This window comes from Patiria miniata, unplaced genomic scaffold (assembly GCF_015706575.1).
Source record: "Patiria miniata isolate m_02_andy unplaced genomic scaffold, ASM1570657v1 HiC_scaffold_3, whole genome shotgun sequence".
Taxonomy (NCBI): domain Eukaryota; kingdom Metazoa; phylum Echinodermata; class Asteroidea; order Valvatida; family Asterinidae; genus Patiria; species Patiria miniata.
In genome coordinates this window covers 8,891,797-8,952,364 of record NW_024037069.1, presented here as the reverse complement: position 1 = coordinate 8,952,364, position 60,568 = coordinate 8,891,797, and the positions used below count along the sequence as shown (strand labels likewise).

General features: G+C 41.5%; 6 protein-coding genes across 6 annotated transcripts; 5 read left to right on the top strand and 1 right to left on the bottom strand.

Moving 5' to 3' along the window:
• Positions 1–6,229: 6,229 nt before the first annotated feature.
• LOC119738592 lies at positions 6,230–7,965 on the top strand. Its single transcript, XM_038213499.1, has one exon. The coding sequence runs from the start codon at positions 6,252–6,254 to the stop codon at positions 7,446–7,448; it is 1,197 nt and encodes a 398-aa protein (XP_038069427.1). The 5' UTR covers positions 6,230–6,251; the 3' UTR covers positions 7,449–7,965.
• Positions 7,966–13,189: 5,224 nt separating this feature from the next.
• Positions 13,190–24,161, bottom strand: LOC119736395 (organic cation transporter protein-like). Its single transcript, XM_038210412.1, has 9 exons — positions 23,730–24,161; positions 21,169–21,272; positions 19,703–19,857; positions 19,398–19,566; positions 18,852–18,993; positions 18,502–18,593; positions 16,106–16,314; positions 14,000–14,108; positions 13,190–13,403 (listed from the first exon to the last, which is right to left on the bottom strand). The coding sequence occupies exons 1-9, from the start codon at positions 24,126–24,128 to the stop codon at positions 13,190–13,192; spliced, it is 1,593 nt and encodes a 530-aa protein (XP_038066340.1). The 5' UTR covers positions 24,129–24,161.
• A 10,265-nt stretch (positions 24,162–34,426) lies between these two features.
• Positions 34,427–35,440, top strand: LOC119736435 (cephalotocin receptor 2-like). The gene has a single exon (XM_038210454.1). The coding sequence runs from the start codon at positions 34,427–34,429 to the stop codon at positions 35,438–35,440; it is 1,014 nt and encodes a 337-aa protein (XP_038066382.1).
• Positions 35,441–40,501: 5,061 nt separating this feature from the next.
• LOC119736434 (galanin receptor 2b-like) lies at positions 40,502–41,792 on the top strand. Its single transcript, XM_038210453.1, has 2 exons — positions 40,502–41,285; positions 41,776–41,792. The coding sequence occupies exons 1-2, from the start codon at positions 40,502–40,504 to the stop codon at positions 41,790–41,792; spliced, it is 801 nt and encodes a 266-aa protein (XP_038066381.1).
• Positions 41,793–42,384: 592 nt separating this feature from the next.
• Positions 42,385–52,813, top strand: LOC119736433 (xylan 1,4-beta-xylosidase-like). The gene is made up of 10 exons (XM_038210452.1): positions 42,385–42,707; positions 42,976–43,135; positions 46,309–46,488; positions 47,280–47,371; positions 47,634–48,108; positions 48,364–48,586; positions 49,557–49,646; positions 50,472–50,689; positions 51,122–51,325; positions 52,154–52,813. Exons 1-10 carry the CDS (start codon positions 42,385–42,387, stop codon positions 52,442–52,444), a joined length of 2,256 nt encoding a protein of 751 aa, XP_038066380.1. The 3' UTR covers positions 52,445–52,813.
• Positions 52,814–56,116: 3,303 nt separating this feature from the next.
• Positions 56,117–57,569, top strand: LOC119738825 (QRFP-like peptide receptor). The gene has a single exon (XM_038213793.1). It carries the CDS (start codon positions 56,130–56,132, stop codon positions 57,150–57,152), a length of 1,023 nt encoding a protein of 340 aa, XP_038069721.1. The 5' UTR covers positions 56,117–56,129; the 3' UTR covers positions 57,153–57,569.
• The last annotated feature ends 2,999 nt before the right edge of the window (positions 57,570–60,568 follow it).

Here is a 60,568-nt window from a genome sequence, read left to right as displayed (position 1 = left end):
CAAGTTCGTATCTTAGGTTGCTGGTTCGACTCAAAATTGAGTATGCATAAGCAGATTACTACCACATGTTCCACAGCCTCCACTACTTTTTATCACATTCACAATATCATAAGAATGAGGAAATACTTGCCAAGAGAATGCATTGATAACTTTAGTGCATGCCTTCATAAGGCCACACAAAAAATGGTGTGTTTACCGTAACCCGACCGACCTGGACTTTTTTTCGGCCAAATTGCCGACCTCAAACTTGTTATTGCCATTTTGAAGGTTGATATTGATCATTTTAAATGAACAAATTTCAAACATTTCAAGTACTTTTAATTATTTGCCACGAACATAAACCATTTCCCACACTTGAAACTGACCATGATTTGACACAAACATACCTGTGATTAAACGTGCGAAAATCGCGACGATCTCAAAACTTGAATTCTCAAACTACGAAGTAGCCTACGATTATTTTTGCACAAACGCATCGGGGTGAACTGGTTCGCCTGGCCGACGGACGATAAGGTTCTCTCCACGTACAAACGTGCGTACTGCGTATCGGCCCGATACACTAGAATTGCAGCTCGACAAACCGACAAAAATGCCGATCACATTTTTCAGCTCCTGATACGCACACTATTATTATTATACAATAAATGCACAATGTAAACGTTACATACGCCATTATTTCATCTTGACATGCAAAATCTTGACAAAAATCCTGTTTTTCTCGGATGCATGTGTGATCAAAATGCACACGATGACGGGTTCTGTCGACCACCAGCACCCAGCTGGCAGCGCATACAGCATCTGGTTCCCTTTAAGTGCTAACGGAGTTTATGCTATGATGAAGGACCGGAACCAGTGACGACTGCCTCTCCATCGTACCATGATCATGATGTAGATGTATTGTTGATGTACCCTAAACGTGGCGCGGCCCACAACGTGGCGCACTTTGATTTTTCGCCTGTAGCGCCTACCTAGAGCAAAAGTTTTAACTGAAATTTCACAGAAAGTGAAATTGCATCAAGTTCTAAACACTCCTGTTCATAAATCGCGAGTATACTTACCCCTTACAAAGTTAGAAGAAAAATGTATTTTGGCGTGATTTTCCGATTTTATTTTCAAGTGCAAAGTGAACCCTTTGAAAATGCCCCGAAAAATAAGAAAATAATTTTTTGACAAACATCTATCTGGGTATGTAAGTAGAGATAATAATTATTTATCAGAATTTATCAAGTTTACAGAAATTCTTAAATGTTAATTTGGAATATTCCGAGATTTATTCAAGTGCGCCACGTTAGGGAACACTCCTCCAATTTGTACCCAATTTCCGGACGCCACCTTTTTTGAATTTCGGATTAAATTTTACGAAACCGAAATTGTTCACAGAGGTTAAATAGCAAGCATTAATAAGGTAAAAGTACTAGTATTTTACTGCATGAATTTGAGGTTTGTCAACGAACAGGTTTGGCAACACTACACGAGGAAAGTCGGGTAAGCTTCGAAGTGCGCCACGTTAGGGAACACAACTATACAGGGTGTTTCACAAAAAAAAAGAAACCGAGCTTGTTTTGTTGATTTCTCGGGTATGACTAATTATTTAGGAAAATGGTAACCACCATCTGTTACATAACAATGTCTTCTTTGTTATGATACCAAGATCCCCATTTTACCCCCACGGATGACTGAGCACAAAGTGATGTAACTGACATGCCAGAAATGGCGTTGTACCAGATTGTGAGGCCCATTTCAATTTCACCCGTGTACATGTCTTCTTAAGCCCGGTTCATACTCGGCGCGAAAGCGAACGCGAACGCGAATTTGCGACGTCATGTCAAGTATTCGCGCTGCGAATTCGTACAAGTTGAACACATTTCAACTCGGGCGAATTTCGCAGCGAATGTTTCATGACGTCAAATTCGCTTCGCATTCGCTTTCGCATGAAGTATGATCCGGGCTTCAAAAGGCCGTGCATTGCTCAGACCAATTAGACCCTTGCAAGATGCAACTAACAACGGAGCAGCGAGGTTTCATCGTGACAGAGTGGTTGAGAAGTGGGAGCCTTCAGCAAGTTGCTGATCGATTTGCAGAACATTTTCCAGACCGTGCTGTTCCTGCGAAGTCCATAATTTGGAAGAACATCAGGAAGCACCAGAGAGAAGGTGCAAGTTTAAACCTCAACAAAGATCATTCTGGTTGACCAAGGACGGCTCGATCATATGAGAACATCAGGGCCGTCCGTGAGTTACTGGAAAGAAACCCCCATGTATCTGCCAGGCGGAATGGTTTAGCAATTTCATCTTCATCCTTCAACAGGATTGTGCGGCTGGACATCAACTGGTACCCGTACAAAATGCAAAGGCGTCACCAACTTCTTGCTGCGGATCTACCCAGACGAGTACGATTTTGCCGGTGGCTCCTTGACCAACAGCCAAGATTCTTGGAGAACCTTCTGATCGGGATGAAGCTGCGTTTTTTTATGAATGGCAGAGTCAATAATCAAAATGTCCGTGAATATGCACCGCGGCATAACCCGCCTCCCTTCCCCTTTGGCGTAAATGTGAGTAGGGAGAAGATCTCTCTTTGGATAGGCCTATGTGGAGATGGGACACTCATCGGACCTTGTTTCTTCGATGGCACTCTCAATGGGGAACAGAACCTTGAAATGATCGACAACGAAATCGTACCACAGTTGCAGCAACACTTCGAGCAACAACAAGGTGGACCTCACCCCTTGTGACTTCTTCCTGTGGGGGCACCTTAAGGACAAGGTTTACACGTCGCCACCCAGAGACATCAATGAGCTACGGGCCAGGATTGTGGCTGCTGTTGAGAACTTGAGAGGACAGAGAGGCGTTATCAGGAATGCGTTCGCAGCAATGAGAACCAGGGCAGAGATTTGCGTTGAAAGAAATGGTGGGCATGTTGAAGGACAGTGGGGTTAACGGGGACAGTGATCAACCTTGATATGTGTTAGCAGTTGAATAAATGACTTTGATAATGTACGTCCTGGATTTTTTTATTTCCAACATGCTGAAAACTGTCAATTGGTCTTATGGTGCATGTGGTACAAGTCCATTTTTGCCATGTCAGTTACATCACTTGGTGCTCAGTCACCCGTGACGGTAAAATGGAGTTCTTGGTATCATAACAAAGAAGACATTGTTATGTAACAGATAATGGTTACCATTTTCCTAAATAATTAGTCATACCCAAGAAATTAACAAAACAAGCTCGGTTTCCTTTTTTTTGAAACACTCTGTAGTGCAATCGGCCGAATTTGGATCGTAAAAATACCAAACAAACATCGCTGGAGAAAGAGAATTTCTGCGAATTAATTCACAGAACGTGATCTTTATTTTCTGTGTATGTGTTTTCCATTAAATTGATGAGATTGCAAAGCTCGAACTTGTGGCAAAACCTCGTAGCGTGTTTCTGCAGTAGTGCAAGATTTTCGGCCACGTGGGATGGGCCGTGCACAGTGCAGTAATACTGCGCCGTGAGCACGGCGCGATTGTATGGCCGGCCAAACTGAATGTTGGAGCCGGGCGCCAGCGACCGTGATGTATGTTAGCATATAGTGGAATCACCCACCTCAAATATATTTTTAACTTGGTGAGGCAAGTTTAAATCACTTTTGATAGCCAGTCTTGATAATTTTCGTGGCGCAAATGAAAATAATCCAGGCACAAAATAAACATGATTCCTTGTTCTAGTATTAATAATGATGCTCCATTAATCAGCACCCCCAAAAAATTGGCGAAATATCTTTTCCGACCTTCTGACGCTATTTTGAAAGGCATGTAATCGGAAGCAAAAGTGATTTTTTTCTACACCTTAATTTCTTAATTTGAAAATGTACTTTTCTAGTTTAGGAAGCAGTTTAACACAGGCTGTGAAATGTTGATTTTTTTTTAAAGTTAACAATTTAGATTTTTTTTTTTTTAATTACAAAATTATTAGGGGCCTACATGATCTCCTCTGAATTTTAAGGACGAATCTTAAGTTAAAGACCCCCAGATTTGCTCTAAATGCACCAGAGAGCTTCTAAAGTTCAACAATTTTCGGGGCCCTTAAGCGGGCCCCAAACCCAACGCCATGGCTTCACGGGTTGTTGAATTACAGCAAAACTTCCCCCACAGGTTTGAAAAAATCCTGGGGAGAACCCTGGGAATTAATTTGGAATGAAATGTATCGATTGAATATCTTGAATGCTTGAATAATGTTTTTATTAAAAAAAAATTGCGAAAGAACACGCATGGGCATGCAGAACTGAAATGAAAAAAATTACAAAATAAAATTATTTCCCTACCTACCTACCTGGATTTTTTTTCAGGCCGTTACCGTAAACACATTATTTGTGTCCTAACCAGTCGCCTTGATTATTGCAACGGCTTATATTATGGCTTACCAAATTCACAATTAGCTAAGCTTCAACGAGTTCAGAATGTTGCAGCAAGGCTTGTTTGTGGCAAACCATCTTGGAACCATGTTACTCCTTTACTTTATCAGTTTCATTGGTTGCCTATACAATCTCGCATACACTTTAAAATCCTTCTGTTGACCTTCAAGGCTCTTCATGATCTTGCTCCCAGATACATTATAGATATGTTGAAAGTTAAGGTCCATTCCAACTACATGTATTCCCTTCAGTCCAATGGGCGGTTGCTTTTAGATTATCCATTTTGGAGAATGCAAAAGACTATGGGGGATCGTGCATTTGCACAAGCCGCTCCCAGCGTATGGAACCAGCTACCGCCTGAAATTCAGTCTGTTCAGTCTCTAACAGTTTTTAAGACTAAGCTTAAGACTTTTGTTTTTACAAAGGCATTCGTTAAGGGTTTTACTATTATCTATTTTAAATGTAGGACTTGTTTTTGTAATTTTAAGTTTCATTGTTTTGACAGTGTTTTCTAAATATCTAGTGTTTTTTACATTTAAGACTAATGTTTAATTCGAATTCGTACTTTTAATATTTTAGCTACCGTTCAAATTTTGTAATGCGCATTTGAACATTTTATGGTATATGCGCATAATAAATGCAATTTTTTTAATTATTATTTTAAGGACATTTTATGATTGTAGTTTTTTTAAAGGAAATTTTATAACATCTGCATGTGACTATAATATGTGTTACTCTGGGCGATTAAGCAGATTTTTGTTAAATCTAGCAGATTTTTGAAGTGCATCCTGAGCAGAATTGTGCCATTTCCATACGGTCACCCTGCTTTATATGACACTTTTACTGTTTGGATATCTTCTCCCCCTTCCCCCCGAGGTGATATCAAGTCTGTATTTCGGCCACAAACACAGTTCTGTTTGATATCAGCTATCTTTAAGTTGTTTTCTATTTTCTAAACCCAGCGCCCGGTAATTGATAGTGTGCATAGTGTGTATTAATCATAGACACACTAGACAAGATGTTTGAAGGGGACAATACAAAGTAACTGCTTATAACCATTCTTAATCCGACAGAAACTTGGGACCTGCCATTGTGCCAGGAACAGCTTAACAATACCTACAAGAACCGGGTTATCTTGTCTACACACCCCACTGCATCCCATAGAAATCATCAGGTGCCGGTTGGTGAGATGTATACCGAGGTACGTCTGTTTATAGATAAACAGACGATGAAGGAAACGTTGGGGGAAGTAGTATATGATAAAGTTCGAACCGAACCGTTAGACTCCTTGGATGACTTTCTAAATGCGGAAAAGATTAAGGAGTTGTTAGTCACTCTTACAGGTGGAGCTGGACATGGCAAAACAACCATTCTTAAGCAAATCGTAGCTACTTGGGCAAAATATCCCAATTTCAGGCTATTGTTCTTTATAAATTTAAAACGCATGAAAACCCCGTGCATCATTGATGCAATTTTAGACCAATGTTTTTCGCAAGAGAAACGGCCAGATCGCGATGATTTAATCAGGATAATTACTTACAATCAAAAGGAAAGTGTGTTCTTATTGGACGGTTTAGATGAACTTGGACGCGGGTTGCTTGATCAGGATGAGAATAAAGAATTCTGTATCTATAATGTATTGCATAAGAAGGCTTTACTAGACAGTCGCGTTGTGGTGGCAACACGGCTACATATGGTGAAGTGTCTTCGGGATGACAATCAGAACTATGCTGTGGTTCATACATCGGGTTTCACAACTAAAGGCATCAATGAGTATATCACGAAGCATTTTAGGAATTCAGAGACTGAAGCCAAAGATTTAATTAAACGCTTAGAAAGTAAGACGATTTTGAAGACAATGGCGTGTATTCCAATTCTTTGTCAGATCATGTGCGAAGTTTTCCGTTACTTCGGCAGTGTTTTGATAGATGACCGTGTGACGGGGCTGTACGAAAGATTCACAAAGGTTCTTGCAAAGCGCCGCGATAGATCAGATTGGAAGGAGAAGTTGGCATCCGACCTCAACAATCTTGGAAGTGCCGCATTTGATGCATTAATAGACAACCGAAGCGAGTTATGGGATTTGGAGTTTGACTGTGAATCTGTCTTGAAGACTGAACCCGGGGAGAGTGGTTTCATACAATTGGACAGTGTGACGAATAGCGACTTTGAGGAGAGGAAAATAGTCACGTTCCTCCACAAGTCCTTTCAGGAGTATAGTGCGGCATACTACTTTGCCCACTTGTATGACGAGAACAAAGAGAAGTTTAGTGAGAGGTTGAAGCAGATCAATTCAGACAATGTCTTTGCAATGGAATATGTGCTTCGGTTTGCATGCGGCTTATTGAAAGAGTCTCCGGCTACTGAGGAAATCCTGGAGCACGTTCAGAAACAGCAAACCATACAGGTGCACGATGTGAACAGCTGCTGGCACCTGGAGGGAGGAAATTGCAGAGAAAGTAGATCATTGGAGGTGCAGACATTAGTACGGGTGTTGCTGTTTGAGACTGGTTCCACAAAAATGGTTGATAAGCTAGACCGACCAACCTATGTGCAGTGTAGGAGGCCACAGGAGGATTGGATCTCATTGCAACATTACTTGAAGTGTGTTCGTGAGCTGCAGTGTCCGGTGTTCAGTATGCTACGGTGTGTCGCATTCTACGGCACCTACCTGCACGGGCGGGTCAAGAGTCTAGCGCTTCTCGTTCACCCATCCCTGTACTCATTTACAGCACATGTTAACGACATGGTGGATGACGACGTCGATGACCTGATCAGCATCTTCCCTCCTGAACGCACACGTGATTTGACAGTCCTTGATCTGTCTGGCAATTATTTAAATGCACCTGCACTTGTTAGATTCAGTGTACATCTCGGAAGTTTACCCAAACTAGATCCCGATAAAATTCGCTACGTTTCTACTGGGGATTATGTAGATGTCAACGAGATGGTTAGCGTTGGATTCGCGCTTGGCAGTCTTGGCATACTTTTTGAGAGTCCAATCCGCGTCGTGATTGGTGCGGAGACTAGTCAGGGCGCACAAGTTGGACAATAATTACAAAATATCGCTATAATACTATCTATTGGGAAAAAGAGATGTCCAAAATAGCCCCACCTGAAAGAATGATGAACGAAAATTAACGAATTTTAATCTAGATGGATTGAAGCCTGATCTGTAAAGGGAGCATTCTGCATAAATGTAATTACAATGTACATGGGTTAACATGCAGTATAGTAATCACCATAATCAACACAATGCGACGTCCTCCAAGCAAGCAGGAACGGTAGACATGAAAAACACAATCACAGGTTGTGTGTAAGTTTAAATCTTTGCCCTGCGTGAAAAAAATAGCGATGAAGTTAACCTAATTATGATGGTTGTTTTCCCTGTTTTTAATTAGGCAACAGCCAATGGAAAAAAAAAATCATATTTCTGAAACATTTCCGTTTCTGTAAATTGTAATCGTGTAAAGAAAACTGTGTATATTACCGTAATGTAGAATGAAATAAGGCATGGTTACATTAATATGAATATACGATGATTGTATGTTAATTAAAACAGGGGGCAGATATGTTGGATATTTGCAAGCATTTAATGTGTGTGTTTAATAGTTGACCAAATGTACAGAGTGAGTTAAACAAAAAAGGAAACCCAAAAAGCAGGACCATTTTTGTAATGAAGTTCTACAAGTAGCACTTTCACAATCTGTGATATGAAAGCCCAATCAATAAGATTTTTTTTAGAAGGGGGCCTACATGAATCATTCAAATCACTTATGCACTTTTCAAGTACAAACAAGGTAAGTGTTCTTTTCAGCCAAACGAAAACTATGCACTGACATCCCTATGTGAATTGTTTTCGTTTTGATGAAAAAAACGCTTTCCTTTTTTGTGATCCATGGACAGAACTTTAAAATGGAGGTGGTGTTTAAAATCCCGTAACTTGAAAAGATTTGAATGATTCTTGTTCTAAAAAAAAAGCTTATTCATTGGGCTTTCATATCCTAGATTTTAAAAGTGCTAAATGCAGATCTTCATTTAAAAAAATGGTCCTGCCATTTTTGTTTCCTTTTATTTTTTACTCACCCTGTATTCAAAACAAGACAGATCATCAGCGCGTGTACTTGCATGTACGTATTAGCACTATGCTTAAAGGGAATATACAACATTTGCAAACATCGAAAAATAAAACTACCAAGTTTTTGCGAAATACCTTAATAGGATGTTGGTAAATGACAGTCTAAAGCATCCTGTAAAATTATGGCACCTGGTATACTGTCATTTTCAAGAAAAGTGGTATTTTTGTATCAATTTCCAACGCTGATCGGCCGATCAGCGTTGGAAACAACTGGCTTTTTTTCAAATACTGGCCCCAATTGACCATTGCACTTGTTTGCAATCGATTACAAACCTATGAACGGGTACGAGCCAGCTAGACTGGTTCCCTGACCTTACAATTCCCCAATGTATGTAAACTGCTCTGTTTCTTCTGATATGGAGTCAGGGAACCAGACTACAGGAAAATGATCGTTTTTCTTGGTTTTTATAGCATTTTCGAACCCAAAACCTCCAAAAAGTCAGTGTTACTATATTTGCTTTATATTTCCAACCCCCCCAATTCCATCCATTTCTGAAAATTACAGCAAAAGCAAATGATGTATATTCCCTTTAAAGCGCAACAGTAGATAATAATAATAATACCCGAGTCTTATAAAGTGCACGTATCTTCCAACAATTAGGTTCTCAGTGCGCTGGAAATCATGTCTGTTATAAAAGAAATGTAAATAAAGTTTATGAGAAATATGAGATCCATTATGTAACACCTTATAAGGGTTTACAAGGTGCTGCGGTGCACATTGCAGCCACTGCCAGAAACACCGGGGCGAGCCCCTTCTTTGAACAAATTAGTGTTATTGTTACTGGGTTCTTTAACGTGCATTACACAACACACGGGACCTACGGTTTTACGTCCCATCCAAAGGATGAAGCAATAATGGTAAAGTGCCTTGCTCAAGAGCGCAGGCACCATGTTCCCACGGTCAGGATTCGATCCCATGTGGGCGGCACTTGAGTCGAACACTGTAACAATTGGACCACAGCACCCCTAAGAATGGACTGTGAGTCCATTCAGATAATGCGAGAAAACTTCAGTTTTTGGAAGGAGGTTTCTTAGTAACATGGGGATGTTGGTAATTTTTTTTCCTTTTGCTGAAAGAACACTTACCTTTTTTGTGATCCGTGGACAGAACCTTAAAACGGTGGTGTTTAAAATTGCGTAACTTGAAAAGTACATGAGTGATTTAAATGATTCTTGTACTAAAAGAAAGCTTATTAATTGGGCTTTTATATCCAAGATTTTGAAAGTGCTACATTTAGAACTACATTAACAAGATGGTCTTGCCAATTGGGTTTCCTTTTTTGACTCAGTTTGTACTGTGTGGCATATTATTTGCAATTTTTTGTCATTTGACAAATTTTGACTGTTGTTTACACCAAGTGTGCATGCAAGATAATCACATTTTTAAACCAGAGAGGTAACAAAGTTCTCTAAATAAAGAGAGAGATCATATTTGATAAGATCATTGAGGTTATTTTTTTATGCAAGTTGTCGGTGTGGCCAACTGCATTTCCATGGTTTGGCATTAATTTTTCTACTCAATAAAGTTTCACAAATTTCTGAATTGGATGCAAGAAAACACTATCATTACTCAATAAATGTCAAATCGCATTCGGTACATGTTTAATCGATTTGTATTTTTTTATACAGAAATCTTGTAAGGGAATTTATTTTTATGGACTTACATGTTTTTGTAACCTTTTTGTCAATTTGCAGCTGGATTATTTCGGACAAAAATAAACTGGTATCAGCGATATTGTATGTCTTGGCTTGCAGTGTTCTTCTTTGTTGAACACAAAAAACCCGTGTTTTAGCTGTTTCGGCAAGTCAGTTGAAACAGCTCTTGTTTCCGTTAAGATTTTATATTCCCCTTTTTTGATGGCTTGATAATCCTTTGCTTTTGTCCGGATTGTTATCGAAATTGGGAACAGCTAACAAATAAATCGTTTTTTTTTTTCACGTGCCAACTGTTACGTCAGAAGACAGTGAAATCGGAACATACCCAACCTCGTCCCCAGTGCTTACTTTATTTCCAACCGCGTTTCCAATAGTAAACCCTGGATAGGTAACTTTCTTCCTGTATCCTGATTGGATACCGCAATTGGCTAGTAATGGATTTTTATCGTGTACTTGGTGCTATTATTCACAACGTGCAGTACGTGTTTTCGCGATCATTCGTCCACGCCTTCTCGAAAATACTAATTTCCTTTTCAATTTGCTCATATTAGTATGAAATATGATACTGCATGTTGTCTCGATAAGATCGTAACAGTTTGATTTCAAAAATCGTGTTTTCGTAACTTACGCCGTGCTCGCGCTGCTACGAATTGACTCTGTTTTCACCCCAGACACCGCATACAAAACACAAACGCTAATGTGTAACGCATATCCAGGCACCAGACTGTTCCTCATTTGCATACGTGTTCAAAAATCTTGCACATGCAAAATAATGACCCAATACCAGGGTGAGAGAGCAGGTAGTGATGGGCGCGTACTGTTCGACACCCTGGGGACGAGGTTGGAGCATACCATTTAAGGACCTGCATACACCGGATGACTGCATAATCAGAGGAACCGTTGGCACGCAGAGTGTATCAAAAAAAAGGAATCCAAGATGTAAATGTAAATTAAAAATAATTCTAAAAGAAATAATCAAAAAAGTTAAGGATCAAGTGAAACACCAATGTGTCCTCTTTACAAAGATAGTTTGATTGTGTGTCTGTGGTCACGGATGACTGAACATTCGTTGTTATTCCATCAAGGGTCAAAACCTGCACCGGGCCAAGTTTGTGCAAAAGGGTAACTGGTATTCTGGGCATGTGGAACGGCTTAATTTAAAGAAAGAAGACATCATTTTCTTTAAGACAATTTATTCAATTTTTGACAGTGATTTAACCACTCCCATTATTAAAGTTAACACCTCATGGCCCAATGCCTTCAGCATTAGCCATGACCTGTTTCCACAAAAAGCTCTGCACGAAGTCTAGTCCATTATAATCTTTGCATAACAAACAAGCCAGCAATCTTAGCCAGGTAAAACTCGGCCCAGTACAGGTTTTGACCCTTGACAGAATTACAATGAATAGTCTGTCCAGGGGCGGCGGAACCGGGGGGGGGGGGGGGGGGGGCCGCAGCCATTTTTTTCCCCAGGCCAACAAAAGTGCCCCTCTCGCGGTCATAATGTGTCCCCTCAGACAAAACTGCCCCTCAGACGTACACATGAAGGCATTATGATCGCGCTTAAAAATTATCTCCTCTCTTGCAATGCAAAAGTACCCCTCAAACACACAAATACCCCTCGCCCATTAACAAAACTGTGAAACGGCTTTCGGGACGTTCCCCGAAAGAACAAACATCCCTCTCGCAATAATAAAATTGTGCCCCTCTCGAGATGGGAAATTTGCCATCGAAAACAATAGTGCTCCTCTCGCGATAACTTACCAAGATAGAAAACTGCCCCTCGAAAGCACAAATAGTGGCCCGCACGCAACATTAAAACTGTGCCCCTCTCAAGATGGAAAACTGGCCTGTAAAAAAAAAATTATAGTGCTCCTCATGCGAATTAAATGGTCACTGAACTGGCTATCAAAAGCAACAGTGCCCCCCCCCCCCTTAGTGCACAAACCAACGGGAATGAAGGTGCGCGTAACGCACGGTTTGCCCCATGCACTACTGCGCGTAGAGCGTCCATGCATGGGGAAATGTGTGCCCACTCTATCCGGTTCGTTAGTGTGACGTCACCTCCAGCACTTTTTGCACGATTGGAACCGGAAGTTAACGCAGCTCGAGCGTTTGCAGCCAATGGGCGCTAGTAATCAGTGGTGTGCGCGCGTGTATGACGTTTTTACTAACGAACCGGATGGCACGTATGCACGCGCTGCCGATCCAGTCTTTTTATTCTATATCTATGGATATTATACAAATGGACGCGGAACGCGCAAAATCTGAAACAAACAAAACTTAAAGGACACAATTCCATTGGGTTGTCTAAGGGGTGTGGCTAACTTGTAAACGGCGATAGGTCAATTGTTTTAAAACCCGGTGGGTAGTTAGATTATGTGAATTGTATGCATGACGTCATCAATTATTTTCTTAATGAATCTTTCATTAATTGTTTTATGCATGTTCCGATTCTGATTTATCTTTACGCTGTGTTGAATAAATTATAAATGACAGAAATGAAATTATATTATTAGGCGTTCCTTTAAAAATCCACTATCATTTTAATAACTTCGCAGAAAAGCCAGTTCAACAATTCCAGTTTAAGTGGTTCTGATCTAAGACTTCGATGAGTGAGGAACGCTGACCACCGCACCAAGCTCAAGCAGTGTCCATTTGTCTTCGTTCTTGCAGCTTTGCAGTCTTCTTAATGAACACTCTGCAGCGGCTGATCCCGTGGCCGTTAGGGATGTAGCAAAACTCTGAGATGAAAATGGGTGGAAAAGGGGGAATAATGGGCGTAAAAAGGGATAGAAATAGAAAACAATTATCACAGGAAGAATCCCAATATCTTTTAATGTTGGATTTAACCCTTCAGTTGTGTAAATTGTCAACATTGGTGAGTTACACATCTGGTTCTCGGTAAATTAAGTCACTTCTGTATAGACCTTTTTTATTGCAAACGTCTTTCAAGAAGTAAACAAAAAACATATTAAGTGGGTGTTATGTTTGAACTGGTCTTACTTTCCAAACTGTTCGGCCTCCTCCACGGTCTCCGGCAGGCATTTGCCTCTGGTCTCGGGCAGAAGGAATGCCAAGAGACCGGCCAGGATAGATGGGACACCAAACAGGAGCAGCGGTAACGGCTCCCAGACGTCATGCAGCAAGAGAACGAAAGGGGCGATGATGCTACCGATGCTTGACGCCACGCAGCACATGCCCATTCCCACCGTCCTAGAAATATAACAAGACAAACGCAAGCAGCATAACGGTCAAACATTTCGAAGACCTCACACAAAATGGAACCATAATTGTAGTCCACATGTTATCCAGTCCCCAGTCAAGTCACAAGCTATTCAAAGTGAGCTCAAATCTCAGCTGAAACTCCACCATGTGTGAACTGTATTCTTGCACTTTTTAATTTCCTCACAGTGAAATTTCGGTTTACTCCATTGAGGATTTACTGTATTCGACCGAAACTAGGGACCAGACAATTTTAGAGTGACAATAATCGAATAGATCAACTTTCTAATGGAATGGTTTTTCAAAAGGTATTTCAATATTTGATTGATTTACATTCTAATTCGTCAGGTCCGGAAGCTCCGCTTTTCGAAAATAAGAGAGTGTATAAGGTTCAGCAGCCAAAAAGAAAGGAACAGTCATTTGCATTGACATGTTATCAGTAGATTGCAGCTTTTTTTTAATATATATTTTGAATTAATTTCCTGTCAGTTAATCAACACTGGGCTGTTTTGGTTATGACTGTTTTTGCCTAGTGGTACCCCAATTTTTGTGTGTGTAAAGTTAGAACAAGATTATTATTTTTTTACCTGAGCGCAGTTGGGAAGAGTTCTGCAGAGTAGATGAAGATAATGACATAGGAGGCAGAAATACATAACCTGCCGATCATTGCGACAACTATCTGCCAGGTCCCAGGCTCTGCAAGGAGAAACAAAAATATTTGTAGTCAATTCCCCACAATGCAATTATAAACCAGTCACAAGTCATCCAGTTCAAAGTCAAGTCATAAGCAAAAGTTTAAGAACGAGTTTTAAAACTAAACGCACGGTGACGAGCCGCTTGACACACTCAAACACAACTAGTATGTATGACGGGACGACATTTTGACGTGTGTAAAATCACCCGGATTTTACAAACGTCAAAATGTTATCGTTTTTGCTGGACAGCATTATTTGCCTTGCAGGTAAATTTACTTCATTAAACGAGCTGCTACAACGTTTTGCAATAGTCCCTAAGACTATAATTTGGTCATTTTAAACAGTGCCTTGACTCCACCGAAAAACCACTATAACTCTTTGAGAGAATCACTTAGCCCCATAGGAGAGTCACCTAAGCCCCATAGGAGAGTCACCCTAGCCCCATAGGAGAGTCACCTAAGCCCCATAGGAGAGTCACCTAAGCCCCATAGGAGAGTCACCCTAGCCCCATAGGAGAGTCACCCTAGCCCCATAGGAGAGTCACCTAAGCACCATAGGAGAGTCACCCTAGCCCAATAGGAGAGTCACCTAAGCCCCATAGGAGAGTAACATTAAACTCGCAACAGTGACTCCTTTTGGGGGGTATTAAATGAAATTTATAGGCTTTTCTTTTCTTTTATTTCATTCCCTGTTATTTGTTAACTGACTTAATTGAATTGCAATGATCTGGTGGTTGAAGCTAACTTTGACCACAACTCTAGTGGAAAATGTCATGAATGTACATGTCATTATAAAGTCTATACTAAAACAAGACCTAGCAAACCTTGTCCAAGATCGATTTGGTCTAAGATGTCCAGGTAGTCATCTGAGTCAAATTTTTGGGCCGACGTGAGGCTTATGCCAGTCTAATTTACAAGTGACAGTCAGTCGGTCAGTCCTTAGTCAGTCAGTGAGATAGGTACATAGAGGACTGTAGGCTGGTGATCTCTGTGACCAGCAAAATCAAATGTTTGGGCCAAGGTGAGATTTATGCAAGTCTAATTCATTAGTGAGAGTCAGTCAGTCAGTGACATAGGTACAAGCAGGGCAGTAGGTGGCCCGCTGGGACAAAAAAAATCAAATTATCGAGCCAAGGTAAGCCTTATACAAGTCTAACTCACAAGTGACAGTGGGGGAGTCAGTTAGTCAGTCAGTCCATGATTTAGGTACACAGAGGACCTTAGGCTGGCCAACTGGGACCATCAATGTCCGATAATTGGGCCAAGCTGAGACTTATGCAAGTCTAACTCACAAGTGACAGTGAAGGAGTAAATCATTCAGTCAGCAGTCAGTCCATGAGTTAGGTACACAGAGGACCTTAGGCTGGCCAACTGGGACCATCAATGTCCGATAATTGGGCCAAGCTGAGACTTATGCAAGTCTAACTCACAAGTGACAGTGAAGGAGTAAATCATTCAGTCAGCAGTCAGTCCATGAGTTAGGTACACAGAGGACCTTAGGCTGGCCAACTGGGACCATCAATGTCCGATAATTGGGCCAAGCTGAGACTTATGCAAGTCTAACTCACAAGTGACAGTGAAGGAGTAAATCATTCAGTCAGCAGTCAGTCCATGAGTTAGGTACACAGAGGACCTTAGGCTGGCCAAATGGGACCATCAATGTCCGATTATTGGGCCAAGCTGAGACTTATGCAAGTCTAACTCACAAGTGACAGTGAAGGAGTAAGTCATTCAGTCAGCAGTCAGTCCATGATTTAGGTACACAGAGGACCTTAGGCTGGCCAACTGGGACCATCAATGTCCGATAATTGGGCCAAGCTGAGACTTATGCAAGTCTAACTCACAAGTGACAGTGAAGGAGTAAGTCATTCAGTCAGCAGTCAGTCAGGCACAAAGAGGATTATAGGCCGGCCCCTCTGGTACCAGCAAATCCCTGCAATAAGACTTCTCATGAAACCAATTATCACTGATTAATAAAATAATTGATTTCCACCCTAACCCATGAATATTGTCACAACACATGCCACCCCTCCAGCGACCATGGTAGATCCCAGATTTGGCCTCCTTCCCAGCTTCTCAATATATACCACGGCTACGATGTAGGCTGGTATCTCAACTGCCGCCGATATGAGGAAGGCAATGTAGTCATCAGATACCAGATTTGGGATGCTCAGAGACAGGCCATAGTACACTAGGCTGTTGACACACCTGCAGAAGAAAACATCCAAATGTGAATAAGTGTCAATTTCTTCACTTGGAATCAAAGTACGATAACAAAAAACCCCCAGATAAAACAACTCAGCAGTACCTCAAATAATTATTAACAGATATTCTTTGATCAAAAATAATTAATTCTCCACTCTCCAGACATGACAGTGTTTTCCTCTAAGACAAATGAAACGTCCCACTTGAGAAAAGTAAATTCTGAAATTTGTCCCTGGTGTTAGGCTTATTAAAGATGTGGTCAGATTACAGTTTTGGAAAACAGTAACAGTGGTGAAAATGGAATGGTGGACATTATAACACCCCATTCACAGATTCTGTATCCTGATTGGCCGAGAGCGAGTCATATATGCCATTCGCTATTTTTGCTATCTTGCTGTGCACTGCAATAAGCTCCGTGCACAAGTACTTCTTGAACGGCCAGAAAAGGAGAGTTGGGGGAGACCTAGACTGGTTCCTGGTACATCCACTGCGCATTTGGAATGATCCAACGTTACCGGGGCGGGGATTAGCTTTGGCACATCCGGGAAGTCGTGTGTACTTCGCGCGGGAACCAGTACAGCACAGCAGTACGCACACGCTTCCCGCTGGAAATTCCGTGTAGCGGTAGCGTGTTGAATGTTTACTGTGCGCCAGGTTTGCTTCAAGATACATTTCGTTATCCCACTCGCACGGCCTGGAACACGGAAAATGTTGCGTCCCACATACCACTTGGCTTTGACCCTCGTTATTAAGCTATTCTGCCTCTTTGTATTTGGGACAGACAACCTCGTTCCCAGGGTGTCGTGCAGTACGCGCCCACCACTAGCTGCTCTCTCACCCTGGTATTGGATCATTTGCATGCGCACGATTTTTGAACACGTATGCAAATGAGGAATAGTCTGGTGCCTGCCTGTGTGTTACAATTGCATTTGTTTTTGTATGCGGTGTCTGAGTAAAAAAACAAAAAATCAATTCGTCGTGGCGCAAGCACGGCATGAGTTACGAAAATACGATTTTATTTTGATTAAACTGTTGCGATCTTAACGAGACAACATGCAATATCAGATTTCATATTAATATGAACAAATTGGAAAGGAAATGAATAGTTCAAAGAAGGCGTGGACGAATGATTGCGAAAACACATGTATACTACACGTTGTGAATAACAACACCAAGTACACGATATAAATCTAAATCTAGCTAATTGCGGTATGTTTAAAAAAAAAATTATGTTAAAGAAAATCACATTGTTCATTCAGATACACGTCCTTATCTTTAATTATCTATTCTGTTGATATAGATGGCTCTCAAGCGCTAGCGATACAGAGCTGGATTCAAATATTTCGTGCAGGGGTAGGTTGGAAGAGTGCAAATACATTTTCAACTAATTTCCTATTCAAATGAATCACAATGTTATTGCGATTAGATTAAATTAAACAGTTATGGCTTAAATCAAGCAGAACCTGTGAGAAAAAGGTTATAAAACAATGCATGTATTGACTGCTTTATCTCGTGGTGTAGTAAAACAAGCCCCCCTCGGTGATCTAGTGTGGGCTAGTTTTACTACACAACTCGAAGCAGTCAATATGTCGTAGTAGTGTGACGTCACGCACGGTCATCTCCCATCATAGTGATCGTTCCAAACAATGTCTAGTCCGCCATTTTTACCATAGGATTTGCACGGGATGGATTTGGGTAAACATTTTCAAGTTGAAATGTCTCAGAAATTGAGAATCAAGTAGACTAAAAAATGGTACAGTGCTTTTGTAGTTGACTGTGATCATCGCTCAAAACGTGAGAATACCGTTATTTTTCTTTTCCTACGGATGGAAAATTGATGAAAAAGTGGGCACCTTGCCCATCGCTACGTAAGACCTAGCCTTTAGTCAAGTTCCACGCGCTTACCCGGACACCTGACGCACAGCGGATATGCTGACACGTAAAAAGTCTAGTAGGAGCGGCCGCTCGTGCTAGTCTTTTTTACGTGCCAGCATCCGGGGTGCGTGTCCGGATGGTCCGGGTATAGGCGCGTGGGACTTGACTAAAGGCTACGTAAGTCCATGTGTTTGGACATAACCCCGGGAAACGCGAGACCTCGGCGGCGTATGACGTAACCACTTCTACGGCGTATACTTGTGTATTATGTGACTGCACTTGACAAACTGTGACTTAGAGAAATAATTTTCTCACCAGTTGAACATGAGATTGAACGTTTTCAAAGCGATGTTTGGGGACTTGAAGAGATCCAACACGGTTGGTTTTCGTTCCGTTGCCAGTTTCTCCTGTAAGGCAATACATTTTGGATGTCACGTTTATTTGGTCGTTGCAGACATAAGTACATTTCTAAATGCGTTTGGATTTAAAGTATGAAGAGCAACTGTACCGATGTGCGTCTGCCTTTAACGTGATCCATGCACCAGAAAGTAGTTCCTGATGAATCATGTTTTCAACAACAAGGCCTAATGCCTACATCTGTTTGTATTATAATTCCCTTGCTATTTCAAACACTACATCCTCAAGAAAGATAAAAAAAAACCCACCTTCATTTCCTTGATTTCATCCTCCTCAAACAACACATCCGGGAGCTCTTTGTTGTTTACCCTGCCAGCCTTTCTAATGATCTTCTCGGCTTTCTCGTGACGCCCTCTGTTGATCAGCCAGCGCGCAGATTCCGGGAAAAGGCTGCCCAAGCGAACATGATTACATATTATTTTACAAACAAACCATACTCGGCAAATACAGTCTGTGTAAGCATTATTGTTTCGGGATATCGGATAAAAAGCGTTCATAACGACTTCTTTCAAAAGGACAAAATGGTAAGACTTATGATCCAAGATGGTTACCTATTATCTCGGCCCGACGGCTATTGACAAACGGATTTCAAATATTGCAATATGTGATCACTATGTTAACAAGATGTGAAATGATCATAAAATTACAGAGTGCAACAAAAAAAAAGGAATATATGGACGAGCGCCAGAATCAGGTACGCATTTTTTTTTAAGTGGGCTCAACACTACTTCATATTTTCTGGCCGCTTAAAAAAAAAGCAAACCAATTTTTTAGTCTCCTCTTCAGATACTCACGGCATACAGAAGCAGAAGAGGGTAATAAAAGATACGATAGAGTGTTCTAGTGTACGCCAATCATTGCTGATGTAAGGGACCCCAGCGAGGATCATGAGACCGGCCCGGAAGAAGATCTGCCACACAACTCCGACGATGGCTCGCTTGGATGGACCGACAAACTCCATACCTGCAAAGTAAATATTCATGTTCTCATTTTGTACAGGAAAAAACTCTACCAATGTTGCCATTTTAACACAATAAAATTTTAATTGCAATCTTATAGCATCTTTTATAAAAGAAATCGCAATTCCACCCGTGTTTACCTAAGACGTAAGCAGGCAGGAATGTTCCGTAGCTGAACGCTCCATCTAAGGCACGGAATATCGTGTATGCAGCGATGTTAGGTGAGAACGCCAAGCCAATTATTGCAGCAAACCACAGAGTCAAAGCGATCCACATCATATAGGTGCGTCCGAACCTTCAAAGGAAAATTATGAACGAGACAAAACTAACTATTTTTCAACTTCTGATCCAAATTTACCATTTTTTCAGTCCAAATTTAGTTTGCTATTGGTTACATGTTCATGAACGGATGCAGGCAGGCTAGACAGGTTCCCTTACCTTACAATTTTCTGGCATCTATAAATATTGATCTATTTCATCTTTAGTGGAGTCAGGGAACCAGACTGCTTGAACATTTTTGTTTTTCTTGGTTTTTCCGGCATTTTCGAAAAGAAAACTTCAAACATGTTAGTGTAACAATATTTGATCTATTATACTAACCCCTCAAATAGTTCATTTCTGAAAATTACAACAAAAGCCAAAGATGTACATTCCCTTTAATATCTGCATTTCATTTCTTAGAAAATGTCAAGCTTTAAAGGCAAAAAGGATCATTTGCTTTTCATGCCTTAATTCGTTTCTAATAAAAACACTACTCACAGTCTAAAGAAGAATGGTCAAAACGTAACCTGTGGAAGTTTCAGCTCAGTGGATGTTATACGTTTCGAGAAAACAGGGAAAAGCCACGCACAACCTTTTGATTACGAAGCATGATTTTGACAATAGCACCCTTTATTCCGCAAATCACTCAATGGACTGATCGTTGGAAATCACCAACATTTCTTGATTTCTTCTAAATGACAACACACCAGACGCAATAATTTCACGGGGTGCTTAGTGCCAGTACGATCCTTAATCCAAGTACGCCTTTTGAGAATAATTCGTCAGGTTACTTTTGAGATAAATGCAAATGATCCTATATGCTGCCTTTAATTTGCTATTTCAAGAAGCAGAACACCGGCAATCCCATTCTCAAAGTTTCATGTAAATATTGCTGATCATTATTTTATATTTCCTTTACTGTGTGCAAGGGCAGATCCGGGGGTGGGGCGGGCCAATGAGGGCCATGCCCCCCCCCTAAAAAACCCGAACCCAATTGGTTTATTTGTAAGTGACGTCACAATAAAGGCAGGCCCTGCGTGCACCACCATCTCTTCCTCAAAATATATTGGTCAAAGTGGTCAGAATTTGCCTCAGATCGCACCACAGAGCAACTAGAATCCAACATTTTTAGGGGCCCTTAAGCTGGCCCTGAACCCCACGCCGTAATTTTTTGACCCACTTTTTGAAGGCCTTTTTTTTTAGCCCCTCCCCCGCAAAAAAGGTGTGTTCTGGATCCGCCCTTGACTGTGTGCCCAAATGCTTTTGAGAGACCTAAGAGATTCTATTAAGCCCCGCCCCCATGTTGTTTTGATTAATCACAGACGGGAGGTACGTTCCGACTCACCAATCAGCGAGCGACCCAAACACAACAGAGCCGAGTATAATTCCCACGAAGTAAACGGACTGGGTCATGATGAAAAGGTTCTTTTTATCACACACCAAGGCGAACTGTCATGGGAAAACAAAGCATGGCAAAGTCAGTTAAAGTCGACGAAATCTTGGCAATCAGTTCCAAAGGTGCATAACAACTTCAATTTTTTTTTTTTTTTTTTTTTTTACTGTTTTAGAGTTTGTCCGCGAAAAAAGAAAGGTTTTCCTGAAAAGTTCCCGAAAAGTCGTCGTTTTTCGGTTTTTGTTTTTTACCCAATTGTTGTCTTCAATGAAAGCCATATATTTGCACACGTTTTTCTAGATCCTACCCCAACTTTGGGCACTTTCAAGCAAGTGATCATCCTCAACGTTGGCACAAAATGATAATACACCAATTTCGGGGACCATGGCCCTTATTAAACCGGTTTCAATATAAACCAAACGTTTATTTATTCTTCATCACACCATCAAATTTTAGTTATGGATGATTATACGTAACGATCGCCTGTTTATTTCGATGACATTTATTTAATTACCTGACAATGTCTTTTAACAGTAAAATTTTAATATTTGGGTTTAGTGAAAAAAAAACCTACAAACAGTGGTGATATAACTAGCTAATTTCCCGTCCCGCATACGTTTCTCTAGTCCATGTAATTGACCCTGGCGAAGCCGACCATGGTCTGTTATACGTGAACAGATTCGGTGATGCAACTAGACTGCGTATGACCTCGAGAAACTGACCAATCAGCAGGCGCCTTCTATGCGCGCGTGATTCGAGCTCCCCGTGTGCGTAAACATCACGCCCACGATGAGTAGCATTTTTGTAGAGGATGTTGTATAGACCGCTTGCAGACGCGTTCGATAAACGACGCGCGAAGGTGCGCGACGCCATGTTGTGGGACAGGCGTATATCTATCCACGCACATTTTGTCCCAGAACATGGCGTCGCTCACCTTAGCGCGTCAATTATCGATCGCGTCTGCAAGCGGTCTATTACAAAAACGTGGCATTGAAATTGACAATCACAATCTTAGTCCTGATTTTGGAGTGAAATGACGTGAAAAACGACGCATTCTTAGATATATCAGATGGTAAAGAGTGGACTTGGCTCCGTGGATAACGGGTGATACTCATGTGACATGAGACTAAAGTATCCCATACATAATAAGGGAATCCGGCGACCAGAATTAGAAGCTTTTACTGCAGCGGTGGTGTCACGCTCACACGCATGCTAGACGCGTTCTTAAAGACGAGGCGCGCGCGAATTTTGGTATTTCTATTGGTCGAAGGTGCCTGCCCGCGATTTTTTTTTTGTATATCTGGGGTACTTTGTGCGCTTTCCTATGGGGCATGGTTGTTATAACCAGGCTCGAGTGGAGGCTACTATTTTTCAACTTTGTACGGATTTCGGACTTTATTTCCCTTTTTAAAAAATTCTTCAGAGCCTCGGATCAGAAAGGAAAAAGAAAATTGCTGCTATACAAGTAGTATCCGACTGAAAAATAACATTTCTAAGATAAAATCTTAAATTGTTGAAAAAGGGCAAAATCTGAAGAGTCAGAGCAAGGAATCGAATTCGGGACCTCTGATCATTAGCCAGCGTGCCTAAACATTAGGCAACTGCGGTGCTCGACCAAATCGTGCAATTCATAAATTATATACTTTCACATGTGGAGCGAGTATATGCGCGCGCGAAGGTAAAAGGTTACAGGATTGTATTGCGCCGCTACGCGGCGTTCTACAATCCTATAACCTTGATTCAAGTCGCCTGAAAAATGGGTACCCTCACTACCCTGTGTAAATAAAATATTCGCAGCCCGCCCGAAACGCGTCTCGCGCGAGTCTTGTGCCACCACAGACAATGGCTGCCGCCGGATTTGTCTATACCTGCACAATTTCTACCCTGTTTACATCAATTTGTAGGCCTACTCGGTTCAAAGTCGAAAGTCTGCATACTCATGCTAGAGGCCATGATGAAGCGGACTAGTTCCGTGCATTTTGCGATCATGTATAACGTAGGCCTACAAGACTGTAAAATGTATATGTGAATCGATGTTGGAGCAAGACCTTTGATCAACCTGGTTCCCACGGTGTCAAGCAGGACGCTCCCACCATTACCTGGTCTCATACCCTGGTATTAATTGGGCATTTTGCATTTTCAAAAAACTCGCATGGTGCTTGTTTTTGTATACGATGTATGGAGTAAATCAGAATCAATTCGTGGCGCGGCGTGAGATCCGAATTTTTTTATTGCAATCTGCATCCAATTATGCATTTATCGCATAAAATGTTGTTATCAGCAAAATGGAAAGGGAGGGGTTGTTTCGTTTTTGAGGTGGAGTGGGTGTGATAATTCACATTGTACGTTAAAATTCGTAATACACGTTGGCAATGACACCAGCAAGTGCACAATACACTACTAGCATTTGCCATATCGGAAAGGGTATACAGGAAGTATTAAAGTTCCCAACCAGGGGTTGAAAATAAAGTAACCCCAGGGGACGAGGGTGCCCTTTGTTTGATTAAATTTACCTCCATTTTGACGGTGTTTTCAAACTGACTGGTATCGAATTCCCAGCCATCCACGCACCCCTCCTTGGTTAAATTTCTGGGGTCCAGGCCTGGGTAAAACACCTCTCCCGTCACGTTATAAAATCTCTCGCACTGCTCAAAAGCACCGTCCTCTCCCCTTGGAATCGACGCGTTCTTCTTCGCGAGTTGACACTCCATTGCAGTCAAGTTCCAAGCGGCGCAATCCTGGTCTTTCCATTCGGGCAGAGCGCACCAGTGGTCCGCGCCCACGTCCCCGACGAGGACCAGGCCGAATTTGTCGAAAGCCCACACTACGCTGAGCAGACAGATCGCGAAAAAGGTCCTCTTCTGGTATGAGCCAAATTCCCCAAGAAGAACTAGAATCTTATCAAAATGCATCCTGACAGGAAAGCTAGCCTCTTCAAAAATTGGTACAAAGCTTTATGAGAGAATTAAATCCCACGCGATCCCAAGTCGTATGTGTTGGTCAGCCAACTGCGTGTATATCGCCTGGCGGCACACAACTACGATGGGTCGAATTCGCCAATTCGTTGTGCAAGTTTCTTTTATCACCATAGTATTGCGTTAAAACGCTGTACATCGCCGCATAGACTAGTAAACAATCAGCGTGGAATGGGAGGAATATTATCGCATGGTAAAATCTGGACTTTTCCATGGAAAAGTTCAGATTGTACCGAGCGATAACAGTCCTCCCATTTCACAATTTAAAGCCACTCAATATTTGCTATATATAACTGATATATAGCTCCTTGTCATTTGATATATTCATTACAAACAGTTTGTACACGGCGAGTCGCAACATGATCTATGAACAGCAGTATTAAACTTTATCAAGTCAGTTATTGATTACGTGAAGTGCGTGTGGAATGGTTTTTGTCGCAGCAATTGCGTTTATCCCTTGCATGTGTGTATACGCCGTGTGTGTCAGTACAAGCCTACCATCGCCTGATCGCGCGGGCGCGCGCGCGTTGAGTTGTTACTTTGTAACAACACAGTGGGGGAGCGAAGCAAAATAATGTTCGCCGTATTTTATTGCAGCCAAAGGACTGTTGAGCAGACAAATTTGTTTGGTCCTTGGTACCAAGGGCGGATCCAGGGGGGGGGCCAAAGGGGGCCATGGCCCCCCCCAAAACGAAACCAATTTTTTTTTTTTTTAATGTGACATCGCATAAAGGCAGGCAATGAGTACACCACCATCTTTTCCTAAAAAAAAATTGGTTAAAGTGGTCAGAAATTGCCTCAGATCGCACCACAGAGCATCTAGAATCCAAAAATTTTTCGGGGCCCTTAAGCGGGCCCCGAACCCCAAGCCGTAATTTTTTAGGCCCACTTTTTGGGGGGACCAAAAATTTTTTTGGCCCCCCCCAAAATTGTGTTCTGGATCCGCCCTTGCTTGGTACGGGGTATTAGTTTCACCAACTGCATTGAATGACCGATCAAAATGAAGCTTACAAAATCCTCTTTACAGTGCCAAGTGTGCATTTATTACTTGAAGTAACGGCGCGTCATGAATACAGAAACTTTCAGTGCAGTACGCACACTGCGGTAGCCCGCCGGTCACACTATCAATTACGTGCAAATCTCCGTTGCTCATTCTGCTGTTAGTCTAAATGTGCGTGTTGTCACAAGTAGGGAAATGTACCAGGTACGGATGTTTAGTTGTTCATTTTGTAAAACTTTTCCTCCAGAATGTTTAAGTAATATATCTTCTAGTTTGAACTCGGTGTGCATTAATCTGAAAGTCTTCGAAACAGCCGTGAGGCCGTCTTTTTCTTTGCTTTTTGTAGAATCGCTATGGAGTAGAGCGCGTCGTGTTCATGCCACTACAAGTACACGCGCGTGGTCGTCTATGGAAGATGCGACTGAACTGTTTGTAATGTTAAACTTTTATTTCAATACAAAATTGGTAAAACTAGTATTTCTCTCTTCCAAGCCGCCACTTCACGAACATGTTTGAACCCAACTCTGTTGCGATGGCTCTTTGGAACAATACGCGCTACGCGCAACGCTGAACGCGCGCACACCAGCATGCATTTGCCATAGATCATTTGCCAACAAATCCCGCGCCATGGTTATAGTACTTTGGTTGCTACGGGTATAGTACTTTTGGCCATGCACTGAAAGATAGCAAAAATAGAAAGTACCCTGTGACTCGCTCTCGGCCAATCAAGACACAGAATCCGTGGGTGAGGTGTTATAATATTTCTCATTCCCCATGGGCGGATAGTATATTCTTTTTTAGCTGCGGCGTGAATGGCAGTAATAACGTATGACACGTGACGTGAGTTCCACCAATCAAATGACAAGGATCTGTATGTCGGTCATATAATACCATTTACTATACCTAATACATATTCATGATCGAGAGCGAACTCTCACTGGTCAACTCACCATCACGTTGCCAGATGTTATTTTTGCCGTTTACCAAGCGCGCGCGCGAGGATTCACGCACAGGGTAAATACGCGTGGGTAATGCGACAGTCTACTACGCATGCGCTTTACTAAGCAATCGTGGAACTGTCGCACGGGTGTAGTACACACGCACGAACATCGTCCAAAAGAGCTACACACGAAGAGATGGTTACACGGCGCTTTCCCGAGCTCAATGATGCCGAATATTTATGGACAATAAAGATGCCTCCTGTACAAAAGAGTGTTGTACACAAACTACTGTATTTACAGCTGCACTGTATTGTAAACGAACAGAAAGCGATTCTTTTGGTGAACTGGACAGGTTTTTCAAACAAAATTGTGTGAGGTGCATACTGCAACAAAAAAAAATTGGCGCTGAATATGTATGAGGTATAGTAAAACAATTAGAATTTGTTTATTTCGGCTGGACAGCTGATATTAGCTCCCCTCGGTATTGGAAGTTGACAAACTAGTTCCTTTGGCCTAGTTTGTCAACTTCCAATACCTCGGGGAGCGAATATCGACTGTTCACCCTCAAACCATGTTATATTAATTGTATACCATTCCACGATGAATGAACTTCCATCGCACGGTTTTATTACTGCCGGTGGTGGCGCTGCAACAAATTGACGGACCATACGCGAGAATCTCCGTTTGTTCTCGATCCCCTAAGCTAACAGAGACGAAATATCGGTGACGCTGACGCTGCAAACACAAAGAAGCCAACAAGATATGCTGCCAAACGATTGGACGAATTTGGATACGGTAGTTCTGAACTTGTCGAGAACAGTTTTTTAAATACAAAAATTAAGTTTTGAACTTAGTTGTGGAACAGTTTTAAACCGAGATAAATTGAATATAGGCTAGTTTTGAACTTGTCGAACAGTTTTTAGCTTGAATAAAATGGACATTGGAAGTGAATCACCAGTTATTGCCATCTGAAAAAGTAAAACATTGATGTAAGTACCAGTTTACAGGTCAACCAATCAGATAGCAAGAATTTATTCAGGTGTTATTATAAAACAACTAATGAATGTTTCACAATCGTGCAATGGAAATAATAATTTCATTCGGTGACAGATGGAATGTTCCATTACACTCGGCTACGCCTCGTGGAACGGAACATTTCATCTGTCACCTCATGAAATTATTCTTACCATTGCACTCACACACATTCATTATTTGTATAATATCGCCGTACCATTGCGTTATATCACCGTACTATTGCCTTACATTGCCATACAATAGTCCTATAAATATCAGGGGTTGACCACGGAAGCGTGTATTAGTGTCCACATTATTTTTTTTTCATTAGCATTTTCTTGTCATTTAAACCTTGTAGATCAATATTCCGATGGGTGCCACTTCCGCACCCTTGAGGTTTTTTTTAAACAATTAATATGCAAACTAGCCAACGCCATTATGTAAAACACAAGTTTTCTGCAGGATCTTGTCAAAACGCATCAGTCAAGGTGACCAAACCATGTTGGGGGTCAACGAATTAAATAGAGCTATTTTTGCAATGGTAATGCGTGTAATTTTATGCAAGTTAGCCTCCGCCATTATCTGAAACATCTATTTTTATATGGGCAGGACTTTGTCCAGTGGTTATCAATCAAGTAGTGCTAACCCATGATGGTGGGGTCAACGAATGCATTGAAGCCATTCATACGATGATAATGCGTCAACTTTAGATATTGTATCGTCATTTCGATCAGCTGAATTAATTAAGACACACTTACTTGATCGCATAGAGACATTTTTGTGTATAATGCGCTATATAAGAACTATTTATTGGCTGTTTATGTCATAAAGTCGCTCTTCTTTCCGCGATATGTCAATATGATGTAATAAATTAATTCATTATCTGAATAATTTCTTTATTTCACGATGGGTGCAACACAACACACTTTCAGTGCGTTCGATTACTTCCTCCGCGCTTACTCGTGCAAGCGCGACAGCGTTCGATTTACCTCTCACGTGAGTTTTCGCGCTTACTCGAGCCGTGTCCGAAAACGGGCTTCCACGGAGCTTAGAGCTAACAAACCCTATGCACGGAGCTATACGGCTACTTGTCAGTGCGTCCTCGCGTTTTTTCACTGGGCGTGGACGTGCTCTAGACAGTTAATTGATTCGGATGCGGCCTTGGAAAAATGATGCAACCTGACGCCACTTCCGCAATTGTGTACAAAATCTATGGAGAGTCAAGAAATTTAATTTTTTTTCTTAACTAAAATGGAAATATTTCTCAGTCCCAGATTCATGTCTTATCATCATTTTTGCAATACATGACCTTAATTGAGATGATATATAAAGAAAAAAAAAGTGGCGTCAGGTTGCAATATCCGCCCCCCCCCCCCCAGAAAAGCAAAAAAACACGAAGAGAAAAGAGGCGAGAAGTCAAATTGGTGTAAATTTAATGGGGGGGGGGGCATAATGTCCCTACCCCCTTTAAAACTGATAAATCGATAATATCTTGAGAAACAGGATTTTGTTGTGGAAAAATATGTTTTGCTCCCTTATAGAAAAAAGTCCTTGCGACGCCCATTTCCAGCTCTTGCACGAAACTTTACCTGAAACCGTTCGTTTATTTAGCTCCACTGCGCATGTCTGTCATTACGCGAGGAGTCAGGCGCGAGTAAGCTGGGGAAAGTAATCGAACGCACTCTTTGTGAGCTCCGTTCTTGTTTTGTTTTTGTGGACGCGAATTCGAAGTACCTACGTTTTCCTACATTAGCAAACATCAAAAAACGAAATGATCAAATTATCACGAAATACCTTACTTGATTGTAAGGGAATGACAGTCTAAAGGATCCTGTAAAATCGTGCCTCCTGGTGTGCTGACATTTTCTAGAAAATTTATATTTTCCCAAAGCTGGTCGGCCGACCAGCGTTGGAGAAAACTGGCTTTTTTTCAAAACCGCTCCGAACTTGTCATAACAGCTGTTCTGCATTTTCTTTGCAACTGGTTACACACCTGTGAAGGGGTACACGCCTGCCAGATTGATTCTCTGACCTTACAATTCCCAAAAGTCTACACATTTCTCTGTTTCATCTTAAGTGGGGTCAGGGAACCAGACTACAGGAGCATAATTGGTTTTCTTGGTTTTTTCCAACATCTAAGAGCTCAAAACGTGAAAAACAAATCAGTTTAACAATATTTGCTATAACATACTAATTCTCCAAATCCATTTATTTCTGAAAATTGCAGCAAAAACAAATGTTGTATATTCCCTTTAAGTGTGTGTTGACAACAACGCGTTAAAGCTATAGTCCATCATTTGCAGCTATCCGAAAAGTAACTGGCGTGATCATTGTTGAAAAACATACTTGGTTGAAAGATAGTAAGGGGACTAAACTCCTTATTAAATTATTCTTTCTGGCAAGCTGTCATTTTGATAATCAACGAAATGAGGCCTTTCCAACGGTGCTTCTTAAGACGCACCGTAGGAAATTTAAACTATTAGTTCGTTTTGTGATTCGGCGAAGCACGTGCAAGCATTGACACGACGCACACGCGCGCGCCGTTGCTATAATTCGTCGGATCAGTGCGCGACATCGCGTAGCTGCAATCGGCTCAGTGAGAACGTGTCTAGCGACGCTGAATTAAGGCCCAATTCAAAACATGCTTCAGCAACTTTTGATTAGAATGCTGTTTTTCTCGGAATATACAGCTGCAGCTGACCTGAAAGTTCATCAGGTTAGTTGTTCAGTACCCTTTTTAGATTCACGTGTAGTTCTGAAGATAGCACACTGTTAAAATGCAACAATGGTGTATCAGTGACACAAGGCACCAAATTCAGCGGGATTTTGAAAATTGACCCTTTAGAAACAAATTGCACATAGTCATGTATAGAAATAGGCCTTTGAAAATGTACCTGTAATATGACGTCACAGGGCATGTGATGACATTATCATGAAGTCAGTTCAATTTTCGTCCAGGTACATACCAAGTTACAACCAAATTGGACATTTAATTATGTAAATATCGCATATGTCATGTAAGACATCAAATGACATCTGATGACGTCATTATAACGTCTTTTTATTTTCATGTATAACACATCCGAGTTAAGGTACATACCAAGTTGCAACCAAATCGGACGTATAATTCTGTATATATAGGCCTTTAGTTTACTTTTGAAGTGACGTCAAATGTCATGTGATGACGTCACCCTGACGTCACTTCAATTTTTATCTATAGCACATCCCGTCCAGACACACACACACCAAGTTTCAACCTAATCGGACGTCTTAGTGTGACGTCACGTGACACGTGATGACGTCATGAAGACGTCAATGTTCGGCACTCATCTGCAGGTGCTGGTATATGTGTGTGCCAAGTATAAAGGCAATCGGATTGATGTAAGTGCCCAATGGCCAAAGTGCCATGTCCGATGAAAACGTGTACAAACGCTATGAACAGGAGTCTGAAAAGGGAAAAACAAATCTTAAAGACATAGTCTAACATTTGTAATGTGTGCATTTTGTTCGTTTGAAGCAACAAAAATGTTCAAAATCTAACGAAGGATACTGAACAACTAACCTGATGAAGTTTCAGCTCAGCTTCAGCTGTATATTCCGAGAAAAACAGCATTCTAGGATCTCAATTTCAAATCAAAAGTTGCTAAATCATGTTTTAAATTGTTTTGAATTGCAGCTTTACGCAATGTCGCGCACTGATCCGACGAATTATAGCAACCGCGCGCGCCTGTGCGTCGTGCTAATGCTTGCGAGCGCTGCGCCGAATAACAAAACCTACTACTAATTTAAATTTTACTACGGTGCTTCTTAAGACGCACCGTTGAAAATGCCTTCTTTCGTTGATTTCTTCAAAATGAGAGCTTGCCAGAAAGAATAATTTTACAGGGAGTTTAGTCTCCATACTAACTTTCAACCAGTATATTTTTCAACAATAATTACTCCAGTTACTTTTTTGGATAGCTGCAAATGATAGACTCGAGCTTTAACAAAAACAATGGTAAGTTATTTGCCTACTAAACGGATTATCATCGTGCTAACCAAGAAACTTGCTAGTCGAGTGAACGGCGCTCCGAATATTATGAGCAAAGCTAAGAAGAATCGCATCAGCACTACACTGATAATAAGCATCATGTTTGTCTTGTGCAGTTGGCACTAACACAAATCGGTCAATTTCACCAATTGAATTTGGACAGAAGGAGAAATTTCACTCTATTAAGTACGTGTATCCGTCTCACTTGTAGCTCGCAACGTATTCGTCAACCCGATCATTTATTGCTACAATGTCCGTCGTTTACTATCACAATTGAAGGACCTCGTGCTCGTAGGTCTCCAAAGAAACCGGTGGCATCTCCTACAACCTGCTGTAGGTCTACGGCCCGCACAATGTCTATAGCACTTTCCCAATTATTCTTCATGTATATTTTTTGATACCAGGTAACTTGATTCATACCGAGCCTTCATGAGTCTGTGCATTGGTGTATTGCAGAGGTTTAGCCACCAATTTCATGATAAATCGGACGTACAACATATATTAATAATTTCCGACGAATGGGTTCCGATTTTTAATTACGTTGACCGCTTATAAGACACACTTACGGACAGACATAACTGTGCAATGTTAACGACCATGTCACAAAATGTCTGACTGAACCTAACCCCGTCCTGGATAGCACTACTTTAACCGTAGGGCCTTAGTGGACGCGTCGTCATATATACTTTTAAGCTAGAATATACTTTTCAGCGTATTTCCTTCATTTTCCATTCACCTCCTTTAGATATGGTATGCATCTTTTGGTAGTTATGATACATCCTTTTCTACATTTGGCATTAAAACTCAACGTGGGGCCGGGGGCGATAAACCTGTTGTGATTTCTGTGATTTTTTTCATCAATTTAAAGTGCATTTTCGTTATGAAAATCAGCTCAAATGAGGAGTCAATATTATGAGGTATATGCATTTGTTAATATAACACAAGAATTATCAGATAGTCTCCAACAACAAAGAAAAGATGCCGAAGCGTGCACATTTAAAGCGGCTTTTTCGTGCAAGATATGGCAGCCATTAAGCTCTAAGCATGCATCGTAGATCAAGTTAACGTGACTATCAAATAATAGATTTGGTCAAATAAAACATATTGCATATTTTCATATCTTTTCAATAAAATAACCCAATGTTATGATTACACCGACAATTATATCTATAAAAGCCCGCAAATTTCATGCTGATCGGTGAAGCCGTTACCTCCAGAGCTTTTACCCTAAAAGAAATAATTTACGCTACATTTGCTCGCCTTAATGAAAAACACGATGGCTTGATGTGACGTTAATGAGAAAAAGGCACTGTTGTAACCACACGACAAGCCACTGTCGAAAAATGGCTTCTATTAAAACAGCTTGTCATATACTCTCTTCCCGCAGGGTTTATGAGTTTTCTAATAATAGTGAACGTTGGAACATGGCTTAAAGGAGCACGTTCGACGTGATGGCGCATTTCCAACCAAATCAAAACAGTTGGGAAGATCATGAAAAACTAGAATGTAAACGCTACAGTTCTGTACCATACCAATTTGCAGCTTTCGTTAAACTATCAAACATATCGTCGCAGAGCTGACAAACCGACGAATAAGCAAAAACCTTGTTTGGAGTAATTCGCGTTTGAAGTTGGACACTTCTCCGGGCGCCGTATTTTACCCTTAATGTTTCGATAAAAATACTGTTAGTATATATTCTGAATAAAATATGAAACTAAGTATCCACCAGGTCACTTATTTAATCAGAGAAGTTGTGCGATATGATTTTATTTGATCGTAAACGCATTCGTCAGTTTGTCAAATTACATTAATCTGCAATATCCGGTTGTTCTTCACACTGTTTGTATGCTATTCGTCAGTTTGTCGGATCGCGCGTGCACGCACGCGCAATCCGACAAACTGACGAATAACATTCGTTGGTACTTTGAACGCACACCTTACATAAGTTGGTTACCAGCGAAATGTTTGTATGCTATTCGTCAGTTCGTCGGATCGCGCGTGCACGCACGCGCAATCCAACAAACTGACGAATAACATTCGTTGGTACTTGGAACGCACACCTTACATAAGCTGGTTACCAGCGAAATTTCGTATTCGTCACTATGTCAAATTATGGATTTGTTTTTGTGAGTGATTCGCCACAAGGGGGGCTCTGAATCTCAAAATCCAGACAAATATTAATAATTTTGGCATAAATACTTGAAAGAGCAACCTTCATAAAGCCTAAAAACAACAAAAAATCGAAATCGCCAAAATGGTCGATTCGCCGGTTTGTCAGCTCTGCGACGATATGGAGAAATGTCTTGGTACACAATTTTGGTCCGCCAAAATCGAGCTGTGTGAATGCTTGTCTTGATTCAAGTCACTCGTGTTTTCCCCGGAAAACGTTGCTTCAAATTCGCGTGCCTCATTATTGTGGGACCTGATTTCGATATGTATTACGTGCGGCGCTCGTTGGAGTTGTGCTCCATAATTTGAGCACTATAATCCCTGCTGGAAATACGTATATGCAAGGCAAACAGATTTTATCCAGACATAATGTTTTCACATTTTCTCCGTGAGTGTCAGGCATTACGTGGATTTCTTGTAACCCAGACACTCAATATGTTTAAATTCAGCGATCTCCGTACGAACGTATACCTTAAAAGGGTTGATTATTTTTTCCATGGACGAAGCAGGAGCGGATGTATCTCCAAGGTAACTAAAAACCGCATTGTCAGCACAACAATCAAGTCAGACGATCACAGCTTCTAATGTAATGTTAAGCTCTCTGTTTGATGTTGAGCTTCAATTAAACGACCGGCTTATTGTCTTATTTGAAGGCCGGTCTGCCTGGGTTGCTCATAATCGCAGAATGATATTGACTTGTGATTGAGGCTTGTCCAATCTCAAAGATCGCGTATAATAGACGAGCCATGTATTTGACTTTGACAATCATTTCCGAAGATATCTCATTAATGATTCATGTATCTACTGTCCTCGCTGCAAATGAGCAAAGCCTACTGTTTGTAGCTAATTCGAGCTGAGCCATCACAGGTTTGGTTTGTTGTGGTGAAATGCATAGATCGGTAAATACTTATTAACATTTCTAAATTCGTGACTTTATTAATTGTATAGCCTTAACGGGCATAATAAAACAGTCTTATACTACAAACAGAATTTGTTTAGTTCACCAAAAGCGTACAACTACTGCAGCGATACGATATACGATCTTTGTGAGATCTTGACTTCGATCAATCTTCAGGAAATTATGGCAAGTTTTAGAAATAACACAAATGCCGACTGGTTACTGGATCCCCTGAGCCCTCATCTGGCTGCAGTCTACACACTCATCGCCTGCCTGGCTGTGCTTGGTAACGGCATGGTCATCACTGTTATTCTGCTCAGACGACAAGTGTTCTGCTCCTTCACCAATCGTCTCATCTTACACCAGTCTATCATTGACTGCCTTGCTGGAGTCATGTTTTTCTTACACCTGGTCGTTATAAATGCTAAACATATTTCAGTATCCATCGAGGATACCTTAAAGGATCAACTAGTCTGTCGCTTTTTGTATTCGGGTTTCGCGCTTTGGTGGGTCAATGTGACATCCACGTACAATCTTGTCATGATATCGCTGGAGCGGTTTATGGCGACTTGCCACCCGGTGAAGCATCGCAATACCTGGTCCGCAGCCAAGCTGAAGTTTGCAGTGGGCATCGCATGGGCTACCGGCTTCATCTACAGCGCCCACTTTGTGTTTATAGCTGAACCCCATCAGGGGCATTGCCGACCGACAGAACTGGTAACCAGTTTGAAGATTTTCGAAGCTTCAGCGGTGATTACTATCGAATACTTGGTGCCCATGACCATTCTGATCTATACATACAGCCAGATAATCATCACGCTCACCAAGAAATCTGCTAATCCAATGAACGGTCCTCGGAATGTCATGAATAAAGCTAAGAAGAACGTCCTCGTTACAACGCTGCTGATAGGTGTTTTGTTTACAGTGTTCTGGACACCATCGGAAATCTTGTATATTTGCCAACTATTTTCCGGGGATTGGGACATTTTGTTTTACTCCCTGATTACCAGCTTGTTGGCCTGCAACATGTTGGTCAACCCGATCATTTACTGCTTCAAGTACGATCATTTTCGGTCGGAGTTGAGAAACCTGGTCATCGGGAGGTGTCGTAGAAACCGAGTGGAGGACGGGGATGCCATTCCAGCGCCAGCCGCTGCCCGGAGAATGAACACAAATGAAGCAGTCATATCACTGTAATGGAAGCATTTTTTAAATTTTATGTTGAGATTTCACCATGTGTATATATCTATATTTTTTATATTTTTTTATTGTCACATGATGGTGTGATGGCAGTTTTGTTTGGAAATTTTGGTTTTATATCAATGTCATGATTTTGCCTCACCTGATCTGCTTTCTCAATAGTTCCTAATTAACTCTAATTCCCACACACCTACTTTTTTTGTTACTTTTTAATGGCAGTTGATGCCATAGTTCATTCATTATATGTTCTGAACAGTTTTCTTGTGTAAATTTGTTTTTGTCGTGTATTCGGGGGGTTTTTTTGGTCAGTTTTATCTGGTACTTATTAATATTTTAATGTTAATATATATATTTTAATGGCATTACTATCTGGTACTTTTTGTAATATTTTAATGTTCCTATTTTTTTTAATCGGATTACTACTTTGTTCCAAACACTGTAAATCATGTTCAATTCAGCCCTTAGCTGCGAGTCATGATTGATTTAGAAACCATTTAATGAATGAATGAATGTAGTAGTCTGTAAAATTGTTAATATTGACGTCAGTCCCATTCTAAGAGTTGCCATCAATTGTGTCAATCATCTGGATCACAAAAGCTCATGAAACCTTTAATTTAGTGCCTTTTACGTAAAGAAATATAGTCTTATGTGTTTGCTGTACATGTTTGCCCTGGATAGGTTTTGTTTTTTTAAATTATTCTTCAATTTTTAGGGGAAATTCTTTTGTTGTCGGAGATGATTAAGGTGTAGAGCCCTACATAATCAGTTTATTGAATAATTTAAAGTTAACAGTTGGTTTTTTTTCTCTCTCTTGGGAGCATTTTATTTGACTGACCAACAGCTGTTTCCAGACACTTTTGGCCCCCTTGTTTACACGTTCGTAATGAACTACACGCATTTTATCTGCCAATAATTGTATTCGCTTCGTAGCCTGGTTTTTGTCTGGTGGTGAAGAGAGCTACGGCAATACTTTTGTATTATGATTACCCTGTACTATACCGGCACATTGTGTACACAAGATCGATGGAAAAAAAGTTCCAATGAATAGGCTTATTTAAGGGAATAAATATGTGCTTGACCGGTTTCAAACAAATCCGTTTAAGACCGGCGTGGGGAACAGACCCCGATAATGGCCCGAGCTGAAGGCGAGGGATATTATTGGCGATCAGGCCCCACGCCGATCTTAAACGGACTTGGTGACAAGCTTGGCTATAAGCGCATGCATGCGTATTAAATGCAAAATCAATTTTCTTGCTACGTAGGGAGCGAGTGCATCTCTATGGTAACTGAAAAGCAAAACTTCTACATTATTTATCTCCGCCACAAATATTGTAATAATAATAATAATAATAATTTGGGAGGCTAATCATCCTTACTCGCAGCTCGGATGCTGAATTGCGAAGGACGCGGCTACAACGTGGTCGGGCCGCTGGCACGTAAAGGCGCCTCTGGCTGCCGGCCACATTGACCCATATAAGACCACGGAGCACAGCCTGAGATCGAAAGTGTTTGATTTTTCCGGAGGGAGGAAAACCGGAGGGCCCGGAGAAAAACCCTCGTGGCACAGGAGAGAACCAACGCACAACTCTACTCACATGCGATCCGCGGCCAGGATTCGAACCGTGGTCACCTTGGTGAGAGGCGAGCGCTTTACGCACAAGCCACCCGTGCCACCACATTGTCTGACTGATCAGCGTTTTTAGATGTGTCTCATGGATAATTTAGTTGCGCTTTGTTGATGCTTCATTTAAAATGAATGTGCATGGTAATACAGGGCCAGCCTTATTTGTACGCAATCGCAGAATGACATTTAACGTGCGTTTCACACATATTCAACAAGTTAAAAACGCTGAAGTGACTGACTTTGATGAATATAGAAATGTATCTTTCGCCAACGATTGAGCTCCACGGGTGAAAAGAGTCAATTTCATTTGTGGAAACATATTTGAAGCTCACAATTGTTGGCTAAAACATTAACCAGACATCGAGCATCCTTTGATAATTTGTAGGAATGATGGCACAATTTGGAAACAGCACGAAAGACGACTGGGCACTGACACCAAACCCTCTACTGGATACCGTGTGCGCAATCATCCCCTGCCTGGCCGTGCTCGGTAACGGCATGGTCATCACCGTTATGCTGCTCAGACGAAGATGTTCAGCTCCTTCACAAATCGTCTCATCTTACACCTTAGTTTGTTAATCCAATGAACGGTGCTCGGAATGTTATGAACAAAGCTACGAAGAACGTCCTCGTTACTATACTGATAGGCATAATGTCTGTGGTGTGCCGGACACCAACAGAGGTGTTTTACCTTTGCGAACTATTTTCCAAAGATTGGAGCCTTCTTTTGTACTATCAGTTTACAAGCTTGTTGGTCTGCGACATGTTCGTCAACCCGGACATTTGACTGCATCAAGTACGAGCAGTTTCGCTCAGAGTTGAGAAAACTATAGTACTCAAGAGGTGCCGTCGAAACCGCTTAGAGGACGGGCAAGCCATCTCTGTTTGAACACAGAGGTAGTGAGACCCTGTTTTTACATCGGAAAAGATCCGTTTCAGACCAGCGTTCTTTGAGTCACTCCATCCGCATCCGACGCATCTACGTGGACGTCAACTCAAATCAATTGTTATTCAGACGGGCGAATCTTACGTACCGATTTTTCTACTTCATGAACTTCAGGAGCCATTTCAATGACTGCAACAGCCGATCTTTCAGGGTGCATTCACTCCCAATTGTTTCATTCGAACCTAATAATTGTCATACAGGGTGAGTAAAAAAGAAAATGACCTTGATAAAAGATTTTTCTTAAAAAGCAATCAAATTTGATGTATACTAATAAACTTGTCATAAAAGAGCATGTTGCTCCACTCATCTGAAAACTGAATTTGATCCATGCTATCAGAAGTTATGCATGTAAAGAAACTATTTGTAAAGCTGTACATGGAATGCAATTGAAAGCTATTGACTTGAGTGAGAATTACAGATTATACGCAGCCACTCAAAAAACATTTTTGAGATATTAATCATTTGAGTCAAGACTGAAGCATTATTTTTACTGTCAGATTTTGTGTTTTGAATGTGAGGAACAAGTCAGCTCTTTTTTTGCCTGAAAACTTGATGAGGATTTTGTTGTCAGTTTCCTTTGCAAGTTTTCGTTTATTCACGGAGGTGCAAAAACGTTCGTGTTTCATTGTATTTAATGGATATTCGTCAGTTCGTAGAACGGTGCTTAATCAGTGGTGGACAGCTGAAATGTGTAATCTCTTTATCACAATAGTGACAGGTTTGGAAATAGAGTATGCAAATTATGTGAAATGTTCACAGTTACTAGTCGATAACATGTAATTTATCCCTAATTATTCTTATGCAAATGGAGAGAGCCACTTATTATTTTTTTTTCTATTTCGATCACTTTTTTTGCCACCCTGTATTCTGGAAAATCTGGTTCGGCGCGATTTTTGCTCCTTTTTTTGTTTAAACTGCACCAGTCATTAAAAAACATTAGCTACTGTATGTGCATCACGTATACGATGAGAGTTTGTTCAATATAATTTCCATCCCTATTATAAAATTTCCATGACAAAAATATGACAATGATCACATAGTGAAAGGTTTTTTAATTTCTCAACTAAGAGAATGGTTCTGAAAAGAACCAGAGGTAAACTCGACGTTTCAGTCAGTATGCTCTGACCGTCTTCAGGAGAGTGCCTAAACTTTAAGAAAGTAACACTTAAGTAGCAGAAGCGAAATCGATGAAGTGTGAGGTTGCATCCTGTGTGGATGCCAAGTAGCTGGGAGCCTAGAGCAAGCTTGGTGCCCACTGAAGTGGAACAGTGGGGTTGGAGTCTCAGTAGAGGGAGGACCTAGGGTATAGGAGACCCATACAGTCTAAGGTGAAGGTTGAGGACCTAGGGAATAGGAGACCCATCAGTCTGGAGGAGTGGGGGCCAGATCATCCACACACAGGATGCAACTTCACACTTCATCGGTTCCGCTTCTTCTACTTAAGTGTTATTTTCTTAGAGCTTAGGCACTCTCAAGAAGACGGTCAGAGCACGCTGACCGGAACGTCGAGTTTCTCTTAGTTGAGAAATTATTCGCACATGGTGTTTCTGCAAACCTTTCATTATTTAGTATCTCCACCATGCAAAGCCTCAAATCTTACTTATGACAACGATCGTTTATCTGCACCTGCATCTAGCTTCTTAAGACTTATTTGATCGCATAATGTGTCATGGAAGATGTTCAGCAGTAAGACATTTGTTTCTTCACGTCACTTGCATGTTCTATTTTCATCATTACTGCAAGTCGAGTTCAGTCGGCGAGGAGTCAATTGCCAATGATGGATATAAATTGGTGTTTAATACTCTTCCCGCAGAAATGATATAAATGCACTCTTACGATCTTAGACACACTCTTTGCCGGCCTGGCTTCAGAGTCCGGCATGCTGCTTAATTATTTCCTGCGCTTTAAAGTACAAATGCACTTAATCTTATCACCGCTCTAAGCATGGCTATCTCTGGGAAATTGCTTTTCGTAGTCAATCAAACTGCCTTCATTACTGGTCTGTATAGGAGCCATGCAGGCCCGGATTATCCAATAGGCACGGTAGGCACTGTACCTAGGGCCTACGAAACATTCGGGGCCTATGAAAAAAATGAGTGCCTACGAAACATAGTACAGCTTACCAAACAACATGACATTTGTGCTGGTGCCTAGTGTGGAATAGGGCCTACGGAACATTGGTGCCTAGGGCCTACGGAACACTCAATCCAGCCCAGATAGGAGAGAGCGCCATGAAAATTAACGACATGGGCTTTTCAAAATTAATATTGATGGACCAATTATGCTATTTAACAGTTGGTTAATGATTATGGGTAGATATAAAGGAAGAGACAACAGATATTGATGACAACATGCAGGCCACCCAGATGCACGACGATAACTGCTTCAGAAGGTTCAACATAATGATAAGGATCAGAATAAAAACAAATGTCGTATCGGAAATTGACAAACATCCTATTTAGGTTTCTGTTCCAGAAAGTGTGCGATCATGTCTTCAAGTGGGCAGCAGGAAGTGTTGTTTGGCATCGACTTAGGGAACGGCACAAACGATGCTTGGTTTCCAGAGCCACGGCCACTAAGACGTCTGCTGGATGCAGTCAATACAATCCTCGCCTGCCTGGCTGTGCTTGGTAACGGCATGGTCATCACCGTTATGCTGCTCAGACGACGAGTGTTCAGCTCCTTCACAAATCGTCTCATCCTGCACCAGTCCATCATTGACTCGATTGCTGGAATCCTGTTCTTCTTCCTCCATGTCGTTATCAATACTCAACGCATTTCAGTATCCATGGAGAGAAGCATCAATGACCAACTTGTTTGTCGCCTCATGTATTCAGATTTCGCGCTTTGGTGCGTCTGTGTTACATCCACGTACAACCATGTCATCATATCGGTTGAGCGGTTTATGGCGATTTGTTACCCGGTGAAACATCGCAACACATGGACCAAATCAAAGCTGAAGATTGTCGTCACCACTGCCTGGATTGTAGGCTGCATTGATGGCGTGCCCGTTTTATTTTTCACTGAACCTCACCAGGGGCATTGTCAGATGGTGAATCTCAAATCTGGATGGGATTACTTTGTATACACAGTACCCTTTGCAATCCAGTACCTGGTACCTATCACTGTCATTACATTTTCGTACACACGGATTCTCATCATGCTAACCAAGAAATGTGTTAATCCAGTGAATGGTGCTCCGAATGTAATAAGCAAAGCTAAGAATAATCTCATCAGCACTACGCTGATAATAAGCATCATGTTCGTCTTGTGTTGGACGCCCGCGCAGATCTATTACTTTCAAAACTTGATATTATTTGACAAGAGAACGAAATTGTTGTTATATGAGATATTTTCCCCACTTGTAGGTTGCAACATGTTGGTCAACCCGATCGTTTATTGCTTGCAGTACCAACATTTTCGATCACAGTTGAAAAAACTCGTTCTCTCACGCCTCCAGAGAAATTGAACGCATATTCTAAAACCCGCTGTACAACATTTGCTTTTGCTGTAATTTTCAGAAATGTATGGATTGGGGGGGGGGGGGGGTATTGTTTATAAATTACACAGGTACGCTGACGTGTTTGACGTTTTGGGTTCGTAGATGCTGGGAAAAGTTGCTCACAAAATGGCTATGCGCACAAGTTGCGTTCTTTCAGCACGAATACACCAAAATATTCGGTTGATCCTGCCTGATTTTTCTCCCCATCGGTTCCCCATGATTGCTACTATTTTTGGTTTGAAGTGTTTGTTTTTGGTTAGCATCGACAGACTGTTAGACCGTTAAACTTTGACCGTTTATGCATGCTGATTACATATACCGTAAAATAAGCCTGGTAATTAAAATTGTTTGAACTTACTTGTTGCTGTGTATGACAATAAACTTTGTGTTGTGTATGACTTGAGTGTGTGCCGAGCAAGAAGTACTTCACCTGCGTCTCTAATAGGGTGTCAAATGCGGATAGTTGCCTTTTCTTTACAGGTCTGTATTGCCGTGCACAGCTGAAAAGTATGCAAGATAAGGCTTTGAATAAGTATACACATCATAGCGTAATTGCTTAGTTAATAAAAACCGCATAAAGTGAAGTCTTGTTCCTTTTTTTCACTGTTAATTGTCATGTTTTTATAAAACACCAGAATAGTTGTACAACAAATCAGAGGCATGAGAATATAAATTGACAATCAGATATGACGAATCTGTCACTCGGGACCCAAAGTCCGGTTACTCGAATCTATTTACTGTCATGTTAAGGTGACTCTCAGCGTGGAAAAAAACCCTCCAAACTGTGTGTACCATACCAGGTCAAAGACTAAAGTTTTAAGCTTGCACCGAAAATGCACATCGTTGGTGTTAAATAGTTTTCCCGCAGAATGGCAGCGAAATATTTGTTAATATCGCTGCTTTCCCTATTGTTGTCGACGAACGCACTATTGGCGTCGTCGACGGAGTTTCCTTTCCAGAATTTCTCCCTTCCGTGGGAGGAGCGACTTGCCGACCTGATCTCCCGACTAGAGCTGGATGACATCGTCCTCCAGTTGGCCCGCGGTGGAGCGGGTCCCAACGGCCCGACGCCTCCGATCCCTCGGCTGGGCATCGGCCCTTACAACTGGAACACGGAGTGCCTGCGCGGGGATGTGCAAGCGGGAAATGCAACCTCCTTCCCGCAGGCCATAGGGATCGCGGCGTCTTTCAGGTGTGAAGTTGAAGTGCTCATTTTCTTTAGGGACACGCGATTTGATTTACCAGTAAAGCATATATAAGCTCATTTTGGCCTTCTCCAAAATGATGGGAGGGGGTGGTGATGTGAGAAGGTACTTTGAGAGAAACAACACTTCAAATATAAAAAGGAACTTAATTTAGTTCAATCATACTATCTACTTTAAGATATCTATCAAATAATATTTTTTTCGAAAGTGAATGCTCTAAATAGAGGCATTAATGATGTTTAAACTCCTTTGCAGTGTTGATCTGGCAAACAGCTTAGCTTCAGCAACGAGCGAAGAAGTTCGAGCCAAGTACAATAACTTCACACAGCATGGGATCCATCGGGACCACTGCGGACTGAGTTGCTTCAGTCCAGTCGTTAACATCATGAGACATCCGCTATGGGGAAGGAATCAGGTACACCTTTGGTTTGGGTCTACCCGATGTTCCCCAGAACCTATGTTCCCCAACACCGATGTTCTCCGAAATCCTTGGTGTTAGGGTTACTGGTTAGTGTTGGTGTTAGGGTAAGGGTAAGGATTTCGGGGAACATCGGTATTGGGGAACATAGGTATGCACCCCTTTGGGTTCATTCATACTGGATTTTTTTTCCTTGTGGAGTCATTTCATACAATCTGGTACGCGATGACCTGTGTTACAACTGATAATGTAGTAACCAACGGATAACGTATCACCAACCGATAATGTATCACAAATTGACCGATATTGTATCACTAACCGATAATGTACCAAAAATTGACTGATAGTGTAGTAAAATTTGTATCCGATAATGTATCACGTGTCGACGGATAATGTATCTGCAAAATAACTGTATCCGATAATGTATCACCACGGAACGGATACTGTATCAACCGATAATGTATCAAAAATCAACCGATAATGTATCAGTATGGGGGAAAAGGTGTACACAAATGTTTGTTTTATGTCCGATTATCCCGCCCCACTTTTTGACCAGGGAGGGGGGTCTGGGCTAGTTGATCACCACTGTCCCCATTATTTTGTATATAGAGAAAAAGGGCAGATTTTGAGGTATTTTTCAAACTTTCCAACCGCCGAAATGTATTAAATAGTACTGAGAAAGGGAGAAAAAAATATAAATAGCTTGAAATGCGCTGGGACGTCTGTATCATGAACAGCGCCCCCAGTGTTATGTGGTCTCCAGCAAGCCCCCCCCCCCGTTTGTATTTCACGGCCAGGACTCTTTTTTTTGGCTATCCCCCATCCCCAAGTCCCCAGCACAGATTTACGCTACTGTTGCAGGGGCGGATCCAGGAATTTTCGCGGGGGGGGGGGGGTTCATCAGCAAAACAATCTGAAAATGTACACAGGATTTTCTTTCCGGACACTTGGCCTCCGAAAACTGGGGGAAGGGGGGTATCATATTTCAATAGGGGACGCTGTTCAAATTTGACAATTATTAACACTGGATTACAGAATGGTGTAAAAATACCCCCTAACTAAGCTGCCTCCGTCCGCATTTTGAACAGGCGGACATTATACCAGTAATTTTTTTTTTTGGGGGGGGGGATGTCACAGCAGAGGGGGGGGGGGGGGGTGTTGCATTATTTTTTTTAGGAATTTGTATGCAACTTGTTTTGGGACACAGCTGGGACCCCCCCCCCCGGATCCGCGCCTGTGTTGGCATCAAGGAAACGGCAGGCTCGTGACGTTTGGACTCCAAACTGTATGGGTTCAAGAAACTGAAGTCAGTGGGTAGACAAATAACAAATGACGTCACATGCAAACGGTGCCCCCCCCCCTAAAAAAGCCGAGGCATTATTTTGTACGGTACAGTAATATTGTGTACATGATTGTAGGATTTTATCAGCGCTCCCCGTTGAAAATATGGCACGACCCCCCCCCTCATCGACCCCCCTCCTCCTCATCCCCCTCCCCCCTCATCCCCCCACTAAATGAGCAGTAATGCTGTGATTGTGCCCTTTTCAAATCTGTAAGAAAAAAATCGACTGGGGACGACAAGGGACCCATGAAGCTTGATCGCATCTACACTATCATCGACGATTGCCGCCTAAATCCGGTAAACTTGTTACATTGTATCTTTTGTGACAGCTCAAGTTACACGATCATTTCAGATGGTAGTTTTGCTATACACATGCCTCGCCACTGTGTTCCCGGTTCATCCACAGCGCGTATTTTGAATGATGCAAAGTTATTGGGAGAGGGAATAGTCTGGGAGACCATCGCAAGTTAAATTGAACGTATGCGCGCGCCGACGTTGCCTGACGCTCATGCGAAGACACTGCTGCTAATAGCCACATTCTGGCACATTCTGGAAGTGGTGTGGAACTTTGCGGGCGAACCAGTACAGTACAGTACGCACATGCTGTGTCCCGTCCATTGATCTCCATACGGGGATCAATGGTCCCGTACGTACGTCCATGGGGCTCTCAAAAGTGGTAAAACGCGCCCTCTTGTGTCGCAGCACGGAGCCCATATGGAGGTCAAATGTCCGGAAAAAAGATTTTGTCCACATTTCGGCGCGGATGTGCGAGTGCGGTAACCCCCCCCTCCCCCGACATCAAAAGCTGGATACGCCACTAGCCTAGGCCCACTTGGAAGTAGAGCGTCCCCAAACCACAGCAACTTCCTACCTCCCAAATTAAAAAAAAATATTCTTAATGATAAACTTCCTCGAGTGGGGACTCATCATAGTAAAGGCACTTATTAGACTTTAATTAATTTGCAATATTTCCACCTTTTCCCAATACTGATACATTATCGGTTGATTTTTGATACATTATCGGTTGATACAGTATCCGTTCCGTGGTGATACATTATCGGATACACTTATTTTGTAGTTACATTATCCGTCGACACATGATACATTATCGGATACAAATTTTACTACACTATCAGTCAATTTTTGGTACATTATCGGTTAGTGATACAATATCGGTCAATTTGTGATACATTATCGGTTGGTGATACGTTATCGGTTGGTTACTACATTATCAGTTGTAACAACCTGTGAAGACATGATTGTGCACAATAGGGAACAAAAGATTGTATACATCTCCACATGTCTCCACATGATTATCACGAAATAGATATAAAGATTTTACTCAAAAACTAGGAATTTCCCAAGGTGTGTTGATTCGTCGCAAATTGAAGTATTTTATGTATAAAAGGACATTAAGTCCGAATTCAGCCCAGGAATTAATTCTGGTTAAAATACGATCATTTTGAAACTTCACTTTCAAACTCCAAAACTTTAGTACACATCGAGAGCGCGCTCCTTACAGATTGGGTCTAATTGTTACCGTAAACAGACTAGCCCATGTGGATCATGAGATATGGGATACAAAAATGGCCAGAAAACGACATCGGATGAATTAATTTACTGTTTATTATCCGGAACAGTTTGTTCGGAGGCCCCATGTCCCTATTTCTAAACGATGTAAACAATTGGAACCACTACCATGACAGACATTTTGTCCCAACATGATTGATCCTCAATGGACTCGATTAGTCCTAAGTAAGAAGCGGCAACTAAAAAAAAACACGAAAGTTTTTCAATCTTTGTCAAAATATTGTGCTTTTTCACCCAGGAGACATACGGTGAGGATCCCTACTTGACCGGCGAGATGGCCAAGGCGTTCGTCAACGGTTTGCAGGGGCTGCAAGGACCAGCAGCCCGGTACCTTCGGACGGCGGCCGGATGCAAACACTTCGCGGTCTACAGCGGACCAGAGGACTACCCCAGCTCCAGATACACCTTCAATGCCGGGGTACGTGCACTGGTGGATCCTGACCCAAATTTTTCGGGGCGAGGGAGGAAGCAAAATAAGAGGGAAGAAAGAAAGTCTTGGAAGAAAAGGAACTCTTGCCTGCCCTCGTTCTCTAGGTTAATTATTCAAAAAGGAAATGTGCGTAGCCAGTGGGCAAGGAGTTTTCTGTTTGAAAATGTAGTATATGTCCGAGAAGGGTAATATCCTTTAAATGCCGTTTCTTTAAGATAGAAGCTAACCCTTAAGATATGAGCTAAAAATGAAACTATTTTGGAAACTGCTTCAATATGTTTTTTTTCCCTACTTTTTTTGTGCACTTTAAAAAGTCCCTGGTCTGAAACCGGTTTTTTTTTTGCCAAACCCTTTTTCCGGCTCAAAAGTGACACTTTCTATTTGTCGTTTTCCCCCAAAACAACCTTGGCTGAAAAGGTCATCATTTTGACCCAGAAAAGTGTCATTTTTGATCCGGAAAAGGGTCAGGCTAAATAAAACGTTGGGTCTGGGTATCCGAGGAAGGTATAGAGTGTGACGAAATCATGAATTCCTTGAAAACGCCAAGGCACTGATGTTGTTTGTAACACGAAAAGAGGACGATGTGGAGGAAGGACGAAGAAGAAAACCAAAGATAAATATATTAAAAAGAATGGTTCCAAAAAAAATATGTATCATAACGGGGAAAAAAGTAACTTCACATTACGTATGGTAGGGTCTGAACCAAGCTAACAGGAGTACAGGTCCAGGGTTTAACGGAATAAGCGCCTCGCCACTAACGTCGACCTTGTCCTTTGCAGGCAACAGAGAGGGATCTGTATATGACATATCTACCAGCGTTTCGTGAATGCGTCAAAGCAGGGGCCTACAGTGTTATGTGCAGCTACAACAGGTGCGTATGTTAATTATCAGTGCACATCTTCATTAACGCATGGTTAAACAAAGAAATCTTTATAAACGGAATTCGACTCGACCGGAGACCTATATCAACTGTGCTATCGTGTTCTATGGGGCTCAAAGTCATAATGCTTGCAACATTAGCAATGCTGCATCAGCCGAAAGGATGTGGTCTAATATTAGTCTACAACATTGGCGAATCATTGGAAATGAAAGACGATCGATGTTTTGAGCGTTACATTTCTCTCCCCTTTTAGTATCGATAGCATTCCTGCCTGTGTAGACCAGCGATTTCTAACCGACATCCTGCGCACCGAGTTTGGCTTCAAAGGATATGTGGTCAGCGAACGGAACGCCCTGGAGTACGTCTTCCTCAAACACAACTACACTCAGACCCCTCTCCAGACAGCGGTGGCTGGCGTGAAAGCCGGATGCAACCTGGAGCAGGCTGACTGGGCCCAGAACGTCTACACCAACCTCACCAAGGCAGTCCAGGCGGGCCTCGTGACGGAGGACGAGCTGCGGCAGCTGGTCAGGCCGCTCTTCTACACCAGGCTGAGACTAGGGGAGTTCGACCCGCCCGAGATGAATCCGTGGGGCAGGCTGCAGGCCTCCGAGGAGGTGGAATCCCTTCAGCATCAGAATTTTGCCGTTCTGGCCGCCGTACAGTCCTTCGTCTTGTTGAAGAATGCGAACAACACGCTGCCGATTGGTCGTGTTAACAAAATCGCAGTAAGTCGGCGTTTCTGTTGTTTGGTTTTGTCGATTGAAACACTTCATGGTTTTGGTCCAATCAGTTGGGATGGAACCACGTTTGAGGACATGTTTTGGGGGACGTTTTGGCAACCCACCGAATAATTTTTTGGGGGTGGGGGCCAGGTGGCAAATAGGCCTTACCCAATGGCCAAATATCATCTCGAATGTTTTCTAAAAGTTAGAAGAATTATATTGTCATTACCTGTCTTTCTTTTATATCCATTATCTTAGATAATTGGTCCGTTTGCCAATTCTCCCCAAGACCTTTTTGGCAGCTACGCACCGCAAACCGATCCCAAATTTATCTCAACGCCCTGGGATGGGTTGAGACGTCTCGGGAGGTCTCAACGGCTGGCAGCCGGCTGTAACAACCCAATCTGTGACCAGTACAACCAAACGGCCGTCATGGATGCAGTGACAGGAGTTGATCTTGTGATTGCGTGTCTTGGGACGGGTACTGAGCCTTTTTTGAGATATGGCGAGCACGCACAAAATTACCCCAAGCCCCAAATAGAACCCCTTATTGTGTCTACCATAACCCCTAAAAGCTTGTACAATTCCGGGGAAAGACGTGACGGTCAAGTTTTTATTGCCTAAATCATTCAACCAGGTCGATGGTTTTAACTCAAGCCTTTCATGGCTGTACCTTCCAAATACAATACAGTGTATTTCTTTCCCTTCCCGGGTCTCACAGCTTCTTGCAATTATTTTTGCTGAATTATGAGATGCTAAACATCTTGCTTTTGTCTGTCATTCTATCCTGTGCGATGGTTATTCTAGTCTTTCTATGTATCTAATACATAACAACAGGATGCCCTAAGAGATACCTGGACACCTTTTGGTCTTAGAGTACAGGTGTTTTCGAAACCTCGACTGGGTTCCGGCGTAGGCGTCAACTCTGCCTTAATATGATTATTTGGAAGGCCCATTTTGTCCTATGATACCCAAAGGGAAATAGTCCAAAGGTTTGCCTTACACTGAAGCATTAAGTATTGGAAATACTTCAATTGTTCTGTATTAGCACCACATAATTAAATATGAAGGAGAACATGACCTGTGTTTGGGCGCATTCCGCCTAAAGTTAGGGGACAATAACTCCTATATACCAAAGCAAAGGCTGAAACCTTGGTTTGGTGAGCAGACTTTCTCTGCCCGCTTGCCGAAAGAATCCATCCCTTCGGATTCTCATGAGAGTCAATGTTCTTCACTTGAGAGTCAATTTAAGTGAACACTAGGGGAAGGAACACAAAGGAACAAGATTAATGAAGTAAATAAAAGATACCCTTTTGGGACAAGAGTTTACAGAGCTCGTATCAGGAGCTTGCGACACCATAACGGTTTCTTTATCAACTGGTGTTGTTGAGGCCCTCACATGACCCGTCACGTGACCAAGGTTTAATGAAGCTGTACCATTTTGTGTCTAGGGACTCAGGTGGAGAATGAGGGACTCGACAGGAGAAACATGTCCCTACCTGGCCACCAGCTGGAGCTCCTGCAGAACGCTGTCAAATATGGTATGTCGCATTCCTGTCAACACAAATAGTTTGTGATCTTGTTTTCCTTAATACGTCTGAGGACCTGGGACAATGGGTTACCTTCAATAACCCCGAGGACCTGAGGCAGAGTCCTCGGGAGGTTTTCGTGCAAAAACCATATGGAACATGTCCAGAAAAAAAAATAATTCCAAACAATAGCAACATAATAAGGAGACACTAAGGGTCTTCGTATACATGTAGGTTTTGGGTTGGGGTGGGATTGAAGTCAGGGTGGATAGTGCTACAAACGAAATAAACTAATCACAAGTGTAACTTATTTATTCCTTTATTGTCACTATACTTGCCTTTTTAACCTGGGTCCAATTACATCGTGGTGCTGAGCGGAATTGTTTCAAGACAACAATCCCAATCATGAGAACCAAGATGGGAATACGAGTTGAACCAGTTCAACTGATGACTCCATCAGAATTACTAGTTGATAACTGTTTATTAACTTGCTTCAGCTGGTTTCTGTTGATACCAATTGATTTACCAGTTGATACTACGTAGTATAGAATCCAACACATAGAGACCAGTTATTTCCAATTGAAACCAGTCGACATTTTAAATAGAATCTTCTTGGTTTCAACTAGAATCGTCACCTACAAAAACTTTTGGGGTTCTAGTGTGACAAAGCCCACTTGTGGGTTCTTTTTGACAGCAACATACTCGAAATGATATTTAGGCTGGTCAACTGTTGGGTTTTTTGCTAAGCGGATTCCCCCCCCCCCCCCCCGCACCACCCTGGAAAATTTCTGTTCTTATCAGTTCCATGAATTTGGCTACTAAATCTTTACACTGCAGCTGTAGGCAAACCCTTGATTCTTCTTCTGTTCAACGGCGGTCCGCTCGATATCGGCTGGGCTGACAACAGCACAGGCGTCCACGCGATCATGGAGTGTTTCTACCCTGCCCAAGCTACGGGTACGGCTGTGCATAACGTCTTGATCAACAGTCAATTCCCCACAGACGCCAGTCCGTCCGGGAAGCTGCCATTCACGTGGCCAAGGTCACTGGACCAGGTAATCACAACTCGATTCGCTTATCGGTTGCTTTGTAAGACATTATTAGACTAAAAATGATAGAATACTATGAAAGAATACTGATTGAACTTCAACTTAACTTGTGTTTTTTTTTGTAAAGAGTCATCAACCAGAACCATTTCGAGAGGTTCTAGGGTTCTAGAGATCCATTTTCCTGTAACATTTTGAAATCCAACATGTAATTTGACAGGAAAACATATGACAAAAAAGCCAGACCGCATTTCCTAAAGTCGCAAAGGACTTAAATGAAAACTGCAGATACTGAATATTTGTCTCTGGCCCATTTACAAAATGTTTTGAAATATTTTTTTTGTTCGGGGGGCAATCATTACAAATGACCTAACAAGTTTGGAATGTGAGAACACATCAATGGATTCGGGTAACACAATAATTGTTGTTTCTCTTTATTAGGTCCCTGCCATGACCAACTACAACATGACCAATCGCACCTACCGCTATTTTACTGGAGACCCGCTCTACCCCTTTGGCTACGGCCTCTCGTACACTCAATTCAATTACATCAACATCACTGTGGGAAACACGACAATCCATCCTTGCGATAACCTGATGGTATACGTCACACTGGTAAACACTGGGACTTCCTATGCATATGAGGTACGGTTTTTCGGTGACGCACTTATACGCTATCCTATTAAGGTACTTGTAGCCATTTGCTGTGGCATGGCGGGTGGATACAACAAATGGGGGTGCATACCAATGTTCTCCAATACCTGTGCTCCCCAACCCTAACCCTAACCATCTAACCCTAACCATCTAACCATAACCCTAAGGATTTTGGGGAACTGTAAAACATACATGTTTTGGGGAACATAGGTATTGGGGAACATCGGATACAACCCAATTGAAGGTTAGTATTCGGAGTCGGTAGATATTTGGGTAAATACAATTTTTGGGTAAATATTTGGTGTTACCACACCAAATAGCGCCCCTATCAAGTCTACTTTAAAGGATGTTACAATAAGACGGAGATCAAAAGATCAATGACACAGATACACTTCTTGTGATGAAAATTTTCATTATACCAATGGAAGGGTCAAACATGTTCAACTTCTCAGTTCGAGTGACCTCGTGAATGACCTGGCCACAGTCTAACAAGAGAGGTCGCTGTTTTCGTAACAAAGTCCACCATAATGGCTATTGGTAAACAGCGATACGACCAACATCGAGACGTTGATCTCCCGTAGTTGGTGCAAAGTATCAACCACACCTTGGCAAGGAAAGATCTTTAGTCAATTCAACAATGGTCAACTACCGTCCGTGGGTTCGAGTGATGTTTGTCAAACTATTGTGATGCCTATTTCGCGAACAAACTCACTCGAAGTGCAAGTTTAATGTTGTATTTGAAATGTGCAAAGAATATTGAATCATGAGAACATAGTAAAAAAAATAATACTCTCTGTTTTTCGTTGTTTTTTTCTGTAGACTGTTCAAGTCTATATCAAATGGCACAATGCATCTGTGACCACGCCCAACATCCAGCTGGCAGCTTTCAACCGGTTCAGGACAACCCCGTACAACAAAGTGACCGACTACCTGACCATACCGGCCCGCGTGAGGGCAGTATTCACCAACGCGTTGGTACTTGAGCCCGGGGTCTTTACGGTGTACGGCGGCGGCCAGCAACCAGACCAAAAGAGACAAGTTGGGTCCAACGTGGTCAACACGACGTTTACCGTGGCAGGACCCGTGACGCCTCTTTCAACATGTCCATAACAACTCACTCCATCAATGTTCATTTTAAAAATTAATACCCTTTTGATTGATTGAAATTCATCAAGTTATTTAGAAGGGCATCGATAATTTAAAGTAACGGAATAAAATGTGAAATTGAAGCAATAACATCCCAAGTACAGTGACATCCCCAGAACAGTGACATCCAAAGTAGAATGACATCCCAACTAGAATGACATCCCAAGTATAGTAACATCCCAAGTACAATGACATCCCAAGTACAGTGACATCCCAAGTACAGTGACATCCCAAGTAGAATGACATCCCAAGTACAGTAACATCCCAAGTACAATGACATCCCAAGTAGAGTGACATCCCCAGTCTCAGTGGCGCACCCAGAATTTTTTTTTGGCGGGGGGGGGGGGGGGGGGGGGCTTCGCAATTGTTTTTTAAAAAAATTGTGGTTTTTTTAGGGGGCGGACTATTTTGACGTTGGTGGCGCCACTTACACCCCTATTGCACCACTTACACCCCTGCTATACTCGAAAATGGGCCACATACAAATCAACAAGGTCAAATCGTGAAACAAATTTTAAAAATGACAACCACCTGGGGGAGTGGGGCTGGAGGGAGGCTCACCCCCCCCCCCCCCCCGAGGGTCCCCACCCCTTGGGTGCGCCACTGCGGGGCCAGTCTAACATCCCTAAGTCTGACATTTCCGCGAACTCAGCTCAGCAGGTGGAAATGTCAATATGCATTTATTGAAAACTGCAGTATTCATGTATGACGTTTTCAAAGTACATTATCTTCTTTCCCGTCTACCTCATTTTTAACAAAATGGTAATTAAATTAATGAAACCGTACATCCTTTTATGTATCTGTTTGAGTTTGGCATTCCTAACTTAGCATTTATTGATCTTGTACTATTGTAGCCACAGACGTCGGGTTGCATGGTTTAGGTTATTGCTCTTAGGTTGCTGTATTTTGCTCTTGTGTTGCTTTATTTCCTACCAAGTAAAATAATAAAAAGAAACAAGGTCTTCTATTGTAACCACTATAGCTTCGATTTTACGAATCAAAGATCCTTTATTAGAACTGTAAAAACGTGCGGCTCACACGTTCCGATTCTATTCACTGAGACACCATAGTTAAACCAAAACCCACATTAGCACTATAGCATTTGGGTACCATGAATCACAGATTTTTAGTGGGCTACTTACCCCTGTAACGTTAACAAAATAAATATAATTTTTCGGTAAAACAAATGTGAATCAGACTAACATAAACCACTAGATAATTTGATTTACTATAACAGCAGATTCTGGAACAATCAAATAAACACGAATGTGGCATGGAATTGAACTGCATTCGGTGTTTGACTCAACATTAATGAATTTTGATTGCTTTGAAGACAGTCAATTCAGGGCAAACACTGCGCAGTGTTAATCACAGTATTAGGCAAAGTAAATTCAGGCAAAGTAAATTCAGGCAAAGTAAAAGCTTGACTTGGGACGTTAAATATTTGGTAACAAAGTAAGTCATTACATATAGCAATAAATTTACAAACATGTTAAGAATCACTCATTGTTGCTGTTATATCTCGGTGTCTTGTTTTTGATGCCATTTCGGTTAACAATCAGTCGACGCAATCGACACCATTTTCGGATGGTCTACAGATAAGAGTTGGGAAGAAATACAAATCTATACAGGGTGAGTATAAAAAGGCAACTCAAATGGCAGCACAATTTTTTTAAATGAAATTCTGCATGTGGAATTATAAAAACTATCAAAATAAGATGTGAAAGCCCAATCCATAAGCTTTCTTTTAGTATAAGAATCATTCAAGTCACTCATGTAGTTTTCACGTTACGGAATTTTAAACACAGCCACCGTTTTAAAGCTCTATCCACGGATCACAAAAAAAGGTAAGTGTTCTTTCAGCATAACGAAAACAATTCACATTAGGATGTGTGAAATTGTTTTCGTTTTGCTGAAAGAACGCGCACCTTTTTATGTGTGATCCGTGAACAGAACTTTAGAACGGTGTCTACATAACGTAAGAATCTAGGCCCTATCGAAGTAGCCGAAGCAGGAAGCCTCCCGTTCGACCTGATCGTGCTGAGGAGCCCGCTAGCTTTTTCAAAATGCAACCAGTTTAAAATACAGATTTATGGAAAAATAATTTAATGGCCCCGAAAATTTGTTGGATTTTAGATGCTCTGTGGTGCGATCTGAGGCAATTGCTGACCACTTCGACCAGTTTGTTTTGTATGGGGGGGGGGGGAGGGGGCATGGCCCCCGGTAGCTCCCTCCCTGGTTCAGCCCTTGTCCCTCTTGAGAAATCAAGTATCATTCAGTGTAATTTACGCTTATAGCGGTTAAAATCTCAGATATAGCATCGGAATCTTAGCCGGTTTTGTTCTTGTTGAGTAAAAGCAAACACAAAATCGCAGAGCAAGCATTTGCCCTATTTGAAAAGATCGTTTTGTTTTCGAGTTTCCGGGAATGTAATAAAAAAATAAGACCGGGTCAAAAGATAGTTAAAGAAAAGAAAGTTCCGTTAGCCATAACAAGACAAGGGAAATAACATTCGCAATTGAATCACGATTTTTGTTTGGCACAGAACAGAACTGACTCGCTCGCAAAATTCGATAGAGAGAACACAGCACACGCGGCGATCCCGATTATACCTTTGTTGTTCCCAGATTCCGGTAATCGAATTATGATTTTTGTTTATTGGTAGGATAAAAGAGTTGAACTTTTTGCAAAATTTGATAGTCCTGAATAATTCAGCACCGCGCTGTATGAAGAGAGAGTTGTTCGGAGATATATAATTCGTTATTTGATTTATAGAACACTGATTATTGTTGAGAAATTTCTGTAGGCCTAACTGCTTTGAGGTTTAAAAAAGGCCTGTTTGGGAGTGTTCCAAAACTATTGAACAAAAAAAGACTGAAATTTTTAATTCTGTTTGCAAATGCCGATTGCCTTCCGGAGTACTTTTGTTCTTCGAAGGTTGCCTGGATTGCGAGGTTGTGGTAAAATTAAATAACAAGTGTATGTCCTGCTTAAAATAAAAGGTGATTCGTTTCCTTTTAAATTCTTAATTTTCTCCTTGCGAAAGGCAGCGTATGAGTTGAAAGCAACTGATGTAATATTTACAAAAATGAACAAAGCCAAATCAAAGAATTTGACTGCGCATGCACTTGGAATTCAGTTATGAGTTGGAGACAATCAGCCGATCGAACCTGTCAGGGCCGTTTGCTTTTACCAAACAAGTGACATAATATTTTATAGAGAACAACCAAACGACCTTTGGACCGACTAATTTTCCCCTCAAGTTGAAGTGGATTAATTCAAGTCCTCCGTTAGTTGCCGAGGAACATCATTTGAGGCTTTGCTATAGCCCTTCACGACCTATAAGTAGCGAACCGACTAGTGGCGTAAGTTCAGTGTAAGTGCCAGACACCGAGTACCAGATTGTTACTCTCCACTTCGTCAAGAAACAGTGTTGGTATAGCACGCCATTGGCAAAACATACATCAGTTGAAATTTTGTTTCAGGCTCCAGGTCAAAACTGTGGACTCAAGGTTCTTAGCCGAAAAAAACCTTGTTCATCACGAACTGCAGATACAGCTTTTCCCTATAGATAATATACCCTTAGTACTTGGTACAGAAATTACAGATAGGCAAACGTTGCAAGTTGTTCACAGTGACACGGCAGAAGATGGATGCTGCGACTATCACACTAATTCTGAAGATCATCATCGGAGTCGTGGGGATCTTCGGTAACACCGTCGTCTGCGTTGTCATCGCTAAAGTGCCGGCGATGAGAACCCTGACCAACGCCTTCATCTTCAACCAGGCTGTCATCGATTTCCTGGGGTCCTTATTTATGATTCTGCAAAACAACCTCCAAATACCGCCGGCAGTGAGCTCCAATTCAGCTGTGGCATTCCTCCAATGCTTTGTATGGAGATCCGCGATCATTTTGTGGATCTTTTTTGTCGCCTCTACACTCAACCTGGTAGTGCTGACGACAGAGCGCTACGTTGCCATTGTGTACCCGTTCAAGTACCTGACGTATTTCGACAGAAAGCGAGCAACAGCCATGCTTGTTACAGTGTGGGTACTTGCTTTTGTTTATAAGAGTAACAATGTTTTTCTCTATGAGATCCAGGACCGAACTTGTATATTTGCAAATTTGTCGAGAGCTGCCAGCGTAGCAATTGGAACTATTACGTTCCTCATTGAGTATCTGATCCCGTTGATCTATATGACTTTCTGCTACGTCCACATCATCCTTCAGCTGAAGAGCGCCTCGTCTACCGTCCACCCCGAGCCATCAACCAGTCAGCAAGGGCAGAACAGCATGAGTGGCTCCCTGCTTCGCGCCCGACGTAACACGCTGAAGACCCTCTTCATCGTCTTCGTGACGTACACCATCTGCTGGACGCCCAATCAGATCGCCTTCTTCATGTTCAATTTTGGGCTGCCGTTGAATTTCCAGGGGGCCTTCTACTACATCTCTGTGATCTTGGTACAGCTGAACACCTGCGTCAATCCCATCATCTACGCCTTGAAGTACAAACAGTTTCAGAACGGGTTGAGAGTTCTGCTCAAACCGTGTTTTCCCAACCTTGCAAGGAGACACGACCAGGAATCGGTGCCAACCATTTCGCCCAGAGTACAGCCAACAGCATCCCATGCCCAACCAAATGTTGAGCAGGAGCCAGAGGAGAGCCCTTAACAATACACAGGCAAGATAACGATGACTTGAGAACTGAAGATGCTGAAGATCCTGTCCTGGATTCAAGTATAAGAGAGACGGTAATTCTGCACTTGTACCAAAGTAACACATTCCATCACTGAGTCAAGGCTAGTAACTCTTTGTGAAAGTTTGTAATTTCGATTTTACATTGCACCAGTCTGTTTCTGTAGGACACACATTACACATGTAATTAGAGACGTAACTGTACAAGAAAGTGATAACTGGAAGTACATTTTACTTTCGTCAATGCATAATTTTAAATGTATTCAAACACCAATGAAACTATTCGAAAGTTTCAGAAAGCTGTTTTGTATTCAAACACCAATGAGAATATTCGAAAGTTTCAGAAAGCTGTTTTGTGTACACAGTTTTGTCAAAACGTATCAGTGTGTTTATTCAAAAAGTCAAAAATTGTAGTGTTGACATACAGTGTGGTACAATAAAGGCATATTGCGGTGGGCGTGGCTAGCCACCCTTCCACATTTGAAAAAAAAAACCACTAAACATTCTTTCCAGAAATTATGTCATTCAAATTCTCAGTTCAACAACTCTCAGATCATTATTAATTTAAGTCTGAGCCACAGCCTCTTAAAAGTCCTAAATCCGGCAGTGTGTAAGTCATGCTAAAGTGATTTGACGGCTGCTTAAGATCCTGTCCTGGCTTCAAGTATCCTGCTCTGGATATATGAGAAGGCATACGTGATCATTGCTCACCCGTGTAATTTGTAACATAGCTTGTGATTGTCTTGCGATTGACTTGTGATTGACTCTTATACAACTGTGCCAGAAATCCTTAATCGTATATGATAGAATATTGATGAATGTTGTTTTCTTCTTCCGAGTACTCCTTTCGATTGCAAAGTGCTGAAGACACGCTCTGTTAACCCTAAAAGGGCCGGGGCCCCTCGACTTTTTCCGCGATAGCCTTGAACAAAAAAAACGTACGAAGGAGCCCGCTAGCTTTTTCAGAATGCAACCAGTTTGAAATCCAGATTGATGGAACGTACGGAACGAAGAAATGTAGTGGAGGACAGTGATTACCAGGGCTTTAGTATTTATTTTTATTCGGCGAAGCGCGTGCAAGCGTGGGCGCACTACGCACACGCGCGCACGGTTTTTACCGTGGTGCAAAAGTTGCGTTAAGCCCATATAGTCCAGGCAAAATACTTCATTTTTTGAGTGAACCTCAAACAAATTGCAACAGATTTTTTTTTCACCACGGTGCATTTCTATAAGGTCCCTAAAATGACATACTAAAAGTCCAAAAAAATCCAAGTGGTGGAAATATGCCTAATTTGCATAAATCAAAAATGGCCGAACATTTTTTGACTTTCACATTGATTTGGTCATATTTCTTATATTCGTTAGCTTTTTCAGGTACTTAAAACGACAATTGTAGTCCGTTTACATTGATTTCATAATTATTCTAGTCCTACGTAACTTTCAAGATCCCCATCTTTCCCAAATTTGCCATATGCCGTATAATAATTTGCATAAATGCAATATATTAATTTGCATAAATTAAAGTTAAAATTATGGCTGTCATGTGTGGACATGTCACAATTGAATTTTCCTGATAATCCAAGTTCAGTTATTTACTAAATATCACACCACAATGCATTTCTATAAGGCCCCTAAAAAAGGTCCAAAAATCCAAGTGGTGGAAATATGCCTAATTTGCATAAATTCAAAATGGCCACTTAAACCATGATTGAGTGGTCGGGCACAACCCGACCACTGATTGGAGTTGTTGCGATTAATCCTCTTTCTTTCTTTCTTTCTTTCTTTCTTTTTTTCCGGACAATAAGTTTTCCACGGATTTTCTCATAAACAGTATATGGTATGAACTTGTAACTTTCACCATATATCGACCCTCGTCCCAAGTGGTGCATATTTTTCTGACTTCATGATGACGTCATTGGGTGTCAAATTACAAGCGATTTTAGAGAAAAAAATGGGCCAAATACTTTCACCTATAACTCTTAAACAAAGTGATCAATTACGTTTCAACTTTGCAATCAGATAGACCATTAGTTGATAAACATTTTTTGTCGTGTACGTGAACTCGCTTGACCTTTACTTCCGGGTCTACCGGAAGGTCAAAATTACGTGAATTCAAAATGAAGACTTAAGCCTAAAATTAAAACAAAGCAAAATTTCTTCCGAACGGTTTACGGGATGATCATAAAACCTAGTGTGAATTTGTACTATGTTACGAAGATGTTATAAATTTGGTTACGTCATCATGACGTAATGTAAGGGCAAAGTGATGGAAGGGCAAATTTTGACAAAATAGTTTGAGCTATACTTTTGAACTCAGTAGAGTATCGTGTTCGTTTTTTTCTTGAGGTTGTAGACTATGCCTTGAGTAACATTTCTTGTTCCCGGACACGAAACCGCTTGACCTTTACTTCCGGTGTTACCGGAAGTGCAATAAAAACAGAATATAACTAGGAAGCGGAAGTATTTTACTACATTTTACTACGTTTTACTATATTTGTTGGAACAAATAAGAAAGCGGCTGCTTACAATAACAGTACTGCTACCACATAATTTCATCATATTTGTTCACCAGGGACTGCAAAATCACAGCTCTTATAAGAATAAACCCAGGGGAGGATCCAGGAATTTGTACAAAATCACACAAAGCATTCAAAACTAATATTCTTTTTTCTGATTTCTTTCGGCGTAACTCGCATATCAACACTGATTCTTTAATTCGTACCTTTATGCAGAAATTTAATAGTTCGACAGTGTAGCCACAAACTTTTTTTTCGTTATCTCAGTGCAGAAATTTAGGAAACCCATGCGTGCAAAAGACATAAGCCCTTTTATTTTTGATATTGAGATAATCAAATGTTGCATATATTAAGCTCCAAACACGTCATAGAGGCTCCCTCAAGTCTACCGATTCCGATTCTGACCATGAATTCAATTCTAATATTCTCGTCCATTTTCTGATATTTTTCGCCATAACCGATTGAAATCGCACCTCGCCAGTTTTCCTCTCATATCTGAATGCTGAAAATTAATATTTCTACAGCGTGTAGCCACAAACTTTTCTGTCGTAAACTCAGCGCAGAATTTTATTATGCCCATGCAAAAGAAAAAAACCCATAAAAGCCATTTTATGATGAACTTAGCATATGTTGCATAAACTCCAACGACGTTAGAGGCTCCGTCAAGTCTACCGTTGTCGTAAATTCAGCGCAGAATTTTATTATACCCATGCAAAAGACCAAGAAAAAAAACAAAATAAAAGCAATTTTATCTTAAAATTAGCATAATTATGCTTCATAATCTTTAACGACGTGAGACGCTCTGTCAATTCTACCAATGTCGTAACTTTAGTGCAGAATTTTATTATGCCCATGCAAAAGACAAAAAAACAAAAC

Excerpts from the sequence above, each read along its gene's own strand:
- LOC119738592 (XM_038213499.1), top strand. The coding sequence starts at position 6,252 with ATGGCGTGTATTCCAATTCTTTGTCAGATCATGTGCGAAGTTTTCCGT.
- LOC119736395 (XM_038210412.1), bottom strand. The coding sequence starts at position 24,128 with ATGCATTTTGATAAGATTCTAGTTCTTCTTGGGGAATTTGGCTCATAC. Across the intron at positions 19,858-21,168 it reads TTTGGGTCGCTCGCTGATTG|GTTCGGACGCACCTATATGA; the intron begins GTGAGTCGGAAC and ends TTTCCTTTGAAG. Across the intron at positions 13,404-13,999 it reads CTCTTCCCAACTGCGCTCAG|GACGGTGGGAATGGGCATGT; the intron begins GTAAAAAAATAA and ends TTATATTTCTAG.
- LOC119736435 (XM_038210454.1), top strand. The coding sequence starts at position 34,427 with ATGGCAAGTTTTAGAAATAACACAAATGCCGACTGGTTACTGGATCCC.
- LOC119736434 (XM_038210453.1), top strand. The coding sequence starts at position 40,502 with ATGTCTTCAAGTGGGCAGCAGGAAGTGTTGTTTGGCATCGACTTAGGG.
- LOC119736433 (XM_038210452.1), top strand. The coding sequence starts at position 42,385 with ATGGCAGCGAAATATTTGTTAATATCGCTGCTTTCCCTATTGTTGTCG. Across the intron at positions 46,489-47,279 it reads GATACACCTTCAATGCCGGG|GCAACAGAGAGGGATCTGTA; the intron begins GTACGTGCACTG and ends TGTCCTTTGCAG. Across the intron at positions 48,587-49,556 it reads GATTGCGTGTCTTGGGACGG|GGACTCAGGTGGAGAATGAG; the intron begins GTACTGAGCCTT and ends TTTTGTGTCTAG.
- LOC119738825 (XM_038213793.1), top strand. The coding sequence starts at position 56,130 with ATGGATGCTGCGACTATCACACTAATTCTGAAGATCATCATCGGAGTC.